We start from the raw sequence: 72089 nt of genomic DNA on the forward strand, positions 1-72089 counted from the left end.
AAACTAGATTAAAATATTAATTGCTAGTTAATCGGTGGTTGTGGGGTGGGGGGCTCAGTTTACCAAAGCTTTGTCTTGAGAGTTTTTTTTTTTTTTTTTCCTTTTCATGGATAGTTAGTTAGTATTCATGTGTTGGTAGCAGATCAGGAAACCGAGGTTCATGCTGTGGGGATGTTTATGATGGAAAGCTAGACGGACCGGAGCAAGGGCATGGAAGAAGTAGCAGTGCCCATGTTCTTCTCATTGGTTTCGGCTTCAATATTAATTGTACACCATTTGTACGGAAACGAAGGTTTTCAGAGCTTAGGGATTCTAACTTCATGTGGATGTGAAGTTGTGTGCAGTGTAAATTTTAGGCTTGGAAGTCTGGATTTCAAACTTGGGATTTCAAAGGAGAAGATTGTGGCTTTCAATGTTAGTTTGTCTTTAGAGGACAAGGTCACATGGCTGCCACAACCACAATAGCCCCTTAGTTTTCCCTTATTTTATTGTGATAAGGAGGAGAAGTTCTCCTATAACTGGCGGTCTCAGGTAATTAGTACATAATTTTGCTGCGGAGACTCGGTTCTCTGCCAAATCCAATTCCAAAAATCAGCAAAAGAGGCAGCAAAATCAGAAACATGGTAGCAGACTTCACAGGATTTTAGGTGCTTCCCTAATTTATTGATAATGAAAGTTAAATGATGTAGCTCATGGGTTAAGCAAAATTGTAAAAACCGATAAATCTATTCAAACTAACCAAAACCGATCATATTAGTTTAGTTTTCAATGATAAAAAATATTGATTTTATTTGAGAATTTTCAAAACCATTCTTGTTGGTTTGGTTTTCAATTTTCTTAATTTTTAATTAATATAAACTAAACCAAACCGACATATTAAAATTTATTGATAATTTTTTTTCTTTTTATATTTGATTTTATTAAAGTAACTCATTGTTTTATATTATAATATGAGACCAAATCACAGTATTTTTATGCAAGATTAGAAATATAAAACAATTAATAATAAAATAGGGAAGAGATTGGACACAATCTGCACATCAACTACATATTCCAAACTCCAATCCAAGCTTTAAAAAAGGATCCTTAATACAAAGAGCCCTTATCATGTACGCTTGGTTTAAGGTATCAGGAATTTTTGCGGCTAGTATTCTTCTAGCACTCAAAATAAAATATATTCTCTACAATTAAAAGATATCTTAAATAAAAAAAATACAAAATCTAGCTTTATTTCTAATCATAAGTGGAAAGATAATTGGTCTCAATGGTGCAATAACTAGGTTTGTAAGTTGAGAGAAGTATTGAAAGCTCAAAATAATTTATCACTGATAATATGTAGGTGGTAGGTAATAATTTACAAGTGAAGTTTGCTATGTAGGCGATTCACACAATTTCTTGTCATGTTCGTCCAATCTATCAGTGGATTAGTTGTTAGTATTTAATGTGCTATGCAAGTAACTATTGTAAACTATTCTACCAATTAGTTACTTGATGAATTGCACAATAGCTAGATCGATAGCTTCTGTCAAACATGGTTAATCATGGGAGGGTATTACCATCATAAGAGTTTGTTTAATAACCGTTTTCGAAAAATTATAAATAATAAGGTAGGATAAGATAGGGTGGGATCAAATCAAACTTGAACACATTTCGAACCTGTTATGAGGATTAAAAAAATGATCAAACTCATCCCAAATTCATTTATATTTTTCTTAAATTTGTCCTATTAAGAGTGGGACAGGGCAATACCCAAAAAAACCCGACCCAGTGCTATTCTAGGTCCAATTGGTGGAATCTTAGCTCAAGTCAATCCAATCTTAGCTAAGGTGTGTTTTCTATTGGGTTGGGCTGGGCTCAAATATATTTGTAGTTAATCAGGTGGTATGAGTTGCATCACGGCCCAACAAATTTGGGTCCATTGGAGAGTGAGCGCGGGGAACAAATTGGCGAGCGACGTGTTTTGTCCCGCGAAAATTAAAACGCGTCTCCCGCCAAAATCACAGTATGAGAAAGGAAACGAACCCTAGCCAACATTTCAGAGTCGAGACTCGATCCCATCAGGAGGCGCCATGAAAAGTCGATCTCTGAAGCTGAGAGAAGCCCACAAGAGCAGTGGAGCGGCGTCATTTTGCTCCATTCTCTGGGACCTCCGCGCGCAACACCTCCTCACTTCCTCTTCTAATGACCTCTCAATTTGTATTCACGATCCGCTTCTTCCTTCCAATTCGCCCCAGATTCTTCGCCATCACAGAGATGGTGTTACTGCCTTGGCTCTCAGCCCCAATTCGACTTGCCTCGCTTCTGGCTCCATTGATCACTCCGTCAAGCTCTACAAATTTCCGGGTATTTTGTTAATTGTCTGGGTTATGTTTAATTTCTGAGAAAACAAAGGAAAATAAAAGATGGGAAAATTCTGAATTTCTGATCTACGTTGTTTTGCTTTCCATAAAACCTGAAAATGAAAATTAAATGGTCTGTGGGTGGAATTGGACTTGTTGGATTTTTGTTTTTGATTAGCTTTATGTTGTGTATAGTCAATCCACAACAGGGTGCTTCTCAGAATTTCTTCTATTGGGGCGTTAGGTTTGTGGAAGTTTGCCAGGCTGTTTAGAGAAAATGAGGTTTGTTATTAACTAATCCACCCTAATGAGTAAATTATTCAAAAGACAAGGAAATAGGAATGTCATCTCTGATTTCTGGAGAAATGATGATCAATTCAACTAATTCAAATGGTTGTATTACGTTGAAATTTTGTGGGGCCTTTTGTTTTCTTGAATAAAAATACAGTATATGATAACCCCAAAATACCTTCTGCATAGGAACCCTAGGCCTCATTTTCCTCCACTCCTTGTTCGTTCCTCATCCTTTCTCTTGTGGTATGAATAAAGAGTCTTAACCATAAAAGAAAAGAATTTTAGAAATAAGGACCTTCAGCTAATTTGTGAAACTTTGGCTCTGGTGTGCTGGATAGTTGAGCCGTGGAAAGCACATTTTGTTCTAGATTCTTTATTTTTCTATTTGAATTTGTTTTGAATTTCTACTTGCAAACTTCAATGCTACATGGCTGGTTGAAACTATCCACTGGAACCTGCAAGTTTTTGTTTTGTTTAGGTTTGTGTGTGTGTTTGTGTTTTTGAACTAGAGTGAAAAGCATAACCCATTGGTCTTAGGTCAGCTGGTTCCTAAATTTCTAGTTTGATTTACCTTTTATGGATATATATTTTTTCAGGGGGAGAATTTCAGACCAATGTTACCAGATTCACATTGCCAATTCGTGTCATTTCTTTCAATAGATCAGGTAGCATATTGGCTGCTGCTGGTGATGATGAGGGCATTAAACTTATCAATACAATTGATGGTTCAATTGCTAGGGTTCTCAAAGGGCATAAAGGATCTGTCACGGGCTTAGCTTTTGATCCCAATGGTGAATACTTAGCATCTGTTGATTCAATTGGGACTGTTATACAATGGGAACTCCATTCTGGAACTGCCTTACATATCCTTAAAGGCATAGCTCCTGACACTGGTTCTGACCTTTCCGTTCTGAATGTACTTAGCTGGAGTCCTGATGGGGAGACCTTAGCAGTTCCTGGTTTGAGAAATGATGTAGTGATGTATGATAGAGACACAGCTGAGAAGCTATTTTCACTGAGAGGTGACCATGTGCAGCCTATTTGCTTCTTATCGTGGTCACCTAATGGGAAATATATGGCCACTGCTGGTTTGGATAGGCAGATTCTGATCTGGGATGTTGATCAAAGGCAGGATATTGACAGGCAGAAATTTGACGATAGAATATGCTGTATGGCATGGAAGCCAAATGGAAATGCTTTAGCTGTTATTGATGTTATGGGAAAGTATGGTGTGTGGGAATCAGCTGTTCCTTCATCAATGAAATCTCCAACAGAAGATGTTCCTAGTTTGCAGTCAAAGAATAGTAATGGGCTCCTCTTGTTTGATGAGGATGAACAGGAGCCAAGTGCATCTGGCAGTTTGAGCGATCTTGGCGAAGATAGCCATGGAGAATCAGAACCGCCTAGCCGGAAAAGATTAAGAAAACAGTCTACATATGATGAAGATATTAATGATGATTTGCTGAGCTCACTTCCAAAGGTTGAGTCCCGTAAAAAGGCTTCTCATAGTCACAAGGAAAGCTTGAATAATGGGAATGAAGGGCTAAAAAGTACATCTGCAAGGCTGAAAATGCAGGAGGCTTTTCAGCCAGGAGCTACTCCTGTGCAACCTGGAAAAAGGCGCTTTCTTTGCTACAATATGCTTGGAAGTATAACCACAATTGAGCATGATGGCTACTCCCATATAGAGGCAAGTTGTATTTTGTTTTGCTATTTGATTTATATATATATATATATTTTTTTTTTAAATTTCTGATGACTTTTTGGTTAACTGATAAGACAAAGAATTGGGTAAGAACCGAGTTTGGCTGCCAGTAGGATAGGTGATTGAGTTTTTTGATGTGTTATGTACTGAGGGACAATGCCTTGGATGCAGATAGACTTTCATGACACTGGCAGTGGTCCACGAGTTCCAGCAATGACTGATTATTTTGGTTTCACAATGGCTTCATTGAATGAGCATGGAAGTGTTTTTGCAAATCCATGCAAGGGTGAGAAGAACATGAGTACTCTTATGTATCGTCCATTCAGTACCTGGGCAAATAACAGTGAGGTTAGGCCATGCCTTTTTAAAATTATTTGAGTTCATGGTTTGCTTATTGCACACATGTTTACAGTCAGAGATCTGTATCTATAAATGAAGAACTTCCAGTTTTATTTTCAAGGCTTGACCATATGCTGACCTTGGTTTGTAACACAAATCTAGTGGTCTATGCGGTTTGAGCAAGAAGAAGTGAAGGTTGTGGCACTTGGCTCTGCATGGGTGGCTGCCATGACTAGTCTTAATTTCCTTCGCATCTTCACTGATGGTGGCTTGCAGGTCAGTCATATGTTGACATCATTTTATTGTTCAAAGGTTTCCCTTATAAATTTATTAATTTTCCATCATGTAATACATGTTTTCTGAATTTATTATGGCTAAGCACATATGGAAATTACCTTGAAATTTTCTTATAGAATTGATAACTGCACAATGAAGACTGCTAAAACCATGATTTTTCATCTGTTAATTTCCAAGGGTCAGAACTTACCCTTAATGGAAATTGTTTGCTCTAAAAGGGGAGAAAAAAAGAAGGTAAAAAATGTTGAAAGAACCAGCACTATAAATTATAGAGGCTCAGCAAAAAATGCCAGAGGTTGAAAGGAATGTGTTTTTCATTTTTTTCTTTTTTGAAAAAGAATAATTGGAAACTTAAAATAGGATAACAACAAAGAAAAGCTTGAATATTCATTAATGCTTGTTATGAAGATCTTCTATTTTTAGATGGAACAAATTTTGAATGCCATTTTTTTTAATGAAATATTGATCTGTACAGAGTGACATTTTTTATTGAAATGTTTAGTTTGGTGAATCTTTTAGAATTTATCTAGATGTTAGGGCAATTAAAACACAAAACTTGAAGCACACACATCAGAACCTGCTTTCCTTTAATGTAGAAAGCAAACATATTTGCAAAGGAAAACATGTAATGAATTCTTATAAATTAGCAAGACTTGGGTCAGTTTTTTTAAAATAGAAGAAATGTTATGGTATTTTTCAATATTAGGAAGACATGATTGTATATATCAAAATTAATGATACAAATATATTATTAGTGGTATGCCCTCACCATATTAAATATTTGTGTTATGTGTGCCATATCAAATCTGTGGACCATGTCCATTATCCATGAAACATGGATGTGGACCAAATGGTTTATTGTAATGGCTTTATATTTGCATACTCCATCTAAAACCTATGTTCCAGTGGCACATATTTTCCATGTTCATCTAGTTTTTAGTACTCTGCAAATTACTTAGGCTCTAATTCTCTAGCAGTTGATTACTAGTAATGAATGGTAAATGTTTTGCACTTGTATTTTTAGTGCAATTTTGACAACTGAAATAACAGCTGGAAGTGTAAAGCAATAGGCACTAGGGTGAAAGGATCTTCTGCAGAAAGGGTACCTGTTTCTCATGATGGTGCCAACTGATTTCCTTCTACCTCAGTGACTTTTCTGAAGAAATCAAAACTTATAAAAGCAATGAACAACAACTTCCCCCCACCTCACCCCACAATGCCTTATTATTCTTGAAAATTCACATTTAGCTTTTAAACTTTTGTTGCCTTTATATGTTTACATACCTCTTCTTACATGCTTGTTATTTTTTAGTAATGTGCTGTTTAGATTTACATCTTGAAGTCAGGTTTGGTGTTTTCACATCTGTTTGGTGGGTTTCTTTCCGTTGCAGAGATATGTCATCTCCCTTGATGGGCCAGTGGTGACTGCATCAGGCTTTAAGGATGAACTTGCAGTTGTCACTCATGCCTCTCACTGTCTTCCATCAAATGACCAGGTCCCTTTGTCACCTTAGTGAATCTCTATAAGAGGCTATCATAAATTGATTCTTTTTTCAGCTTCTGCTAGTTAAACCAATGCTTGACCTGATTTTCCTAGGTCTATCTTTAGCAATGAGTGTATTTATAAGTTCAACCTCTGCTAATATAGGAGAGCATGTTGTTCAGATGTTGAGCTTGTTAGAAAAATTTATTAAAATATTTGTAAAATTATTAGTCATTTTCTTATTAAAAGCACTCTTGCTTTTGACCTGAAAAGTAGGTTCATTGGGTAAATAGGTTGAATTTGTATACTGTTAGGCAAAAGTAGAATTCTGAAATATGTTTCTCCCCTCAAAAAAACAGATGCTAGAGTTCAGAGTGTTCAACATTTCTAATGGGACACAGCCCCTCAAAGGGCATCTGCCATTAACTCCTGGTTCATGTTTGACATGGTTTGGGTTCAGTGAAGAGGGCCAACTAAGTTCTTATGATTCTAAGGTATGCTTGCACTGTTCTCAGCTCATTCCATTACTTAATTGAGATTTGGACTGACCTTTATTACGTAAATTGTGTAGGGAGTGCTGAGAGTGTTCACAAACCAATTTGGTGGCAGTTGGCTCCCACTCTTCAGGTTCAAGCTTCTTCTATTTAAGAACATTGAATGATTCTCATAATTTAAATTTTCTGTTATTGCTATACACTCCTCCATTTGTAAATAACAAAGATCTGATATGCAGTGCTAGTAAAGAGAAGGCAGAGGAGAACTACTGGGTGGCTGGATTGAACATGAACAAGTTGTTTTGTATTGTTTGCAAATCTCCTGATTTGTTCCCACCAGTAAGATAGCTTATATGTTATAACATCTAGTCTATCTTCTATTTCTTGTCATATATTCTGATAGATTTTCCACCTTTCAGGTGATGCCCAAGCCAGTTCTCACTCTTCTGGATCTTTCATTTCCTCTTGCAACCTCTGATCTGGGAGCAGAAACCCTTGAAAATGAGTTTATTTTGAAAAACATGCATCTATTGCAGGTTTGTCTCATTTTCCTTAAACATGTGGCAATTGTGCCTTATCAAGAACGCTATCAGGCTTGTTGGTGGGAGGTTCAGGAGAGTTGCAATGCTATACAACTACTGACACTTTTTGATTTATACTCCTTGCAGATTCAACAAAGAATTGAAGAAATGGCTGCTGCAGGCCTGGACACTACTTCACTTGATGATGAGGCTTTCAATGTAGAAACTGCTCTTGACAGATGCATCTTGAGGCTGATTGCATCCTGCTGCAATGGTGAGCTTTTACAATTCCTGAACTACATAATCAGGATGCAATTAAATATATGCTAGATTTTCCTTGTAAAATGTGATTGAACTCACCATGGTTGCTTGTGGTGCTTATTTTTCAGGAGATAAGATTGTGAGGGCCACTGAACTTGTAAAACTTCTATCACTGGAAAAATCAGTTAAGGGTGCGATAAAGCTTGTTACAGCCCTAAAACTACCAAATTTGGCAGAGCGGTTTAATAGTATATTGGAGGTACGCCTGCAGTTTCTGAACAAGTGTCTGGAGTTCTTTATTACTGATTGTGTGAGGTTGGAAGCTACTCTTTTTATTTGAAATGTGGTTTTTCACACTTAATCATCTTCTCAACAGGAAAGGCTACTCAATGAGACCTCCAGGCCTGCAACCCTCCCACTCACAAGCTCAAACCATGATGCATGCACCACACCTGATGTTGTAACGAGCAAGTTCTTAACTTCTATCCAAAGCAGTAAACCATCCCAACCTGTAATTCCCTTACCCTCACCTCAACTGTCCTCTCCTCTCTTTGCAAAGAAAGGGAAACTACAAGAGGGAGCTAAAGTTGGAAATGAGAAAGTGGAACAACGCCGAACTGCAATTGTGGAGAATATAGGGAAGGTAAAGAGTTTAGCCGAGGTCAAGAGTATCGAAGATGTGATGAATCAAGGAGAGGCTAGTATAGGTGAGATAAAAAATGGTGCAGTAAATCAGCGCCCCTCTAATCCATTTGCAAAGTCATCAAGTAATCAGGAGAAATCCTCATTATTTGATGCTATCAAGAAGATGAAGAAGGTTGATGAGACGGGTAAAAGATAGGAAGGAACAATGCTATACCATCTGGCCCAAACACACAATCAAGCATCTCTCTCGTCCAGATTTTGCTTGCAAAGAAGAAAGCAGCTGTTGCAGTATGGTAAAGGGGAATGGGCTTGACCACTGTAATTATATGTTAGCCAAATTCTTTAAGCACTTGCTGAAGTTGTGGTGAGATATTCTCTCTAAGGGTTGTCATCCAAATCCAATTCAGTCTGTTGTATGAAAAGCAGGAAGTAGATTTAGTGGTAACTAGTGAGGTATTCCTTGGAATCAGAACCAAGGAGAAACCCTCAAGCCGTAATCATCTTATGTCAAACAACATTTTTAGTGGTAACCGATTCGAAGTATTTGTAATGCGGGCCAACAAATTTGAGTTCCATTCGACAGAAGAAGGTTCTATATGCTGATCCTGATAGTCTCTGCTGTTTCTGTTTATTGATGGGTAGGTAATTTAGGCGGTTGTACCCATCATTATCATGTTCATCTTCAATAATCGTATTACCAATAAGTTAAGAAATCCTCATAATTCTAAGAGGGGGTGTGAGCGGGTAGCACATGGGATAATGCAAGGCGGAAATTGCCATAAAATAAAATTGATTTACATCATTGCATTTGCTTTACTCCTAGCTTACTTCAAATTTAAGAATTTGTCTTTGGCATACTAATGGAATCCAAGGTGTCATCAATTTCTTTTGTGAAAAAGAGGTTTCACCACCATAATGAGTGTCATGTCTCATTTTTAATTAAATTAGTCGCTTAAAACATTATAATTTGTCGAGATTAATGCAAATGTCATTTGCACGTGAGGAAATAAAAAAACATGAAATTATACAATTCTTTTTATATACCACATTTCCTATTATTAAATTACTCACTAAAAACACCATCAAACTTTCAAATTTCTTCATTAATCTAGAGGGTGTTTTGTAAATTAATTTTATGACTTAATTTAAATAAAATTTATTTGATAAAATAATTCAGTATCATAACTTCAAATTTTAAAATAATTTTAAATATCAAATCAAAATAATTAATTTAGTTTACATCTAAAATCTTTTTCTTTTAAAGTAAGATTAAATCCTTTTGGATAAGAAAACCTAAAACACATGTCAAGGTGAGTTTATATGTGTATAATATTATTAATATAAATGTAAAATAACATATTAAATAGAGACAATATCTTGTACTTTGTACAATCAAATATTTACTTTTCAATCTCTTAAGAAAAAAAAAAAAAAAAAAAGATTGCATGAAGAGTTCTACCATAAAAACCAACATCAATTTAAGAAATCACACAAATGTTAGGTGATTCTAATGATTCATTTATGTTAATTTAAGATACCACAACTCCCCACGTGATCATTTGGTCGTTGGGTGAGGAATGGAAAAGTTGTCCAAGAAAAAGTCACATGTTTCCTAAAACAAGATTATAAGATTTTATGTATTATATATCACTTTCAAAAAGTATATATTTTAAAATTAATATATTATTAAATAAATACAATAAAATAAAGCCCAAATATTAAAATCTGTTTGGATTTTTTTTTCTGAGAAATAAAAATTATTTAATAACACATTGTACTCGTTAATTTTAAAATGCCAAAACCTTAATTGTATGTCATGATTTATAATTTTTTTAAAATCAAAATTTTAATTATAAAAATAATTTATAAGCATATTTTTTTCATAATAACAACTGAGTGTTTTTTTTTCATTTATTCATAATTTTATTTTCTGTAATACAAAAAAATTAAAATTAAATTATTAAAATTGATTTTCAGTCCGGTCGAACCGGAGAAAAACGTAAACATTTTCCACTCAACCAAAAATAAATAAATAAATAAATAAATAAATAAGGGAAAATGATTTGAGTTGGGGAAAGAGAAACCATAGGTTTTTGGGGGAAGTTTCAGGGAAAGCCAACAACCCATAAAAGGGGCAAAAACCACCGCCTCCCTAACAAAGCTTTTCTTCAATGGCGGAAGTGTCATACCTCCTTCACCTCCACGAGGACGAAGAGGATCACGACCACGCTCCTGAGCATATCGACACCCTCGATTCTCTTCCCTATTGGGGTCTCCATGACTTCGACAGCTTCAACGTTTTTGTTTCCGATCATCCTCCCATCGCTGTCCATACCCGTGACCTGTTCCAGACCCGGCCCGAGCGTTCGCTTCATGTTCGAGCTGTAGACGACATTTCCGAGCCCGATTCCATCACCAACGTGGATCTATTGGACCGCGAAAATCAGGTGAATTTCGTTTTGAATTTGTTTCATCAGCGTGTTGAGCAGTCGCATGTAATGGGTGAGACTGATCTGGTTTCGGAAACTCTAGATGATTCGGGTTTTGGGGTTATTGAGGGAAATGACGAAACGGGTTCGACTTATTTGGACCTGGATTTAGGGCTAGGGTTCGGTGCGGAAACGAATTGTTTGGGGGTTGAGAATTGTGATTTCTTTGTGTCTAGGAGGGTTTCTGGCTCTGAATCTGGTGAGTCATCCACGGTTTCTGCGGCGGAACCGTTTGGGAGTACTGTAGGTTATGTTGGGTTTGAATCAGATTCGGATGAGGATGGGAATGCGTTAGAGGGAATCGATCTACAAGCTGAGGATGATTTCAGGTTGGACCAAACTCATGATGATGATACAAGTATTCGCCTTTGTTGGGATTCACTGCAGTTAGACGATCATAGGGAGACGAATGAAGATTTCGAGTGGGAGGAAGTGGATGATGTGATTGATGAGAGAGAAGTTCTAAACATGGTTCTTGGTCCTGATGAGGAGGGACCCATCCCATTATTGCCTGTAGGTGAGCCCGTAGAAGTGGATGTGGGGAGAGAAGAAAATATGGTGAGTTTGGATTGGGAAGTTCTGTTGGCTGTTGGTAATTTGGACCGGACCCTGGAAATAGAACATGATTCAGAACCTTATTTGGCTGATCATTATGACTATATTTACACATCTGAATATGACATGTTGTTTGGCCAGTTTGCAGAAAATGAGAATGCTTTGACGGGTAGGCCACCTGCTTCAAAATCTGTTGTCAAAAATCTTCCTGTTGTGGTTTTGACACAAGGAGATGTGGAGAATAATAATGCACTTTGTGCTGTTTGTAAGGATGAGATTAATGTTGGAGAACTAGCAAAGCAGTTACCTTGCAGTCACCGCTATCATGGGGATTGCATTGTGCCATGGCTTGGTATACGGAATACATGCCCTGTTTGTCGTTATGAGCTGCCTACAGATGATCCTCAGTATGAGCAAAGGAGAAACCGAAGAGCTGGTGGCCAGTGAATGGCAATTAAGGTCACCTTTATATGGTTTTGAAATCTTTTCTGAGAATTTCATTGTGTAAGATGTAGATAATGATTTTGGAAAGAAATCTGTCTCTATCCTTGACGATAATGAAATCCTTGATAAAATTATGTGTTAGGTCAGGTTCTAAGAGTGTTTTATTGGTAGATTCTACACTAAGCGATATCCATATGAATAATTTTCCATGTTCCATACATTAATTGTGCTTGTTTCGTCTGGACAGTGATACTTTTGCAATCAAGTATAGACTGTATATATGTTTAGGAGATATAAAATATTCTGTTTTAAATTTGTTGTTCCTATTTTTGTTACAGATGGTTTTCGCATTAGATTATCTTGGTATAGCTTTTTTAAAGCCAGGGGCTACAGTTGTTCTGGAAAGTTTTGGTATGAATCAAAGCAGGATGAGTTTTTTCACATTTTTGTTTTTCCTTTCTGTTACATTTTCATTGCCAAGTTGTGTGTAGCCTAAATTCTTTCCATACTTTCAGTGTATTATTTCTGCAATGTAAGATTTGTCATAAAAAAGAGAGGGTAAAAAAAACAGGGGAAATATGAAAAAAAAAAAAAAGTAAATCATTTTTTGAAATTTGATATTTATAGAAACTTAGTTTGATTTCCATTAAATCAAAATTTAAGTTGCATGAATTCAATAAAATGTTACATTTCACTGCATTGATTCTTGTTCAATAAAAGTTCAATTGCCTGAAACTACACCTTGAAAAAGAGAGGGTAAAAAAAAAAAGGAAATATGGAAAAAAAGTATGTAATTTTCTGAAATTTGATATTTATCAAAACTTAGTTTGATTTCCATTAAATTAAAATTTAAGTTGCATGAATTCAATAAAATGTTACATTTCACTGCATTGATTCTTGTTCAATAGAAGTTCAATTGCCCGAAGTTGTGATCTTTTTCGACTTCCTGATTTGATTATGAAGCCATATAGTTCCATATGAGCAATAGACTTGAGATGTGTCTCATTATACCGGCGATATGGAGCATTGTATATAGGAGAGATTTTTGGTTCTTGTAGAAATGATTAGAAGAAAAAAGTTGGCTATCAATAAAACAAGGATTGGAAGGAAAAAAAGAGAAAGACACCAATAGGCATAAATAAAAAATGTAAGATAAAATCTTTGGATGATCATCTGTTAATTCAGAATATTAGTTTGAAATTTCATCAAATGCCTCCCTCCCCTTCTTAGTTGTTATTTTCACTTACCTCTCACTTGATTTAAAATAAGGGGAGTATTTGATGAAATTTCAAACTCATGGTCATAGTAGCTAAGTGTATATAACTCAAACCTCATGGAAGGTGAATGAAATTTACCCATGGTATTTTTCATTATTGTAAACAACTATGGCTATAGTGATAGTTGGAACTTCTGTCTTAAAGATTTATATTTAGTACATGGAAATAAAGAAGGAAAATAAGGAAACTATATTGTGTGTGAAAGCTTAGTTGACCAGATTGCAGTGGTCCTGCAATGCCACTTAATCTCCTGTTGTCAAATTAATATGACAGTTACATCTTCAGAGAATCCTTGCCCACAAGGAGTCAGTGTCCCTCTGGAATTTGAACTGTTCCAGATCATATATGGAGGAAAATGTTATTTTTTCTTACCATTATTTGAATCTTTTGTTTTTCTTCTTTTATTGGATATAATACATTTTTATGGGTGAGTTTTGCTTGAAGTAGCAAAGCACAGATGGAGTTGTAATGCCTGAATTTATTTTTTAACATGTTTTCAAGCTATGCAGTTGCTTCACTGCCTTCAATGTTTTCTTTTTATTTTTGGTTTTTTGTGGTTTATTTATTTATTTATTTATTTTTATTTCCAATTTTTTGTTGAATAAATGTTGGTAGAATGACGTGGTTGAATTAAAGATACTGAAAATGAAATAATAGTCAGCAATGAGTATAGCCGGATCGAATCATAAATGAATTCTGTGTCAGATGTAGCACTGGGTTGTGATAAGTAATGAGAAATCGACTGAGGATATAATTCAATAAGATGCAATGGTGATTAGTGACTTTATCACTAAGTTGTGACTTTGTGTTAAGTGAAAACTTTCCAATAACATGGGATGGCCAAATCATCCTTATCAATGTATTGGGAAAGGCCTCAGGCTTTCTGAAACAATGAAAAGATGTGGTCCTAAGATGTAATAGAATTGAGAAAGGATGGACACTGAGAGTACGTTGTGGACTGAGATATGGCATATAAATGCATAAATGACCTAGCAAAATGAAAACAAAAGTGATGTCTATGCCTTGATGAATTCAAACAAACAATGCTGCCTGATATCACATGCTTCAAGGTCACATTTTATTTTTTAAAGCTTTTCCTTTCTGGTTTCTCTTATTGATGTATTTTATCCCTTCATTAACAAATAATGAATCGATATCATTGAGTGCCACTTCAAATGTGTAGGAATATGCTGTTAAATTTTGTGACAATTTTTTATCTGCTCAATCAGATTAGCTTAAGGTTATTTCTTGATCTTCTGCATTGTATGATTACATCAGCTTTTTTTTTTTTTTTTCCCCTGTTTTTTTACATCAGCTTTTCTTATCATCCTCTATCATAGATATGAGCTTGGATAAAAACATCTTTTCTGGAAGAGGAATCCTGTCAAACACAGATGGTATTCGTAGAGTTCTGTTTAGCAAACACCTTTCTTTGTTCATTTGTGGTGTCTGCTGTCATTTGCATTCTTAAAGAGCACTTCTTCATTTCCTATTGTTAGTTCTTAAATGGGTGATGAGGTATTTTATTTGCAGATGATCTGCAACCCATTCTCCTAGTCGCATCTCAAAGTTTAGAATTTCAATTACCAACAACCCATTTCTTGCTTTGTGTTTCGGGTTGATTCAAAAGCAAGTTTTTTTTGTTGCTTGGGTGTTTGCTAGGATAGTTTGAGGCTGGGCAAAATGTCCATCTCTGTTCCCTATATCCATTCTGAGCTCTATGGTGGTTAGTTAGGCCCCTGTAAGCAGTGTCCGTAGGTGCATCTTGGTTCACAACAATCAGCCTGCAATTAGTTCTTTGGTGACATCTGACATTTAGACTTTCAGGCTACTCATTTTCCCTGTCCTTTAATTGTCTTATTCTCCTTTCGTAGTTAATTAGGAAGCAGGCAATGCATGGTCTTCCCTCACTCAGATATTTGAGAGTGGCATCCCACCCCAGGGCTAGAAAATAAATAACATAGTGGAAACATGGTAAGTAAAATTTTGATCAGTCAATTCCATTGAAGTTTGAATTTTCGTAATTTGATTTCTAATCTCATGAGTCGTCATGGGGTTTTCTTAATCGACTGAAAATGGCAGCTGAATTTGGCAAAATTTCACTTCCAAGTTTAGCTCTTTTCATCCTGGATTTTGTCAAAAAATTACATATTTGTTGATGATTGGAGCCATGGGTAATGACGTGATTAAATTGGGCGATCTATTTTCTATCAGAAGGGTTGATCATATTTTGGTTTCAAAATCATACAAACTTTTGAGAATTCAAAATTTGCATTACTCTGCTAGTTTAAGAGTGTGTTTGGGAGTGATTCTAAAAATTGTTTCTAGTATTTTTAACATTTAAATAATAAAAATTTTCAAGTATTAAAAATATTAAAAACGCTTTCTAAAATCACTATCAAATGGGTCATAACTCACTATCAAATGGGTCGTAACTTTGTTAATAGAGATATGGGGAGTTCCAAACCAGCTATGTTTTGGACTCTGCTTTGGCTACACCCTCCATCTTTATAGTTTTTTTTTCACGAGCTGTAAGTCCTCATTTGGAAACCTCCTTTCATTTTTCTACAAAATGCAGTATAAAACAGGGAAAAGGCTGTCAAGTATCGCATTGGCACCACGGCAATTATGTGAAGAAAATGTTGGAGGAATACTTTTAAAGTGGACAAAAGACGAGTGAAAGAGTGAAGGGAATGCTAAGCCCTTCTCTCTGAAAACCTTAAAAAAAGGGAAAGAAAAAAAAGAAGAGACAGAAACTTATGGTTGTGTAATTAGGTGGGTGTGATTTGACTATATGTTTTTAATGACATTCATTGTCTTCGACCATGAAATTTTATCAGATTTTTCAGTTTATTATCTACTAAAGTATTGTATACTTACCATACAAAAATATCTTTAATATTTCTATATATTTTTAAATTATTTTTTGCAGATTTTTACAAAAAAATAATTAAAATTATTTCATTTAAAAAAAAAAATTGTTTTTTATTCTACCAATAATAAGTTTAGAGTTTCTTAATAAAATAAAAAAAGACAAGCTAGTCAAAGATGTCTTTCCAGGAAATCTGAAAAAGACCTCTAAGGCCTGCTGTTAAATCATGAAGAAAATAGGGAGGCCAGGGAGAAGAAAATGTCATCCATTAGGAAAGGTGAATAGAATTTACCCTTTTGAGGAAGGGAAGAAGGAAAGAAGAAAAGATAAGATAAAAACCCTTTGGAAGGGTTGTTGAGAAAAATAATATGGTGTGACTTAGATGATAGGTGGAAAGCTAAAGCATAAATGTTGGCCTTTCTCTTTAACATATGTTGAATCAGAGGCATATATAATTTCATGTACTCTTTTATACATTTTCCTCTTTTAGGAAATTGCCCTTCTCCAAAACCAATTCATCCCACATATCTTATCTTCTACTCTTGATTAACAAAGAAACTATTTAGCTTATGTTTTTGTTTCTTTCAACATCATTGTTTTTTTTTTTTTTTTTAAGGAACATCCTCACTTCTCTTATCTTGGGAGTCCCACTTATTGAAAAGTACACTGAAAGGAAAAAGATACCACAAGGTCATGAACTTATAAAGAAATATTATAATTATAATTCAATTAAAAATTATATTAATTGGTTGGTTAATTAATAATGTGGATAACCCTGTGATGGTCTATGTTGGACAATTTGTTAGTGATGTCAAGACATGAACAATGTTCCAAGCATGATAAAAATTGAAAGATTGCAAATAGTTTCAAATCCTAAGCATATCAGATCTAGTGTTTTACTTCTTGAGCCATTATTATTATTATTATTATTTTTTGTTTTTTGGAGAGCAAACATTGTTCCCAACCTAATGAATATTTTCCTTAACATTTATATAGATATAATCTAATATATCTTAGCATGGTGGACTTTGTTCTCAAGGAAAACACAATGCTCACAAAATCAGCATTTGCGAGTTTTTGCATTATTCAATAACCCTTGCTTCCCTAAGTTCTATAAAGCCTTCTCACCTACATGTCTTATGAAATAATTTTGTAGTTTTTAATTCATCAGCATCTTCGATGGTTCTAGTTGCTAATCCAACAATTCTACTTTTTTAAAAGTAGTATAAGTTATTATTTCTTATTCCCTTCATCATCGGAAGTACACTTAATATAACTCTCATTTCTTTATACTTGACATATATATATATATATATATATATATATATATCAAATATTTGTCAAAGTTTTAAAGGACCCATCATGAGTTTTCAATCAGATCATACCTATTCTTATTGTCTTACAAGCATTATTATTCCCCTTAAAAACTTCACCATGAAGTTCTTTGAAGCTAAAAAATCACTCCTTACTAGGACACATGTGTTAATTAGTACTTCCAAAATTCAAAATTCATTCGTTTGAGTTACATATTAAAGACAAACTAGCTAAAACAAAGTTTGACTTATCATCTTCATACTTGGCCACATAATCGTTGAAGATCATATTGTCTTTATTCTTCTTTTCCAACTTACAAAATTCCTTCTTCCATTGCCCCTTTTCATGATAAAGAACACATTCATCTTTTGCAAGTTTACCTTAAGATTGAGAGTTGTCTCTTTTATCAGGTGTACAACTTTAAGATCAATCTCTCATTATTAATGCTTTTGCTTAACCTTCTTGGATTTTCTTCTTACATTCAAAGTTTAGCAAAGCAATATGCACAACATCAAAAGTCATCTTATCTTTTCCATAAAGTGATGTGGTTGTGAGGTGTTCATAATCATCAAGAAGAGAATTCAACAATAACAAAACCTTTTTCTCATCTAAATTCAACAAATTTACTACTATTTTATCAACGGCATGTATGTGATCATTTATTGACATGATTGATACTAGAAACAATTTTTTTTTTAAACAAAGTCGATTTCTAAACTCTTGGTTGTGTATTTATTCTCTAATTTCTTTCATAAGATTTTTGCATGTGTCTTCTTCATAATAGAATATTTTGAACTTCGGTGAAATATAAATGAATAAAGCTACATGTTTGACAATTGATTCTTGTCTATTCTTTATCATTCATGTCCTTAAGATTGTTTTTTTTCAAGAGCAATATCCCAATCCTATTAGTAGAAGATATCCAATACTTTGCATTGTCATGTCCCATACAATTTCTCTACCTCAAAATTCACATTGACAATCATAGTTTTAATTGAAGAAGCCTCAACAATCATTTTTTTAGTTAGTAAACCCAAAAACAAACAACCCTAGATAGAATTAAGCTTCGATACAATTGTTGTGCTAAGGCCTAGTCCCACAAGAATAACATCAAATAACATCAAGTATTAATGCCAATTGTTGTTCTAAGGCTGAAAAAACTCAAATAATATCAAATATATGTCATGGACATACAAAGTAAATAGACTCTAAATATAAAGAAAAGTAGTAAGAATAATAGACATAAAAGGACACATTATTTATAAGGTTTGGTAAAACTTAATGCCTTATCTATATCCTTGGATGATGATCATCAATCCATAAATTTCAAATTTCAAATTCGAAATTACAAAAATTGGAAGAATATCAAACTTGGAGACTCTTCGTTGCCAAAGAGCTTTCTCCACATTAATATTGGCTATAGCTATTGAGATGCCTTGACTAAAGGAAGTGAACTTATTTATAAGCCTTAAAACCTTTGACAAAACTAATATAGAATCAATGTGAGACAAAAAGTTAATAGAATTAACATATATTACTTAAGCCAAAAAAACCAACAAATCTCTATCTTAGAGGAATTAATCATGCACTACCAATTTCCATAATTTAAATTTTCTCTAACAAGTGAACTAACAATCACCTTGTCCAAATACGCCTGTAAACACCATACACCAATAGGTGTTCAAGCTCACAAGACATTAATCAAGTCTAAACAATGATTAAATTTGATTGTTGTCGCCACCTTGGTCATCATATTTGTTAGATTACTAGTAGTCTCAATTTTTGAATGCAAATCTTTTCTTTATTAATAATTTCACGTATAGAGTGAAATCGAACATTGATATGCTTCATACATGTGTATAAACATAGTTTTTAGTTAAGCGAATAACATTTCAACTATCACAACACACTAATTTTGAACATCCTTAGTTTTCAAGTAACCATGTAACCCAATCACCTCTTGACAACTTTAGGCAATGCCATGTACTTTACCTTTGTAGTTGACAAAGTGACAGTACATTGTCAAGTAGACTTCTAACTTATAGGTCATCTAACAAGAGTAAATACATAACTTGTAGTTAAACAATATTTATCCAAGTCATCCACGTAATCAAAATCAACATAACCAACCACATTTACCAAGATCATCATCCGGCTAATTGAAGCAATTTCCAAAATATACGTATATTGTATTACAAAATCCATTTCTTAACTTGCCAATGTCATAACATTCATCAATCTACCTATTGTAGTAGAATAAGGAACTTGTGACATGTACTCATATTATGCATTTGTGTTAAGAGATGTAATTGTACTAATCTCGAAATGAGAGGCAAGCATGGTACTTATAAGTTTTGATTACTTAGTCATGCCAAATCATTGTGCTTGTTTCTCCAAATATTGTTTCTACCAAACATCTTTCTAACTTTAAGTAGATCTTTCATTTCAAATTATTGATTTAACTAAGCTTGCGACATTTTGGTTTCTTCAAATATTGCTTCTACCTACAATATTTTTTACTTCACCAAGATGTTTCATTTTAAATTGTTGATTTAACTGAGTTTTAACATCTCAATTTCCATCATGCTTTTTGACCATAATTGGATGTTGTTTAGTCACATAAGGTTTATGTTGAAATGCATGCTTGGAGAACTATAACTTCTTATTTTAAACTTAAAATATATATAACGTTATGTTCTTAATGCCCATCTATGCATGTTTTTTAAGTTGTGGACACCTTTATCATCCATGTTATGGCAAAACATTAAAGTACTCAACACGAAAAATCATAAAATAGTAATGCTTCTAAGTTGATGTCACCAAAGACAATAGATGGTTGATTAGTCATAATTTTAGCTTCATATCCTATTTCATATTCAATATCCCTACTTGTTATGAAAAAGATAGGGATTTGTGTATAATGCTTTTATTTGGAGGCCTAATGTTAGGTTGACTTACATAGATGAGTAGTTGGGTTTGATGCTAACGAGGTAGGTTCATCATAAAGCAACCCTAACTTTGAAATCAAGTTGTTTCTACCCAATAATGAACCTCTTAATTATAGTTGAGCATGACCTTGGACTTGTCTAAGCTAGTTTCACTTCCATCCACATGTATTTTTTATTCAAGTCCCCTTCTATTTTCAAATTAATATATAAGATGAGACGACAAGAAATTAAGCCTTTGTCTAGATTTAGATTAGATATAAGTGTACTATGTCGGTAAAACAAAATGTGGTAGGTATTAGTGTTCAAATTTTGAAATACGTATGAGATGAGAGAATGAGTAACTAAAGTGAATTCTATACCTTCTTGGATTAGGCTATGACTGTCATTTGAAAATAAATTGGTGTTCAATGAAAATAGACCAAACCTTTATGATATTTGATATCACATTTGACGATTTGTTTTGAGAGCCATCATTTAAATGGTTGAACTCAATAGGTGTTCAATGAGACTAGATCAAACCTTTATGATATTCGGCATCATACTTGATGATTTATTCTAAGAACCATCATTTAAATGATCCAACTCAGGCTTTAAAACGTCATTGCTATACACCAATATACCTATATCATGGCGAGCTTGGTACTTGATCCTTTACAGGCATTCATTAATAGTGAGAGAAGACATGAGATGTTGTGAGAGCAAGCTGTGTTATCTATGCAGAATAGTGATTTCCAGAGCATTAATATGAGTGGCCAACGTCCATAAATGCTTTGCTTGTGCTCATTCATATGAATGCACACCAATCTCACACGCATACACCAAAGGTGTACAATATTCTTGCAGATTAAGCAACTCTTTTGAGACTTTCGGCTCATGGAGTCGTAGTAGTTGTTGGTGTTGTCACTTCTCTTCACTTATAAAAGCCCTCTATTCTCCCTTCCTTCATGGTTTCTTACTCCCTAATTTCTCTCTCTGGGACATCTGAAAAATCTAAGGCATGCAGACAAGTGAAAAGAGACTCCATAGCCAATCTCATGGAGACTCGTCTCATCATCTTCATGGTTGTCCTTCTGAATGTCAACTGAACATGCAGACAGACGAAGTCAAAGCACTCCACACACAAACGCATGTCCAACCAGTTCAGGATTCAAGCCATTTCAGCACATTATACTTGAATACATTTTGGGGCAACCCTCAGATTCATCTTCCGATGTTGCATGAGTTCTCCCCAAATGTATCATCTCTCAGTAATGACTCAACTTTTGATGCAAAGAAAGGGTGCCAACTGAACGCTGTGGATGAGAAGAGGCATAAGAGGCTGCAATCCAACAGGGACTCCGCTAGAAGATCGCGCCAGCGCAGGAAAAAGCAGCTTGAAGAGCTGCAGTCTCAGGTCAATCATCTCTTTGCTGTGAATCATCAGCTCACTGAAAAGCTCATCTATTTGTTGGACTGCAACAACAAGATGCTCCAAGAGAATGCCCAACTCAAACAACAAGCATCTTTCCTTCAAAAAGTTATTGCAGACAGAAAACACAGTTCAAATTTTAACTGAAGCTTTTACATCGACCCATCAGTACCAGTTCCATGGGATGGCTTCACTGCCAAGACAGCTATGATCTTTTTCTTTTATCATTTACTAGTCTATTGTCTGTACCTTAAATATTTGTATCAGGGTAACTAGCTTTTGCCTTCACTTGATAGAGAACAGGTAGAACTTCAACTATGCCATTACAGCTTTTTAACAGTTCCTTAAATTGCAGCTTTGTTAGGATACTTACAAACTTGAAAGAAAAAAAAAAAAAAGGTTATAATATATCCTTATGATTAGCAATATGTTTATTGCATTCATATATATTTACAGTAACTATTATCAACTGATCTCAGTTGCATCAGCACTATGCATAGCTCCAAGAGCAAATTATGTGAATGTGATGACAACAGTAGCTCGATAAGTTGAGAGCATGGTGAAATTCAGGTACAGAAAGGAGGCCCTGTTTATTGAAGAAGTTGCTGGAGTTGATTGTGGTGAAGGTAGTGGTTATAGGCAATAGTTTATAACACAAAACCTACCCAAAGAAGCAAAACAACAATTTAAAGGGGCAGCCATTAGAGGGCCAAGTGAAGTCCACATACAGCTTTATGTAAAGTTCATGCCTACCTTGAACTTGGTTCAGCCCAGTTGAGTTTATTACCCCAACTTGTATTAGGAATTTAGGTTAAAGAAAGGGTTTGCTTTTGCAGTTTTCCTATGACTTGTGCATGACCTAGCATAAGATTAGCCATGCTGGTACCCCACCACAGCATAAGATCATTTCCTTGTTTTATGGTTAGAATGCAATTCAGAAGAAAAATGATGGATATCATAGACATGCAATTTCATGTATCATTCAGCAGTAGGTGCAAGGCATCACTACTCTTTACTACCCCCACCAATTCATATCAGAAGTCACTGGTGAATCAAGCATTGAAGTGGCTTTTAATACAAATGATGTAAGTAAACCACTGCTAAAGCTGTTTTTGCCTAAAACTGAAATTAGTAAATGAGGTCTTAGCTAATTTAGGTGGCTTTAATTTACCTTTCCCTAAATCTGCATTTGCGAACTACGATTTCAATTCTTTTCTAAACTCGCATTCCCTAAATACAAATTTTCATGGATGACCAAAAAATGGAAAAAAGGCGGTGGCAAGGTGGCCTCACCATGCTGTAAATCCATTCTTGATGTTCTATTTAGGCTAAAACAAAAATCAAGTCATTTGGTTTGCGTCCACAGGTATTCTTATGAGGGCTGAAAGACTGATGCTTGCTGACACCAATGCACTCATAACTGCAGAGGAATTCCTTACCATAGATGAAAAGTTGTGGTTCATTTTTCATAATAAGTTTTGTATACATTATCCATTTACTCTTACAGGGTACTGACCAAGGGTTCAGAGAAGCGAGCAAATGCATCATCAGCTGCTCTTCTTTGGTGCTTGCTGTTTCCCATTTGAGATACCAGTGGGGGTTTCAGCTGCAGGAGAAGCATTCCCGCTCTGATCTTCAAAACCCTGGACTGGGTCTGCATATGATCGGGTAGCGGGAAACCTAGGGAAAAGGTGCAAACACAGATTAACCCATGATAGTGTAAGAAATGCCATGTTCAGAAAATGCTTCAGTTTTGTCATACCTGCTTGACCTTATAGTTTCATCTTCTACCATCAATTTTTGACTGTATATGTTGGCTGCAATAATGGAAAATAATTCAATAAAAAATCTGATAGAAATTATATCAACTGACAAATCAAATTAAAAAGAACATGGTGAATTAAATCTATTAAGATTTTTTATGATATTATATCATAGAATTAAGTTTATTAAATAGTTTAGGTGGTAAACAAATGACGTGTAGTTATTGGGTTATCCATTGTGTTCTACTGTTAGCCATTGAACACAAGAATGATAAGTAAGATAAGAAGGCATTATAAAACTCAAATTTACAGTCTTCTCCTTACGTAAGATAAGTGCTAAAACAAATACACATTCAACTGCTCTCAAGAACATATTTTACTTATTCTACCTAGCTTTAAAAGTTACAGTTTTTTCTCCCTAGGTCAGCTTCCCTAGCCAAGGAGATTTTCTCAGTGCGCCAAGCATAAAACCTCCGAACATACTCTTAACTAGAATTTTTATGCAAAGTTTTGTTGTAAACATAAGAGAAGAGATGTAAATGTTTGTGGGCATCTACAGAAAGGAGCAAACCATGGCAGAATACGTTAACAGCACATAATTTGCTACAACAATAAACAGCTGAAAATGTTCTCCAGGATACATGGCACTAATAATAAATGACTAGACATCCAAATGAAACATATCAATTTTGAAAATCCTGGCACCTAATGTGAGCATCCTTAACATAGAGCAAAAATAAGAGTTCAATGTCTATATATATATATGTGTGTGTGTGTGTGTCAACATAAGAAACAGCAAAGAAAATAATAGAGAGAATAAACCAAGGTGCATATTTTCCTAAGTACACTGTGGAAGTGCTGAATGTTTTCCCAGATATAGGGCACATTAGCATATAGTTTGCTACAAAAAACATATAAAGTTGAAATTTACTAGATACATGCTGTAAGTGCTAAATGAGAAGACACAAAAGGGGGAAAAAAAATTATTTTGAAAATCCAGGCTGCAAAAAGAAGCATTCTTAACATAGAGAATACACATAAGAGTAAAGACGGCCATTTCCTAACATCTCATTCCACTGAAAAAAGAAGTTATATACCAAGTTTTATGAAAATATTCAGAATGTAATGTAAATACTTACACAATAAATAGAGTTATTTTAAAAGATATTAAAGGAAGCATAGTAGCATAATACAAACCATAATTGCTGGACTTGGGCACCTAATATTTTCTATTGGATAAATAAAGCTCCTAAAAATTGTTTACCTCCATAAGGATCCTTCTTTGAGAAGTATTTGCCCATTAACATTCGAATGTAGTCAGCTTCATACTTTTTGAACTTGTTGATAGTCTCTGGGTTGTCAATATCCCTAACCGAAATGAGAAACATGGTGTCATCTTGCCTCTGATTTAGATCTAGAGGTCAGTACAAACTACTGTGAAGCCAACGGTACAAACTATTTCAAGGTATAACCCAATATTACATGAAGAGTCTTCAGCAATAATATATCCCTGTTTTTTTTCCTAAAGAAAAGGAAAATATATGATTTTCAAGCCACAGGAATTAGGATATATGGAACAGTTACAGAATTTGAACTTCTAAATCATGGATTTAGGCCAATGGTTTTCCATTCTTTTATTTTTTTCCCCACTTTCTCTGCAACCAAACAGAGAATTAAGTTAAAAATGAATAATAATAAAAATGTTCCCAGAAAAAACCATCACATGAGGAACAATGAAAGTGTTAAAATTGCGACCTGTCAATCCAATACACAAACACAAATCACCACTCAATTTGGTTCTCAGATGCTCATTTTTCCTCCCCTTTCCTTTCTCGAGAATCAGAAGGCACCCAATTGCAGAGAAATATAGATGAAACACTTCAGATTGAACTTACCGAGAGCTCTCCTGTAACTTGGGCTTCACCTCGAGAACATCGGACAAGCCCCCATTATCCACCACCGGCTTTTTCTCCAGAAAATCCAACATTCCATTACCCGCAGCACCGTCAACCTTACAAAGTCAAAGGAAAAAAAAAAAAAAAAACCCTAAAACGGATCAACACACAGAACCCAAAAAAGAAAAAAGGGACAAATTTGACAAGAATGAGGACCTGTGGCTCGGGTTTGGGCTCCGCCTTAGGGAGGAGAGACGTCTTGGATGTGGAGTTCTGCGAATTGGCTACCGAGGAAGGAGAGGGCGGTGGTGAAGCCATTGAATTTACAAATGCAAACTGAGAAGGGGGCAGTGACCGTTTTCAGTTCTTTGGGCCCTGGTCAAACTATGGTCAAGGGTTAGGAGGGGCCCACAAAGGTCGGGTCCATCTGGTGAAAATTTTCGACCGTCTGATTTCCATATTTAGTTCTTTGACTTCTCTCTTTATTTTTATAAATTACTGTGTAACTTGATCGGGTTGGAATTGGATTTGCATTTAACCCAAACTCAATCCGAACTGTTAAATATTTAATCCAAATTTCAACATATCTTTTCCAAGATACTCAATTCCCTTTATTTATTTATTTAAATTTTTAAAATTTTTATTTTTTAAATTTAGGTTAAGCTCAAATTAAATGGATTTTTCGAACTATAGTTGAACCTAGACCTTTTTAATTTTATCTTTTATATAAAATATTAAACAACATACCGTTATAAGATACTAACAAATGAAATCTATTTTATTTTTATAAAAAATAAAATAATACATAATATAATTAAATTTTATATATATAATTTTTAATTATTTAAAAGGATAAATCCTAATATTGATATATAAATTATAAATATTATAAAATATTAAATGCGTTAACCTCCTATTGTCTACACCATTAGCCATTAGCCAAAGCCTAATCTAAACATAAGGCAACTCAAATATTAAAAAATACTTATTCAGACTCTCCCAAACATCAAATTAGGTAGACCAACCTGCCCAAATTACCTATGCTACAAATGTATTTCATGTAAGTAGCTAAAATATATCTCATCTGAGATAAAATATTTCTTGAGAAATAATGTATATTGAGGCTACGTTTGATTACCAGGAAGTATAAAAGAAAAAAAATATTAAGAAAAATGATTTTATTATATTTGATTTTATTATGAAAAATATTTTTAAAAATGAAATATAATTATAATTAATAAAAAACTTGTATATTTATAAATTATTAATTTTTATATAAAATAATTAAATAAATAAAATGAGTTTAAAATAAGATATGAAAATAATTTATTGATTTTAAATTTATTTTATATTTCTTTTTATTTTTATTTCCTTTTACTTTGTTTTTAATCTTATTTCCCTTGAACTTTTCAAAATCAAACATAGCCTTAACAAATCAAATTATTTTGCTTTAATTGTTGTAGTTTTCATTTAATTTTAGGAAGTATGAATAAAAGTAACAAGCTTATGTGGCTTTTAGGAAATATTCATTGTTTTAGAGTCATATAGTTTAGAGTATGTTCAAATTCGAAGAAAAGATAGAAAATATAGAATTTGAACCTCTAATTTTCAATTATTTGGGACAAGATCAGAAAACTAATCCGCCATTTGGCCAAGTCTTTCCATTTTTTGGAAAGCCAAAAGATTTGAACACTGACATGAGTTTCAATTTCTCTTATGGACTTCTCCTCAATTTTATTGGTAACCAAACACATTTGTTGCTGTCTCTCTCTCTCTCTCTCTCTCTCTCTTTATGTGCTTGTCATATACTCTCTCTCTCTCTCTCTCTGTTAATGTCTCTATGTTAATGTTCATGTGCTTGTCATACAGCTTTTCCATCAATTTCTCACAAAAAATCCTTGTGGAAGGTCTATTAGACATTTAGACATCTTTAGGATTGACATTGCTTATAAAATTTAAAAAAGAAAAAGAAAAAAAAAGAAAGATTAGAGACTAAATTGAGACACAAGTGAATATATAGTATGATTTGTATAATTTACATCATATGCTTTCCAATCCCATCCTTATTTCATCAAAGCATAAAATATTAACTAAAAATGTCACATTTTTGAAAAATAATATGCTATCATCTTCTAATCTGACCTCTCATCATGTATGTCAAATATAGGCTAAATTAATTTTATAAGTTCAATTAATAAAAATATATATACCTTTAATATACTAATATAAGAGAAGATAATAGCTTTTCCTCTTAATTATTACCATTGAAATTTGAAATTTAAAAACTTATTAATCTTACTAAAAGTGATAGCATATAGTAAAAAAATAATTAAAATATTCTGCATAAAAGCCAAATCAAACAAATCAATAAGAATCCAAGATTATGCTTAAGCCAAAGTGTTAGTATTAACACAAAGATGTGTTGAAGAACTTGGTTAAGAGAAGAAGGAACCTGATTAGGAAGTAGGAGTGCAGGATAATCAGCTGAAACACTTTGATCTTGCAGCTGCAGCTCCTTTCCTGTGCTCCTAGAAACTTTTGCCTCTGAACGCCAAACATGAGAAGAACTCATCTGCCTCATTTTCATCTACCAATAGTCTCCACAGGAACAAATCCCATCTCTGAAATGGTGGAAGCGCTTGTTATCTCTCACAACTATATCCCTGTTGACTACCTTTGATATGAATTTGGCCGCGTTGTGACAATCCCCACAAATGCGAAGATTCTTGTACACCCTAACAGGTAAACCTTTAGCTGTATTCAGCAGCCCAAAAGAAATTGCAAGCTTCTCACTATGTCCCCGTAGTATCCCTATTTTATCCTCTTCTTCCAAGTCATGCAGCACTGAACCTGTATCTGGTGTATATCCAATGCTACTTATCTTCGCCTCTAGTCTTCTCCATGTCTCTCGGACCTCTTCCAACTCTGGGAGCATTTCGTCACCAATGAAGAAGTTATGAACTTTCCCTCCAACTTCAATCCAACTACAGCCAGCATCCTTTTGAAGGCCAATGTCCTTCATCCTTCCCCTCACCCTTCTCACATCATCCCATTTGCCTGATCCAGCAAATAAATTTGAGATTAACACATAATTCTCAGGTTTTTCTGGCTCCAGTTCTAGTAACTTGTTGGCGACTTTCTCCCCCAAACCCAAGTTACCATGAATTCTACAGGAACTGAGCAATGAACTCCAAATTCTAGAATCAGGATCCCCAGGCATCTCTTCTATAAGCCTCAAAGCATCATCTATTCGTCCCGCACGACCTAGCATATCCACCACACAAGTATAATGCTCTAACTTTGGCTCTATGTTGTGCAAATTCAGCATCTGATTGAAATATTCTAGACCATCTTCAACCAGCCCAGCATGGCTACATGCCATAAGGATACCAGTGAATGTGAAATCATCAGGCTTGAGGCCCAATCTTAGCATTTTTTCAAATAGCTCTAAGGCCTCTATTCCGCGGCCATGAATTCCATATCCCGCAATTATAACATTCCATGATGCCACATCTTTCTCCCTCAGTCTGTCAAAAACCCTTTGAGAATGCTCTATGCATCCACCTTTTGCATACATATCTATGATTGAAGAACTGACAAATATGTCTTCAGTCAAGTGGGCTTTTAAAGCAAAGCAGTGGAGTTCTTTCCCCAGTCGCAAAGCTGACAGCTGCGAACAAGCGCCACACACACTCATTATTGCAATCTCATAAGGTTGGATTCCATCAGAAAGCATTTGACGGAAGAGATTTATGGCTTCGTCAGGGAGTCCATTCTGTGAGTAGCCTGCAATCATCGCATTCCAAGGTACTAGACTTTTATGCTCCATCCCATCAAATAATACTTGGGCAGCAAAGGGTTTCCCACAACAAATATAAAGTGATAGTAGTGAGATACCAATAAATGGATCCACTTCTAACCCATTTCTTAGGGCAAATCCATGAATTTCTTCACCGTAGTGTAGGGATTTCATGCGGGAACATGCTAAAAGTAAGCTACCAATGGTAAACCAGTCAGGATCCAGCCCTGAGTCTGTCATTTGAAGGTACAAATCTAAAGCCTTTCTAGGATCTGAATTTTGTGCATAGCCACAAAGTAGAGCATTCCAAGAACTCACTGTCTTGGTATCCATAAGATCAAAGACACGCTCAGAAGAACATAACGCCCCACACCTCGTGTAGGCTGCAATAAAAGCATTTGCCACCAGTTCATTGCATTGTAACCCATGTCTCCATGAATAACCATGAAGTTCCTTCAAGCTCCGTAATTCTGACCTCTCTAAACAAACTGGTAATACATTCAAAATGGTAAACTCATCTGCTTTCATTTTGGCATCTTCAGTTTGCATTTTCTGCAAAAGATAAAAGGTTCGACACACATCCTCTTCTCTAGCATAACCACCAATCATGGAATTCCAGGAAACAATATTTTTCTTATCATTCTTGTCAAATAAGAGTTGAGCTTCAGACAAGAACCTACATTTTGAATACATGTCAATCAATGAATTATTCACCATTAGTTCCTCATTCAACCCCAATTTCACAGCCAAACCATGAACTGCCATCCCCTTTTCAATATCCTCTTCCCCTGCACACACTGGTAGTACAGTCACAAGAGTAGCAACATCCGGTACAAAACTTTCCTCACCCACCAACATTTCTCTAAACGTATTAACACTTTCTTGCAAAAATCCATTCTCTGAAAATCCACAAATAATCGAATTCCAAGAAACTAAGTTTCTTTCAGGCATATGTTCAAACACTTTAACTGCTTCTTCGACAAGTCCACATTTCCCATACATTGCAATCAAAGCATTGCCCACAAACACATCAGAAACCAAATCCATCTTCGTCGCCATTCCATGAATTATTTGTCCCAATCCCAAATCCAAAAGCCCAGCACAAGCCTTAATCACGCATGGCAATGTAAAATTATCGGGTTTATGCTCAGTCACCGAAATCAACTCAGAGAAGATAGACATTGCATCTTCAAAAAGTTCATTTCTGGTGTACGCACTAACAATTGCATTCCACTGAAACAAGTTCTTCCTCCGCAATTTATCAAAAACCATACGAGAATCCGAAGGAGACCCACACATTGAGTACATTGTAATGATTCGGGTGTTGAGAACAAAATCATTACAGAACTGGGTCGACGCAGAAACCATCTCATGGAGTCTCCGGCCAACCTCAATGTCTTTCCGTTGTCCACAGGCCTGTAAAAGAACACCCATAGCCTCTGATCTCTGGCCGGAATCCAAAACGACATCGTCTGACTCTCTTTGAAGAAAATCCAAAGCTTCCTTGAGGTTTCCAGATTCGCAGAGCTTCTTAATCTCATGTAATGAAGAGAATTGACGGTTTGTTGAAGAGTTGGCGAAAGAGAGAGACTTCGTTTGGTGGGTTTGAGCAGAGAGAGAAAGAGATGCTATTGGGGTGAAGATTGAATGGAGAGAATACTTGTTCTTTGATTTGAGGGTGATTCTGTAGAAGACGGTAGTGCGGCTGTGGTGACTGCGCCATGAGAGTGGCGGTGCTGGCACCACCGCAGCCATGTTCAACTGTTGCCGAGGATCCCCACCGGATGTTTTCAGCACCAGATGGATCATTCAACACCGGTTAACTTAACCAGTAGTCGAGGTACAGCGTCAATAAATATATAATTTATAAATTATTAAAATTAAAAATATATTATAAACAATTTTAAATATATGTAAAAAAAATTAAAAATTTCTCAAACTTATTTTTTCATCCTTAATATTATTAAATTAAATATATAAATGCATTTTTTAAAATAAAATATATATAATATTTAAATATAAAGAGTTTTATTGAAAGTTGTTTAATTTTACCTATATATATATACATATATTAAAAGTTATATATCACTATATTTTATAATTTTAAAAAAATTATATTATTTCTATTTTATTATTATAAAAATTTTAAAAGAAATCTTATTATTTAAATGTTTTATAAAAATTGGTTTTTAAAACATTGGTTTTGTAGTTGTTTTTCGATTATTATGGTTGTTTTTAGGATGAAAAATGTGAAATAAATTTATAAATATAACACAAATATATAATGACACAAATAACCTATTTTTTTCCATTGAAAATACTAATATAGCATATAAAAGGAGTAATATTATATATATATATATATATATATATATATATATATATATATATAAATTATTAAATTAAAAAAATATTTAGTTGGGTTTAACTAAAATTTTGATCCTGACCGTCACTTCAACAGGCTTCGATGGTTATATAGGTATCCAAAGTACGAACGAGATGGATGTTTGTTGTCCCAACCATTCTTCTTAGTCCCGATCCCAATAAGGAAAAGGGGTAATTTATAACAAAGTTTTCGTGTTGTTGATTCCTAGGTGTAGTGCTTCTTCCCCTATGCCGCCTATTGGTACTAGTGGAGTAGGATTGACCTCGAATACAGAACCTATAGGTATAACCTTTCGCTCAATACTAGAATCGACAATTGAAGCATCTGAGGCTGCATCAATCGGGGATACACGACAGAAGGAATTGTCCTATTTACAAACTTCACCTTCAACAAGCGTAGATTTATTTCAATAGTGTCTTTTCTTTCTATCCTGAATCATGTGTTTTTTTTCTAAGTCTGAGAGCGGTAAATAAAAAAAAAAAAAAAAGGTAAATGCCTCCTGGACTAATTCAAATTATTTTTAGGTGGAAAAACTTAAATCCAAGTTGATCCCAATTTAAAAAATGAGTAGCCCCTTTCTCTTATTCCCTTCCTTGGGTCCTATCTTTCTTTATTGAGCAATTGAAATTAAGATGTCCTCCTTTGACCCAAAGATATTTTCTAAATTTGCAAGTACCTAGAAGGAATTGAGTGTGGATGCGGCTCACCTACCTTAACCTACATAAATCTGACAACCTAGAATAACGACATTCAAGAACAACCCCAACATGCAATGCAAATGCGACGACACTGTTAATTACTCTTTTGGACGTAACCTACACTACAAATCACATTGGGCCCATATGATGCCCTTGATAGGCCATGCCCATGCGTTCCTCGCCTAGCCAACAATGTGCGTGCATGGTGAAACCTGCTAGTTACGTATTTAGATTCCCATCTTTTTCCTTTCCAGATGAGTACAAAGACGTGCATGTGAAGGAAGTACTCTTGAAAAATGGGGGCTGTAGATGGTTTCAAACTGATCCTTCCAGGACGGGAAAATTCTTCAAAATGGCAGCTGTAGATGCTTCCAAATTAGTCATTTTCACCCCAGGAATTAATGACCTAATATTTGTCAGGATATAACCGTAGAGGAGTTTTGACCTAGTACATTTTAAGAAAAAATTCTAAACATTAAACTTGTTTTCAAAATAATATCAAATCTTGTGTGTGCCATATAAATTACTATATCAAAAAATCGTAATTGATAATTATGGTTTTATTTTTCTAAAACGGTTAAAAACTGTAGTCATCAACTAATTTTAAGTTTAAAACCGTAATTGGTAACTATGATTTTAACTTCTTTAAAAAATGATCAAAGTCGTAGTCATCAATTGTGACTTTAACTTTATATATAGCTTTAATTTTTTAAATAAAAAATATTATATTATTTTGATTTTAAATAAACTTATTTCATTATTTAAAAAATAATAATATATGAAATTAAATAATTAATATTTTTAATTTGATATAAAAATATTTTTTTTAAATTTTATTAAAACAATTGACACTATATTTAATATAAATATATTTAATTAATTAAAATAAAATATGATAAATTATATTTATTTAAAATAAATAAATTATAAATGCCTATTTAAAAAAAATATATAAATTATTATATTAATTAATAATTTTTTATATATTATATGTAAATGGTATTATTATAAAGTTAAAATCGTGGTTGGTGACTACGATTTCTAACGGTTTGAAAAATAAAACCATAGTCACCAATTACGATTTTATGACATGACGGTTTATGTGACACAAATGCATTAAATTGGACATTATTTTAGAGATAAGTTTAGTTTTTGAATTTTTTTTTTATATATATACTATTTTGGATTAAAACTCACCTTGGACGGCCACCAACTTATATTACTATTGTGCACAGGAGATCACTGTAACTGATAAAAAATAATTCTTAACTTTTACTTTGCATGCTCTCCATACGAATCACATTCCCTCTTAAGTCCCTTCAAGCTTCTATATTCGAAGGTGTATCAAATTCGTAATTGGAATATACTCTTTTTTTTTAAAAAAAATATTATATAAAATATTTTTTAAGCTTATAAGTGATTATAATTAGATTTCTTATAAAATAAGGAAAATTCATAAGAATATCTCTATAAAAATTCTAAATCATAAAGAGAAAAGTTCTTAGATTTTTTTATAAACTATTTAAGCGCATAATGTGCCTTTTAATTTATAATATTATATTTATTTATAAAATAAGAAAAGTTATTAAGAATATTTTTATAAGTATATTTATGTAATGAGTTTGAGATGAACTTATAAAAACGATACAAAGTGGATAAAGATGAAAATAGGTTTTGGAAAAATGACAGATACCCATGAAGCATAGAGGCTCATGGTTCAAGGTATAGATACAAAAACAAAAAAATATAAAATGTTTGGAGATTCAATAATTGTATTTATTTATATCATTTATAATATAATAAAACAATTATCTTTTATTTATGGATGTGGATATGATTGATCAAAATATTGTATACTGTTGGAAATCAAGCCCACGTCGCCTTCTTGCCTGTGCATGTTCCTCCCCATATTTAGCATCCTCTGTTTACTTCCTTGAATTAGTGTAATGTACAGCCTTTATTATAATTGATTTAGGAGTAATTCTAGCAAGGTAGTTTATTCACTTTCCATGTAAGAGTTTATTCACTTTCCATGTAAGGGAAATTCCGTCCGGTGATAGTGTACCATTCCGGAATTGTCTCATATCTGTAGGCTATTTATTTATGTTTTCTTTCATTGTAAAGAGAGGTATCACAGAATGAATTGAGTCTATGTTCCTCCATAGTTAGTCTTCAAATTCTTCATGGTATCAGAGCAGGTTTAATCCTGTCTCATTGTCTTCATCTTTAGTCAGTTTTTTTTCTACTCAATTCTATTCTTCTAGGTTATGCCTAAATACGGTCCAGCCTTTGGAATGGCTACCAACTCATCATCCTCTACTTCTAATATCATCATCTCATCGTCTTCATCCTCTCATCAGATGGAAACCTCTCATCTTCCAATCACAGCCCATAAACTGAATGGGCAAAATTATTTGCAATGGTCTCAGTCCATATTAATGTTTATACGGGGAAAGGAGAAAGATGACTACATCACCGGAGCTTCGGTGGCATCAGAAACCACAGCATCAACCTACAAGAAGTGGATAACAGAAAATAATATGGTCATATCCTGGCTAGTCAACTCTATGACCACTGACATTGGTGAAAATTTTCTGTCATTTGATACTGCCAAAGAAATCTGGGACATTGCAAAAGAAACTTTCTCAGACAAGGAAAACACATCTGAAATCATCCAGATTGAAGGCATCCTCCACGATTTGCGTCAAGGAAACCTTACGGTAACTGAATATTTCAATACTCTTACTCGTCTATGGCGTCAACTTGATACGCTTGAGGTTCATAATTGGAATTGTGTTACAGATGGTTTGTTGTATAAAAAGATTGTCGAAGGGAAACGTGTGTTTAAATTTTTGTTAGGCTTGAACAAAAATCTTGATGAAATTAGAGGAAGAATCATGGGAGTAAAACCTCTACCTAGCCTCAGAGAGGCATTCTCTGAAGTCCGTCGCGAAGAAAGTCGGAAAAATCTCATGAGGGGATCCCATCAACAACTGAATATGGCAGAAAGCTCGGCTCTTAAGACTCAATTCGCTCCTTTTGACAACAGTCAAAAAATTAAAAGAGGTAGCCTTGGTGTGATCATTGCAGAAAGCCGGGACACTCAAGAGAAACTTGCTGGAAGATTCATGGAAAACCAGTAGATTGGAAGCCACGTCAACCACTTGAGAAAGAAGGACGAGGCAATCATGTGGCTACCGATGGACAATCGCCACAACCTGAAGCTAGCCCTTTTAATAAGGAGCAAATGGAGATGCTTCATAAACTACTGTCTCCTCTTTTGTCAGTACAGTCACAAACTGGCTCATCTTCCAACCAGGTCATTGGTTCCGGAACCTTGGCTCACAAAGGTAATTTTTTGAGTGCCTTCACTACTGGTAAGAAACGTAAAAAACCTTGGATCGTGGACTCAGGAGCATCTGATCATATGACGGGAGATGCGACAATTTTTGATACATATAGCTCATGTCCAAATAATTTAACAGTCCGAATAGCAGATGGTTCACTATCAAAGGTTGCCGGAACAGGTTCAGTTGTGCTATCAAGGGATCTTACTCTCAACTTTGTTCTCCTTGTTCCTAACTTGGACTGTAATCTATTGTCAATTAGTAAACTCACTAAGGAAAAGAGGTGTATTACTAATTTTTCCTCTACTCACCGTGAATTTCAGGATTTGGATTCGGGGAAGACGATTGGCAATGCTGAGGAATGCTCTGGACTCTACATCCTTAAGGAGCGCCACGATCCACAAGAACAACCTCAAATGGCAGTTGGTAGTAATTCTTTTCGGTTTCATGTCAAAATAACGATAGTGCAATTATGTTGTGGCACTATCGCTTAGGTCATCCAAATGTTATGTATCTCAAGCATTTATTTCCTTCATTATTTCATAAAAATCCAAAATCCTTTGAGTGTGAAATCTGTCAATTATCAAAGCAAGTCCGGTCTCATTTTCCCATTCAACCCTATAAAGAGTCTAGTCCATTCTCAATGATTCATAGCGATATCTGGGGTCCGTCAAGAATAAAAAATGTAACTGGTACTAGGTGGTTTGTCTCATTCATAGATGATCACACTAGATTAACTTGGGTATTCCTCATGAAAGAAAAATCTGAAACGAGTCAAATTTTCAAAAATTTTAAAAATATGATTCAGACCCAATTCCAGTCAAAAATACAATTTCTAAAGTTTGATAATGCTAGGGATTATTTCAACTCCATTCTAGGAGAATTTCTAGCACAAGAAGGGATAGTTCACTTAAGTTCATGTGTTGATACCCCACAACAAAACGGAATCGCTGAAAGGAAAAATAGGCATTTGTTAGAGGTGGCTAGATCACTAATGTTCTCCATGAATGTTCCAAAATTATTCTGGGGGCAAGCTGTCCTTACGGTAGCCTACCTCATCAATAGGATGCCGTCTAGGGTACTAAAATTCCAAACACCTTGTCAAACACTCCTAAAATCCTTTCCGACTACTCGTCTCATCTCCACCGTCCCACCCAAAATTTTCGAGTGCTCTGTCTTTGTTCATATCAATCAACAACATAGAAGTAAACTTGATCCTAGGTCACTCAAGTGCATCTTTCTTGGGTATTCTTCAAATCAAAAAGGGTATAAGTGTTACTCTCCGGTCACAAGAAAATTCTACAATTCAATGGATGTCACCTTTTTTGAAACCCAGCCTTACTATCCCAAAAACGATATTCAGGGGGAGAATTCAACTCAGGAATATCAATTTTGGGATCTTGAGTCATTCAGTGAGTCACCCATCACCACTGAAAATCACATTCCTCCAGAGTCATTTAATCAGCCCGAGTCCATTGTTGACTTGTGGGATAAGGAGCACATCCAAGAGGAAACGGAGGAAGGAGCACTTTCTCAACAAACCCATGAGGCTGAACCGGGTCCTAATCGAAGTAAACTTCCAGGTAACAACGCTCCTGATGGTACTATTGATTCTGAGTTAGAAAATGATATTCTTAATATGCCCATAGCTTGGAGGAAAGGAATTAGATCATGCACTCAGCATCCCATTGGAAATTTTATTTCTTATGATAAGCTATCACCTACGTTTCGTGCATTCACTTCTAGCATCACAGAGATACAAGTTCGTCGGAATATTCAGGAAGCTTTCAAGTATCCTAAGTGGAAGGTGGCAGTAGATGAGGAAGTTTGGGCGCTGGAAAAGAATGGTACGTGGGAAATTACTGACCTCCCAAGAGGTAAGAAACCAGTTGGGTGTAAGTGGATTTTCACAGTAAAGTACAAGGCAGATGGTAATGTGGACAGGTATAAGGCTCGGTTGGTTGCCAAAGGATTCACCCAATCCTATAGCATTGACTATCAAGAAACTTTTGCTCCAGTTGCCAAGCTCAATACTGTTCGTGTACTTTTATCCTTGGCAGCTAATCTCGATTGGTCGCTTCACCAACTTGATGTGAAGAATGCCTTCCTCAATGGTGACTTAGAGGAAGAAGTTTAAATGGACATTCCTGCTGGACTTGAGACGACATCAAATTTCAACAAGGTTTGCAGATTCCGAAAATCCTTGTATGGTCTCAAACAATCTCCCAGAGCCTGGTTTGAACGGTTCACTAAGGTAGTGAAAGGGTACGGATTCGTTCAATGTCAATCCGATCACACATTATTTGTGAAACACTTCCCAGAAAGGAAGCTGGCAATTATCATTGTATATGTGGACGACATAATTTTGACAGGTGATTATGAAGAGAAAATTGACTTACTTAAAAAATTACTGACAAAGGAATTTGAGATCAAGGATCTTGGAAACCTCAAGTACTTTCTCGGAATTGAGATTGCTAGGTCAAAGAAAGGTATAGCAGTCTCACAACGCAAATACGTTCTGGACTTATTGAATGAAACAGGAATGCTAGGATGCAAGCCGGCAGAAACACCTATGGATACAATTGTCAAACTGGAAGAAAGTGATGGAAGTACGCCAGTTGATAAAGGAAGATATCAACGTCTTGTGGGGAAACTCATCTATCTTTCTCATACAAGGCCAGACATCGGCTTCTTCGTTAGTGTGGTAAGTCAATTCATGAATAATCCAACCGAAAAACACATGACTATTGTGATCAGAATATTGAGGTACCTCAAGATGACACCGGGAAAGGGTCTCTTCTTTCAAAGAACAACAAAGAAAGAGATTGAGATTTTTTCAGATGCAGATTGGGCAGGTTCAGTGACTGATCGGAGATCAACTTCAGGCTATTGTTCATTGTCTGGGGGAACTTGGTTACATGGCGAAGCAAGAAACAGTCAGTTGTAGCCCGTAGCAGTGCTGAGGCAGAATTTCGTGCTATGGCATAAGGTATCTGCGAGGGAATCTGGTTGAACAGGCTGTTAGAAGAATTACGGGTTCCATTGAAGCATCCCATGGTGTTATACTGCGACAATGAAGCTCCCATCAGTATCGCTAAGAATCCTGTTCATCATGATCGAACTAAACACGTGGAGATAGATCGACACTTTATCAAGGAAAAGATTGAAGAAGGAGTTTTCAAAGTCAGCTACACTCCGACAAACTGTCAAACGACTGACATTCTCACAAAAGCTCTTGCTCAAGTTAACTTCGAAGATCTGACAGGAAAACTTGGAATGATCAACATCTACAACGCGGCTTGAGGGGGAGTGTTGGAAATCAAGCCCACGTCGCCTTCTTGCCTGTGCATGTTCCTCCCCATATTTAGCATCCTCTGTTTACTTCCCTGAATTAGTGTAATGTACAACCTTTATTATAATTGATTTAGGAGTAATTCTAGCAAGATAGTTTATTCACTTTCCATGTAAGAGTTTATTCACTTTCCATGTAAGGGAAATTCCGTCCGGTGATAGTGTACCATTCCAGAATTGTCTCATATCTGTAGGCTATTTATTTATGCTTTCTTTCATTGTAAAGAGAGGTATCACAGAATGAATTGAGTCTATGTTCCTCCATAGTTAGTCTTCAAATTCTTCATATACCATTTGTGTGAATTGTTTATATTTATATTTTAGAATTAGTATTGCATTAAAGTTTGCACTAGCACATTATCAGGGCATTTCGCTATCATTTTCTTTCTTACAAGTGTGGACAAAATCTAGCCACTTTATTGTCAAGAGAGATCAGGGAATGATGACTACTTAAAGATCTCTCTTACAAATGTGGACAAAATCTAGCCACTTAATGGAGTTTAAGATATGATATGGACTATTTAAGAAAAAGCAATAGAAAATTTGAGAAAGGTTTCTGATGAAAATATCGGTAATTATAAATATATCGATTATTAAATTTTACAGATATATTAGGATATATTAGAAACTATTAGTGAATATTTTAATAAAAAAATCGATAAAAATAAAATTAATTAAAATTCATGAAAATACTTTAAAAAAATGATAAAACAAGAAAAAATTACATATATTGAAAATATATGTGTTTGTAACAATAGGCAATAATATACTAATTTAAAAACACATTAATATTAGAATGGTAACATGTTTAATTTGAATATATTGAAGGATAAAAAAAACAATGATATTTAGATAAATATTTTTTAGTTAAAAATATTAATATTTTATTTATAAATTTATATTTGTTTTGTATTTAATTAGTATACAAAATATATAATAAAATAATTAAAATTAACTTATTTATAATAATATTTTAAGTAATTTATAATATAATATTTATAATTACAATTTATAATTTATTAAAAGATATTATAATACATATTAAAAATATTATAATGTATATATATATATATATATATATATATAATTCTATATACGATTAAAATCACAAATTCTCATATCAGTCCTCTTCCATGGCAATCCTGTGTACTCGGGTTGCCAATAAAAGCTGTCCTTGACAACCTGAGAACAAAACTGTTTAAAATTGCCAATAAAGGCTCTCCCACATCGAAACGGGAGAGAACGAAACTGCCTGTTAAATACGTGGTGCCTCTCTCATGTGCAGCGGCTATGCCTGTGAGAAATGACAATATGTGATGTCTATTGGCCCAACAAAACAAAACAAAGTAGAAATATCCCAAATATTTTACGACATTGCAAACCTTCTACTACAGTACTGCCCTCTATTTCCTACACTGGCTAGACATTTAGTATGCGGAGATGGCTAAAAAAGCAAATTTGTTTATTATGCAAAATCAGTACAATCATTTTACCACCTAAAATGTCCATCTCTAAGTTCCAATACATGGACAAATCCAAAACCTTCCAGATTTTGGGGTTTCTCTTTTCTGTCTTCTCCTATCTGCCTCTCCACATGAGCTTCAAGTTGCAGAGACCACGATCAATACCATGTAAAGTGTGTATTTCAAGAAAGATAATGCCATAAATATACTTTTATTATTTTTTCTTACATCTAGCTCGGTCATTCCATGCACAATTGAACTTTTGAGACGAATGATACTTCTTCTTGGTGTTCTGAAAAATTCTTGCTGCTTCTTCCTGCCATTTGTTTTATGTCTTTTTTGTTTTTTTCCTGAACTTTTGGCGAATGTTTCTCCTTTCTCTCTAAGACTCCAGCAGATCCTCAAATGAGCTTTAGTATCTTGCAGAGAGATAAGTGGAGTTGGACATGGAGAAAGGGCTAGCTGCGGAAGAGGATGGCCTGGTTTGGTGGGAGAGAGAGAGAGAGATTTGTAAGTAGAATTTTTGTGGGTATATTCATTGGAATCAGCTGGAAAAGAAGTAAAGAAGGTAGATAAAAAAGTAGGTGGTGGTAGTGGAAGTTAGCACACATTCCTTAACTAGTACTATCAAACATGCCAGTGAAAAAAGCAAGCAAGCAAAGAGCATAGAGGGGCCAGGACAAGCACTTAAGGCAGATGGGAAAGCACATTGTAATGGCTAAGAAGAAAGCAGTGACAGCAAATAATATAGCCAAGTGTTCCAGCACTCTTGCTGCCCTCAGAGACTTGGATATCACGAATCTGCTAATAAAAGCCGAGGAGAATGCAAACATGGTCGCAACAGAAAGCCAATACCAGGCTAGAGAGGGTTGGAGCCGAGGTTGGAACGCCGTCTGAGAAGCTATTTGAGTGGCCCAATTACAGCAAGAATTAATAACCAACATTGGCCAGTGCTGCTCATTCCGCTCACCATGACTATAAGCCTCCACAACCTGATGAGTCACTGGTTGAGCCACCTCCTCAGGGTAAGGCAGTGACGGCGGTGGGGATGGTGGCGGTGGCGGTGGAGGTGACAGGGTGGGCAACGACTCCACCGCTTGCGGTCGAAGTGGTAGCAAGAATTGCCTCATTCTTCTGTTAATACAGCAGAAAATTTCTCTAACCTTCCGTGCAAACTCCGCTAGGAACTCCATGATTTCCTTTCATTTAAAAAATTCAATGGTAATACGTGTATATATATGATTACCCACCAACAAATTTTCATTCTCTTTACATTTTCTTGACTCCCAACTATCCGACAAAACGTGTAAATAGTTTCCACTTTTAAAATGATGATCCATGAAAGTCAATGAAAATGATGATCAACGTAGTCTACAAGATCTTCGACTACAACCCAAGTATATCTCATTAATTCTTGAAAACATTTCTATTATTTTTCTTGACCACTTCCTTAATCATCTTTCTGGTTTTTGTAGGGACCCATCCCTGATGACACATGGAACACGTCCCCTGACGACACGTGGCACGTGTTCCTACCCGGAATATCCACATCCGGATTTCCCCAAGAGTGCACGTGGCGCGCTTTCCTATCCGGACCACCGCCATCACTCATCCGGCGACCTTTCATATCCCACCCGGATATGTCCATCCCGGATCACCGCCATTACTCATCCGGCGACCTTTCATATTCCACCCGGATATGTTCATCCGGATCACTGGCCAAACTAAGCGTGCCTCACTACGTCATTCTGACATCCTGTCACAAATCATATTCCGATACCTGCAGAGCGAAAAGACAGAAGTGACAGCTAGTCACTTCCCACGATCTCTGACAGCCGTTCGTAGGATGAGGATGTCCCTGCCACCACCTAGTGGCAATCATGGTAAACCAGAAAGCCTTCCATCATTTATGGAGGAGAGAGAGTTTCTAAATGGTATATATATGAACCTTCGCACAAAGAAGAAGGTAAGCTTCTCAATACCTAGAAAAAGGCCAACTGGGCCATCTGCTTTTATCTCTCTTTCCATGGCTGACAAAACCATCGGAGGGTGTGTCCGGACACCCTGTCCGGACGCCTTTTGCAGGAACAGCTGAATCAGGAATTTGTGTTCGTTGAGATCGTATGTTTATCCATTTGGCGACTACATGGATTGCTGAGAATACGAGGCCTCAACATTGGCGCCGTCTGTGGGAACGTTTTTCGCTGATTCAGTAACTAGCAAAAATGGCTACGCCTTCCCAAAGCCATTCATCTGATAGAAGAGAGGAAGATAATTCTGAATGGTGCCAAGCCATCGAAAGAAGGCAGTTAGTGAGCGAGCGACAACTACAAACTCTCCTCCAGGAGACGACGAGGTTAAGAGAAGAAAACGCAATATTACGTATCCAGGCATCGTCGACAGGAGTTCCCCGTCATCAGCACTCCAGGGGCCAAGTGGCCAACTCAAGGCCTCATCTGGAGTCAATTTACCCTGGAACGACGGGAGCAATCCCTGAAACACGCAGCGCTAGGCCGCATGAGCCACACACGCCTATGCCTCGAGCTCCCCGTGAAGAGAGCTCAGATTCCACCCACTTCTCGTCAAAAAGACGACGTGACAGAAGGTCCCAGTTGTCGGGCGCCATGCGTGCGAGACTGGGTCCCCAGCAAACTGGCAGGCCCAAGCCACCAATGACCACCACAGGGGGAGTGCACCATGACCCTGCGGTCACCCCCATACCACAGAACGTTCTCTCGCACCGTGACCCCTTGGTCACCCCCATGATGCAGAACGTTCCATCGCACCAAGCGATACGAACCATTGGGAAAAATCTCCTGAGCGAGCCACCCATGGGCTCCATTAGCAAAAGGCTGGATGACATGCTCTCCACGCCTTTCTGCTCTCAAATCACTCATTACGAACCCCCAAGGGGGTTTCTCGTACCAAAGTTCTCCACATACGATGGGTGCAGTGACCCCTTCGACCATATCATGCACTATCGACAGCTCATGACCCTTGACATAGGCAACGACCCGCTGCTGTGCAAAGTATTCCCTGCCAGTCTACAAGGACAGGCTCTTTCATGGTTCCATCGCCTACCTCCTAATTCGGTGGATAATTTCAGAGACCTTTCAGAAACTTTCGTGGGACAATACCTATGCTCCGCCCGACATAAGCAAAACGTCAGCACCTTGCAAAATATAAAAATGAAGGATAATGAATCCTTGAGGGAGTTCGTGAAACGATTTGGCCAGGCTGTCCTACAAGTGGAAGCTTGCAGCATGGACGCTGTCCTACAGATTTTCAAACGATGCATTTGCCCAGGCACTCCCTTTTTTGAGTCACTAGCAAAAAAGCCTCCTATGACAATGGACGACTTGTTCCGACGTGCAAACAAATACTCAATGCTTGAAGATGATGTACGGGCAGCCACCCAACAAGTATTGGTTGCCGGACAGTCATCCAAGGGTAGTACAGAGGGAAGCACTAAACCTCCGGACAGGCCAAGACCATCCGATCGAAGGCAAGAAGGGCCAAGTCGCCCGGAAATGCCACCCCTCACACCACTCTCTACAACTTATGAGAAACTTCTCCCTATGATCCAGAGCATGTCCGATTTCAGGTGGCCTAGACCCCTTGGATCGGATCCATCCAGGAGAGATCATAGCAAAAAATGCGCTTACCATAAAGAGCATGGCCATACAACGGAGACGTGCAGAAGCCTCCAATATTTGGTGGAAAGGCTTATAAAGCGGACACTTAAGGCAATACCTCCGCTCAGATGCTAGAGATGGAGACGTCTCCCGGGGCCGCGGCTCTGGAGCCCCCGTGGCTCCAGCCGCCCCCAAAGCCGTCATAAACTACATCAATGGAGGACCGTCGGATGAAGAGCTCAATTCCAAGCGAAAAAGGCAGAAGTTGTTGCGGGAAGCGATGGTGCGTGAGCGTATCAATTCCATCCGGCCTGGGATAACCGAAGGGGCCCGCACCCCATAGACGGGACAATCATTTTTCCTCCAGTAGACCCCACGCGGATATTACGTCCGCACCGTGATGCCCTCATTCTATCCTTGGGGATAAACAAATTCGACGTAAGACGCATCCTGATTGACCCAGGCAGCTCAGCTGATCTGGTGCAGGCATCAGTCATAAGCCACATGGGACACAACTTAGTCGGTCTCGAAAACCCTGGAAGAGTTTTATCCGGATTCAACGGGGCATCAACTATTTCGTTGGGAGACATTGTGCTGCCAGTCCAAGCTGGCCCAGTCACTCTCAACGTTCAATTTTCGGTAGTACAAGATCTATCACCCTTCAATGTTATCTTGGGACGCATATGGCTACACTGTATGAAGGCCATCCCCTCCACATATCATCAGATGGTAAGCTTTCTCACTGAAGATGGGCAAATCAACCTATACGGCAGCCAACTAGCCGCTCGCCAATGCTACCAGATACCAAGAGAAGCAGGGACCAGTCGGGAGAATGAACCCTCCCCGAGTCCACCCATGCACTCGACCAATAGCAGTCATTGTGTCCGGCGGACAGAGATCCCCGGTAGCAGATCCCTTACAAACAATCCAAATTTCAGAAGAAGATTCTCATCTTACTCATATAAGTTCCCTTTTAACGCCCGAAGAAACCCAGAACATCCAAGACGTCCTCCGACAAAACCATGACGTTTTCGCATGGGCACACTCTGATATGAAGGGAATTCACCCCTCGATAGTCTCGCATAAGCTTAACATTTTACCAATGGCAAAACCCATCCGGCAAAGGGTTAGACGTTTTCACCCGGATAGGCAAAAAGTCATCCGGACGGAGATTGACAAACTGCTGGAAGCCGGATTCATCAAAGAAGTGGAATATCCAAACTGGTTGGCAATGTAGTAGTCGTACCCAAGAAAGAAGGCAAATGGCGGGTCTGCGTCGACTATACCAACCTCAATAAAGCATGCCCAAAGACAGTTTCCTTTGCCACGAATAGATCAGATTGTGGATTCCAGCGCTGGGCAAGGGATGCTCTCCTTTCTGGACGCTTTCTCCGGATATCACCAAATCCCCATGGCCCCAGATGATCAAGAAAAAACAGCCTTCATAACACCACACGGACTTTACTGTTACAAAGTCATGCCATTTGGTCTCAAAAACGCTGGCGCCACTTATCAAAGACTGATGACAAAGATATTCAAACCTCTAATTGGCCGCACAGTAGAGGTATATATTGATGACATTGTGGTTAAAAGCAAAACTCGTGAAGAGCATGTTCTCCACTTACAAGAAGTTTTTCACCTCTTAAGGAAGTTCGACATGAAGTTGAATCCTTCCAAATGCGCCTTTGGCGTAAGTGCTGGAAAATTCCTAGGCTTTATGGTCAGTCAAAGGGGGATAGAGGTGAACCCAGACCAAGTCAAAGCAGTCGTAGAAACGTCACCCCCCAGGACCAAGAAGGAATTACAGCGCCTCACAGGCAAGCTCGTCGCTCTAGGGCGTTTTATAGCCCGTTTCACCGATGAGCTACAGCCCTTCTTCCTGGCAATCCGCAAAGCAGGACCAAGCGGATGGACAGATAGCTGTCAAAACGCTTTTGAAAAAATCAAGCAGCGCCTCATGCAACCACTCATCCTAAGCAGCCCCATCCCCAGAGAAAAACTGTATATGTACCTGGCTGTCTCAGAGTGGGCAATTAGCGCTGTCTTATTCTGCTGCCCATCGCCCAAGGAGCAGAAACCCATCTACTACATCAGCAGAGCGTTGGCAGATGTAGAAACCAGATATTCAAAGATGGAATTAACGGCCTTAGCTCTTCGAAGTGCCGCCCAGAAACTCCGCCCCTATTTCCAAGCACACCCAGTGGTCGTATTAACTGATCAACCCCTTTGCAATATCTTACACAAACCAGACCTCACCGGGAGAATGCTTCAATGGGCCATAGAATTGAGTGAATTTGGAATAGAGTTCCAGCCCAGATTGTCCATAAAAGGCCAAGTAATGGTTGACTTCGTGTTGGAATACTCTCGGAGGCCCGTCCAACATGACGAATCGAGTGAAAAACAATGGTGGACATTACGGGTTGATGGAGCCTCACGGTCATCCGGCTCCGGAGTAGGGCTCCTCCTGCGATCCCCAACCGGAGAGCAGCTGGAGCAATCCATCCGGCTGGGGTTCCACGCCTCTAACAATGAAGCGGAGTATGAGGCCATCCTATCCGGATTGGACCTTGCCCTGGCTCTATCCGTCTCCAGGCTTCGAATCTATAGTGATTCCCAACTTGTGGTAAGACACGTTCAAAACGAATACGAAGCCAAAGATGAGCGCATGACACAATACTTAAACAAAGTAAAAGATACTTTGCAGCGGTTCACCAAGTGGACAATCGAAAAAATCAGGCGGACCGAAAATTCGCATGCCGACGCCCTGGCAGGTATAGTTGCCTCCCTTCCCACCAAGGAAGCAATACTATTGCCTATATACGTACAAGCCAAACCTTCCATCACGGAAGCCTCCACTTGCAACGCCATTAAGGCAGACGAAACGGATGACGAGGGTTGAATGAAAGATATCATTGAATACCTCCGGACGGGCACCCTGCCTGAAGAATCTAAGCAAGCGCACAAGATCCGGGTGCAAGCCGCCCGCTTCACTCTGGTCGAAGGGCACCTGTACAAGCGATCCTTTACAGGCCCCTACCTCAGATGCCTGAAACATTCAGAAGTACTTTATGTATTAGCTGAATTGCATGAGGGAGTATGTGGAAATCATGCTGGAGGGCGATCACTGGCACACAGAGCCCATTCGCAAGGTTATTACTGGCCTACGATGAAAAAGACGCGGCAGCATATGTCAAAAAATGCGACAAATGTCAAAGGCACGCCCCCATACCACATATGCCATCGGGAGAGTTGAAACAATCTCAGGTCCCTGGCCCTTTGCACAATGGGGCATGGACATAGTAGGACCTCTACCAGCCGCACCTGCCCAGAAGAAATTCCTGCTCGTCGCCACGGACTACTTCAGTAAATGGGTAGAAGCTGAAGCATATGCTAGCATCAAAGATAAAGATGTCACCAAATTTGTATGGAAGAACATCATTTGTCGCTTCGGAGTTCCCCAAACAATTATAGCAGACAACGGTCCACAATTTGATAGCAAGGTTTTCCGAAATTTCTGTTCGGAACTCAACATCCGGAACTCATATTCTACCCCACGCTATCCTCAAAGCAATGGGCAAGCAGAGGCCACAAACAAGACTCTAGTCACTGCCTTGAAGAAAAGACTCGAGCAAGCCAAAGAGAAATGGGTGGAGGAGCTACCTGGCGTCCTATGGGCTTATCGAACCACACCCGGACGTCCAACAGGAAATACTCCCTTCGCCCTCGCATACGGAATGGACGCAATCATTCCCACCGAAATTGGCCTACCCACTATCCGAACCAAAGCAGGAAGGCAGGATGATGCAAATGCAGAATTAGGAAGAAATTTAGACTGGGCGGACGAAATAAGAGAAACTGCAGCCATCCGGATGGTAGACTATCAGCAAAGGGCATCAGCTCACTACAATCGCAAAGTAAAGCCCAGAAGCTTCAAAAATGGTACGCTAGTCCTTAGAAAAGTTTTTGAAAATACTGCTGACATAGGGGCAGGAAAGTTCCAAGCCAATTGGGAAGGCCCCTACATAGTATCTAAAACAAGTGAAAGTGGAGCCTATCATCTACAGAAGTTAGATGGAACCCCATTGCAGCGACCATGGAATGTATCTAATCTAAAGCAGTATTACCAATGAAAGATGAGGCAAAAGATAGAAATACAAAATGAACAAGTGTATTTTATTGATATTTGTGGAACAAATCATATACAAAAAGGCCTCCGGACTACAAAAGTATAGAAAGAAGATAGCAGATTTTCTTTTACAAAAGGAAAAGGCTGTCATTGAGCAGGTTTGCTGTGCAGCTTCTCCAATTCACCCGGAGGAATTGAAGGAACGTCCCGTTTGATGCCATGTTTCTTCATACAGCAGCGGTAGCCGAATAAGTACATTTCATCAACTTGCTTCTGGTACTCCGCTTCAAGTTCCCCCCTCTCCGCAGCAAACTCACCCTCCAGCTCTTCCTTTTGCGTTGACAAACGCAACTGCAACTCTTCTCTCTGCCGTCTCTCAATAGACACCTCTGTCCGGAGGTGCCTCACCTCCCTCCTCAAAAGAGCCATCTCATCCTTCGCCTCAAACAGGCGAACTTCCATAAAATCCTCCCGGCTCTTTGCCTCAGCAACCTCCTCTCGAAGAACCTCGTTCTCCTCTCGAAGAACCTCGTTCTCCTCTCGAGCAGTAGATGAACTGGCTTCAGCCTGCTCCAGCCTCAAACGCAACTTCTCTTCATCATTTTTTCGCTGAGACACAAAGGATTTTGTATACTCAGCAGTCTCCAACAGGTGAGAAAGAAGATTGCGTTGAAGAGCCATACCGCGAAGGCCACTCACCAGCTGCAGGAAAATACTCAAACAAAGAAAAACCAAGTTACAAATCATATGACAGGCGCATCAGTATGACAAAGGAATCAAAACGCAAATTATACCGTCTCTACTGTCTCGAACAGCAGGTCTGAAGGTATTCCAGCGTCTTCGCTAGAAGGAATCTGATTTAGCTTCTCTTCCATCTCTGCATAGCTGAAAGGGCTAGCAGGGATGAAAGTGGCATCATCAACAGGACCCTCTCCCAAGGAAGCATTGGAGAGTGATTCCTCCTCTGGAGCCACACCTTCAGCATTCTCAACCGGCTGGGCCTCTCTGGGTGGAACCTCAGCCGGCGCCAGCATTGGAACCTCAGCCGGCACCAGCGCTGGGACGGTTGGGCTCTCTTCCGCCATCTCCACTGCATCGCCTTCCGGATGACCCTCCGGGACGGATGAACAGCTGACTTCGATGCCTTCTACGAACCGGTCCTGAAGCCGCCCAGCGAGGCCAGACTTCAAGTCGCGTACCAGACGCAACCTTCTTCTGGTTGGCCCCCTCACAGGTACAAAGGGACGGGGGCTTGGCCCATGCGCAGGCAACTCCTGGCTGTCTGCCCCCATTTCTCCTGTTGGGGGTGTAACAGGAGGCAGGTCGACAACCTCATCCGGGTGAGCTGAACCGGGTTGATTTATTGAAGCTGCTTCCTCGGCCAGGAGAGCCATCCGGACGTCTGGTGCCACCGAGGGCCCTGAAAGATTAAGGCCCCTAATAAATTCAAAAGTGGTTGAGACAGAGGCCGGGAGAGGATTTTCCGGCTCTTGAATATTGCATTCCTTTTCATAACCAATGGGAGGCGGTACAAACTCCTTCGGGGAGTTGGGATTTTAACTGCCTTACCCTTACTTTTCTTACTCAGCTTCTTCTTCTTCTTCGCTGGAGCACCAGCAGGTGGAGAGGATGCGGTCCGTTTCCCACCCGGAGCCTTCCGCAGAAGCCCTTCTTGTCTCTTCTTCTCCCGCTTGTTGAGACGGGCCTTGCGTGTCCAGGCATCCGCCTTTCGCACCCCCTCGTAGAAGGGAAGATCTTCCAGAATGAAATGCTCCCCAACTACCACTTCTTCAGGCAGCCGCCTGGGAAGTATGTTCAGCACGTATGACTGAGGCTGCTGGACGACCAAGCGGAGGTTTTGCGCAGAAAGAAGCAGTTCGTATCTCCGCTCGGCCGAAGTTATCTCAAAGAGCTTGTTCAATCGGTCGAACGAAGCCTTCTCCACCCACTCCACCAGTTTTCCTCTCTTATCCTGGTCTGCACCCAAGCAAGCAAAATATGTCAGCCGCCTAAAAACAATGCTGACTTACAAACTATGCAAAGACAGAAAGTAGCTTAGCTATACCTGGAATCTCCAGTGACTGATTGGGAACAAAGGGCCTATCCGGATGCTCAGACAAACCTGCCCATACGCCCTTGACCAGCACCTGTCCTTGGCGGCCTTTTTATTCGAATCCGGTAGGTTTGTCACCAGTTGCAGAGATGGAAGGCTGGCGACGAAGCTAAAGATATTACTCTTCACCTTCTTGATCGAGTAAACGAAAAGAACCTCCAGTAATGAGAGGTCCAAATTAAACAACATGCTCAGGATGCTGCACCCCATCAGCACCCGGATCATGTTGGGATGTACGTACACTGGAGGAATCTGGGTGAAGTGCAGAAATTCCTTGAGCAGAGACGGGACAGGGAACCGGAGCCCAGCATTAAACTGCTCCTTGGTAAAGAGTATCGCGTTATTTTCCGGCTTCTTAGGCAACACGCCCTCTCCATCAAACAGTTCCACAGACACGCCATTAGGAACGCAAAACCGATCGCGAAATTCTTTCACATCCAACTTTTCTACAGACTTTTCAGCACGAGCGTCACCAGACGGGCGAGCTGAAGTAACTTCCTTGGTAGCAGACATTTTCTAGCACAAAGATGAAGCAGAATCTGCATGAAAGAAACCCAGCAAGTCAAACAAGCGAAATCGACCCCACAAAACCTCAAGCCCTACCCCACAGGAGATTCAATACCCCACCAAAAAGCAAAAAGCGCAGGGGGGCAGCAGAAACCCCAAACATACCCAAAACACAGAAAAAGCTAGCATCAAACAGTCACTCGCCCAAAAAAGCTTCCCCAAGCAAATCAAAGGCAAACCAAGAAAAGAGCATATGAGAAAGAAAGAAATCAGAATAGAGTTGCGTACCAAGTGTAAACTCGAAAACAGGGTCGAAAATCGCAAATGCAGTCACCGTCACCACCTGAATGCTGCCGGTACACTCACAAGCAAAGACAAACAGCAGACAAATGAAGCGATAATAAAGAAGATGCAGTAAGAAAAAGCAACGGGAGTCCACAGGCTGATATTTATAAGAGACAGCCCCTCGGTATTCCAAGCGTTCAGCAAAACGCTATCATTAAACCGACACATTGCCTAGGGAATACCTAGAGACGGCGGCTTGCCATAAATGCTCTCCTGTCTCTTCGCCCCCGCTCGCCACGTGGCCCAATGAGAACAAAAAGCAAACTTCGGTTTCAAAAGGCAATCATTCTTTTTTAACCCGCCCATTTTGCTAGGGCAAAATCGACAAGTTAAAAAGGGGGGCATTGTAGGGACCCATCCCTGATGACACGTGGAACACGTCCCCTGACGACACGTGGCACGTGTTCCTACCCGGAATATCCACATCCGGATTTCCCCAAGAGTGCACGTGGCGCGCTTTCCTATCCGGACCACCGCCATCACTCATCCGGCGACCTTTCATATCCCACCCGGATATGTCCATCCCGGATCACCGCCATTACTCATCCGGCGACCTTTCATATTCCACCCGGATATGTTCATCCGGATCACTGGCCAAACTAAGCGTGCCTCACTACGTCATTCTGACATCCTGTCACAAATCATATTCCGATACCTGCAGAGCGAAAAGACAGAAGTGACAGCTAGTCACTTCCCACGATCTCTGACAGCCGTTCGTAGGATGAGGATGTCCCTGCCACCACCTAGTGGCAATCATGGTAAACCAGAAAGCCTTCCATCATTTATGGAGGAGAGAGAGTTTCTAAATGGTATATATATGAACCTTCGCACAAAGAAGAAGGTAAACTTCTCAATACCTAGAAAAATGCCAACTGGGCCATCTGCTTTTATCTCTCTTTCCATGGCTGACAAAACCATCGGAGGGTGTGTCCGGACACCCTGTCCGGACGCCTTTTGCAGGAACAGCTGAATCAGGAATTTGTGTTCGTTGAGATCGTATGTTTATCCATTTGGCGACTACATGGATTGCTGAGAATACGAGGCCTCAACAGTTTTCATATAGAACTGACTAACCAACCTTCAACTACACAACTACATGTAGCTAATCTACAGCTGTTATAACTTCTGATTTTAGTTGAGAGATTTGAAGTTGAATCTTGAGGATACTCTTGTCGTCTAATCGAGTCAACCAAACTAAGTCTAACAGTTTGAAGCCCTCTACGCTTGGGCTAGTTTGACCGAGATAATTGAAATCCATGATTTCCCCGTGCAACAATTGGTCTCTGATTTCGAGTCTTTGTTTTGTCTTATTTTCCAGAGGTTGAAAAGTAAACGCCGCAAAGTAATATATCCCTTGATGGTTTCAAATCTCACCAAAATTCTAAACTATATGTCCCGAATTTTAAACTATTAAAAGTGTACGACAAACAAATATTAACTTTCATTCCCCATATTAAAAAAAAGGAAAATAATAAGAAAAATGGTTTTATTATTTTTTATTTACTATAGAAAAGATGAAAAAATTAAATATAATTATTATTATTTATATATATTTAAATTATTTAATCTTTATATAAAATAAATAAATTAAATTAAATGAGTTTAAAATATTATAAAATAATATTTTATTTATTTTAATCTATTTTTATTTTATTTATCTTTTCTTTTCCTTTACTTTTCTCCTTGCATTTTTCTTTAATTTTTCTTAAAAACCAAATGCGATCATGAACACAAGAAGGAAAGCATGAAGTTGCAATCTTCATATATATTATCATGCTTTTCTTTTTTGAAAAAAAGATGTAGACAAGCTTGATTGGATATTTAATTACTATTAGGCATCCCTTAATTTGTTTCATTGTGAATCTTTTAAAAACAAAAATGAATTAATGGGCGTGTGAAATTAATTGTGAATTAATGTTTTAAAAGAAAATTGAATTGGCTCACACATTCAGATTTCTTCATTGCTTGCTTTGAGTCATCATCTTATTTAATTAGCATTTGCGCATAGGTGCACATGTATATATGTTATCATTGATTTATCATCACCACTGTTGGTGCCCGAATTCTTCTCTCCCTTTTCTCTCAATTCCCCGTGTCGGCTTCCTTCGTGATTCCCCTTTTTATAGACTGAAACCCCACGATTGCACGTTCTTTAGTTCCATCATACTGCGCCATATTGGGGTGACTACGTTTGCCGGTATTTTCTGCGCTGGTCCTGAAGTGGACAATACTCGTGTTCTTATGAACACGGATATTGAATCGTGTTCTTATGAGCGCCAGCCGAACGTTCGTGAATTTAAGTCGTGCTCTTTGGATCACGGCCTAATCGTGTTCACTACGACTAGGGCTAGCTGAAAAATTGCAGATAAATTGTTGCACTTTTCGGTCAATTTTTCTCCTTTCTGTGCAGTTTCCACCAGATCCCTAAATGAGCTTTAGTGTATTGCGGAGAAATAAGTGGAGATGGGGATGCAGGAAAGGCTAGCTGCGGAACAGGATGGCCTGGTTTGGTGGGAGAGAGAGATTTGTAAGCAGAATTTTCATTGGCATCGGCTGGAAAAGAAATAAAGAAGGAAGATAAAACCAAGAGGCAATAGTGGGAGCAGCACATTCCTTAACTAGTATTAAAACAGGCTAATGAAAAAAGCAAGTAAGCAAAGAGCATAGATGGGCCAGGACAAGCACTTAAGGCAGATGGGAAAGGCCATTGTGATGGCCAAAAAGAAGGCAGTGACAGCAAATAATATAGCCGAGTGTTCCAGCACTCTTGCTGCCCGCGGAGACTTGGATATCACAAATCTGCCAATAAAAGCCGAGGATAATGCAAAAGCAGTATAGAGAGGATTGGAGCCGTGGTTGGAAGACTGAGCAGCTATATATTTGAGTGGCCCAAGTACAACAAGAATTAATAACTAACATTGGCTCGTGCTGCACATGTTGAGATATTAGGAATATTGAAATATTAGGATATTAGTTGTTCTTTTCTTATATCATTCATTCCTTATATCATTCTTTCCCATTCTTAGAATGGTGATTACCCTCTATATATACTCTGTACATGAACGAATGAAATAATTAATGAAAAACTATAATTCATCAATTTGAATATGGTATCAGAGTCATGGAACTAAAATCCTGGATATTTTGTCGGTAAGGCCAGCCATTGCTCCTCCTTCGCGGAAAAAAAAAGAGTGAAAAAAATACTATTGTTTTTCAATCTGAAGGCACTTTTAATCCATGAATTATTTTGACTGAATCAAACTATGACGTTTGGTCACAACTCGTGGAGATGCATATTGCCAAACGGGAAAAACTTTCCTACATTCGAGGTAAGACAAATCCACCAAAAGAGTTAGAAGATGGATATGAAAAATGGTATGCTGAGAATCAAAAGGTGAAGAGATAGTTGTTAATGTCTATGAGTCCAGAAATTATGAAGTGTTACTTATGCTTACCCACCGCTCAAGAAATTTGAAGTGCATTATCAAAGGCCTTCTATGATGAAAGTGATGAAGTATAAGTTTTCACTTTGAATAAAAAAGCCTTCACTACTAAACAAAGTGGTAGGTATCTTTCTGAATATTATGGAGAGTTAACTGAAATTTTTTGCGAATTGGATCATAGGGATAAGGTAGTCATGAAAGACCCTAAGGACATTGCAGCATACCGAAAATCCATTGAACGACAACGGGTGCACATCTTTCTTGCTAAATTGGATGGTGATTTTGAGCAAGTTCCAGGAGAGATTCTACGCAAAGATCATCTTCCCGATTTGGAAGAATGCTATGCACTGATTCGACGAGAGGTAGTGCGTCATGCTAGTATGAAAGAAAAATCTGACAACCCTGTCACCTCAGCTATGGTAGTCCGACAGCGATCAACCTAGAATTGGCAGGACCAATCCAAGACCAACCATCCTAAAACAGACCCTAATATTGATAAGTCAACCTTCAAATGCACTCACTGCAATAAGACTGGTCATACCAAGAGTCGTTGCTTTGAAATTGTGGGATATCCAGACTGGTGGGATCATAATCGTGATCAACGGAAGAATGATTCCAAGAAAACCTCAACTGCAGCTGTTGTCGAAATAAAAACAGAGGCTAATATCGCTAAGAAAGCCTTTGCATTGGTAGTTACTACAAATTATGGTGGTAAGTTTTTAAATACTTCTACACATGTTATTAATAGTGCATGAATAATTGATTCTGGTGCTACATATCATATGACTTTTGATTCTAGACAGGTTTCCCCTCTTAGACCTTCCTCACAAAAAATTGTTTCCACAGCCAATGGTAACACAACCCCAGTCATTGGGGAAGGATTCTGAACTCTTACTGATACTTTGAATTTGGATTCTGTTTTAATTGTTCCATCTTTAGATTACAATCTTTTGTCAGTTTCTCAAATCACTGCAGTCTTATCTTGTATTGTTATTTTTTGACATGAATTTTGTGTTTTTAAAGACATTCAAACAAGACAGACGATTGGTTGTGGTATTAAGCGGGGAAAACTCTATTACTTGGACTTGTGGTCAAATGATTCAAATAAGTTGCGACAAGTCTTGATGGTAGATGGATCTGAGGAGGAGAAGAAAAAGTCTGAAATTTGGTTGTGGGATCGACGTCTGGGACATGCTTCCTTTGGTTATTTAAAAAAATTGTTTCCTAGTTTGTTTGCAAAGAGTGATATTTCTGGTTTCCGTTGTGATATTTGTGAATTGGCTAAAAGCCATTGTGTTTCGTTTCCGTTAATTTTGAATAAAAGTCCGTTTCCTTTTATGGTTATACATTCTGATGTTTGGGGTCCATCCAAAGTCCCAACTTTGAGTGGTTCGCGTTGGTTTGTTACTTTTATTGATGATTGTACCAGAATGACATGGTTATACTTGATGAAGACCAAAGATGAAGTGAACTTGTTGTTTCAAAAATTTCATAAAATGATTGAAACTCGGTACAATGCAAAGGTTCGGGTTCTGCATAGTGATAATGGTGGAGAATATCAGAGTTCTGATCTTCAAAAGTATTTGGAAGGACATGTCATCATTCATCAAACTACTTGTTCCAATACACCTCAGCAAAATGGAGTCACTGAACGAAAAAATCGGCACTTGTTAGAGGTTGTTCGTGCTTCCTTGATAGCAGCAAAAATACCGATATTTTATTGGGGAGAAACAATCACATCTACCGCATATTTGATCAATCGGGTATCTTCCAGCTCAATTAACTTCCAAACACCTTTCCAAGCTCTTACTAACGTAATTGCTCCAACCGTCCTAAATTTACCTCGTGTTTTTGGTTGCATGACATTTGTGCATCTACACAAACACCAATGCACCAAGTTAACTTCCCGTGCATTGCAATGTGTGTTTGTTGGATATGCATTGCACAAAAAGGGATATCGATGTTACCATCCTCCAACTCGATGAATGTTTATTACAATGGATGTGGTGTTTCATGAAGATTCGATGTATTTTTCATTTGAGTTTGAACTTCAGGGGGAGTACCAAAAGGAAATTCAGACTCTCGATTGTGATTATCATATCTGTGAGGAGGATGAATCTGGACAATCTGAACTAGTGAACCAGGAAGCTTGTGAGTTGGATATGAGTGGTACAACTTTGGAACCAAGTAATAATGACCACCCATAAACTACTTGGTTCCAAAGTTGTACCACTCATATCAAACTCACCCGTTTCCTGGTTCACTAGTTCAGATTGTCCAGATTCATCATCCTCAGAGATATGATAATCATAATCGAGAGTCTGAATTTTCTTTTGGTACTCCCCCTGAAGAAGTGATAGAAGAAGGAAAGACGCTAGTTGGGTGTCGTTGGATCTATACTGTGAAGTACAAGACAGATGGTAGTATTGAATGATTTAAAGTAAGACTGGTAGCAAAAGGGTACACTTAAACTTATGGAATTGACTACATAGAGACATTTGCACTTATAGCTAAGATCAACACAGTTCGAGTATTACTGTCTTTAGCTGCAAACCTAGATTGGCCATTACAATAGTTCGATGTGAAAAATGTCTTTTTGCATGGCTAGTTATCTGAAGAAGTATATATGGATCTTCCACCAGGATGCATGGTGTCAGAAAAGCAATGTCAGAAGGTGTGCAAATTGAAGAAGTCATTGTATGGGTTGAAGCAATCCTCGAGAGCATGGTTTGGAAGGTTCACAAAGTCAATGAGAGCTTTTGGCTATCGTCAAAGTAATTCAGATCACACTTTGTTCATGAAAAAGCAACATGGTAAGATTACGACACTCATCGTATATGTGGATGACATGGTAGTTATAGGAAATGATCTTGAAGAAAGAAAAGTTCTGCAAAATTATTTATCTAGAGAATTCGAAATGAAAAATCTAGGTCATCTGAAATACTTTCTCGGGATTGAAGTTTCTCGATCAAGTGAAGGAATTTTTCTATCTCAAAGAAAGTATGCCTTAGATCTTTTACAGGAGACTGGAATGTCGGGATGTCAACCTGTTGATACACCAATAGAAGAAGGTCTGAAATTGTTGAACCTAATCAAGTATCAACTGATAAGGGAAGATACCAGAGACTTGTGGGGAGATTAATGTATTTAGCTCATACAAGACCAGATCTTACTTATGCATTTAGTGTAGTAAGTCAATACATGCATAATCTTGGAGAGCAACATATGAATGCAGTCATAGGTATTTTGAGGTATTTAAAGAATGCTCATGGGAATGGAATTTTGTTCATTAAAAATGTTGATCATCAGAGTATAGAAATATATACTAATGCTGATTGGGTCGGTGCAATGGATGATGGGCGATCTACATCTGGTTACTTTACCTTTGTAGGTGGTAATCTTGTGACATGGAAAAGTAAGAAGCAGAATGTCGTCACTCGTTCAAGTGTAGAAGCGGAATTTAGGGGTATGACTCTAGGAATTTGTGAGACATTATGGCTAAGACCCCTCTTACAAGATTTAGGTTACCTATCTAGGCAACCAATCCGATTGTTTTGTGACAATAAAGTCACATGTCATATTGCTCATAATCCAGTACAACATGATCGTACAAAGCATGTCGAGGTGGACAGATTCTTCATTAAGGAGAAGTTGGATGATAAGATTGTGGAATTACCTAAGATTCGATCAGAAGATCAATTGGCTAATATCCTCACCAAAGCTGCAGTCTCAAGTCGAGCATTCTCAAAATTTTTAGACAAGTTGGGCATGTGTGACATCTATGCACCAACTTGAGGGGGAGTGTTGAGATATTATGAATGTTGAGATATTAGGATATTAGTTTCCTTATATCATTCCTTCCTTGTATCATTCTTTCCCATTCTTAGAATGACGATTACCCTCTATATATACTTTGTACATGAACGAATGAAATAATTAATGAAAAACTACCATTCATCAATTTGAAGAGCACATTCTGTTCACCATGACTATGAGCCTCCACAACCTTATTAGTCACTGGTTGAGCCACCTCATCCTCCTCCTCCGCCATGTTATCAAGGTAAAGCAATGATGGCGGTGGGAACAACGGTGGTGGTAGTGATGGAGTCGGCAACAACTCCATTGCTTGTGGTCGAAGTCTTAAGAATTGCCTCATTCTTCTGTTAATCCAGCGGAAAATTTCTCTAACTTTACCTGCAACCTTCATTACGAACTCCATGATTGTTTCTTTCATTTCAAAGATTCAATATCTATATATATGATGATGCACCAAAATTTTTTCATTTGCTTTACATTTTCCCGACTTTGAACTCCTATAAGAAATGTAATTTCTGCACTTTTGTAGGGAAAGTACCAGCTGAACGGAAGTTTACATGGTTGAATAATTTTTGTCACAGTTTATCCTAATTCAATCAAAAGCAAGGATTGAAATATCGGTAAATACGAATATATCGGTACTTGGATTTTACGGATATATTGGAAATATTGGAGAAGTATCGGTGGATATTTTTCATCAAATATCGGTGAGACAAAAATTATCCAAAATTGATGGGAATGCTTAGAAAAATCCAAAGAATGATAAAATAAGCAAGAATATACATGTTAAAGTTATTTTTTAACTGTAATTGACATAAATATGGTCAAAGAAAAAAATATTGGTAAACAGTTTACGATACTTGGATTTTAAGAATAGAAAATATGAAATTTGGAACTGTATACTTAGAAAGTTAGAATTGAGTTAAGAAATATTTGATTTTATTAAATGAAAACAATTTACACATAAACATAATACATATGACATTGCAATGGTCCTTAATACCAAAATGAAGATCGATGTGGTTCCATCATATTGTTATTGTTAGATGAAGGAAACCCATCTTGTTGAAGACAATATTCATACCAGGACATGGAGGTTCGATAGTATTGATTGTATGTACGAACATGCCATGCATAAATTTCTTGAGTCCTATCGACAACTTGTCCATGGATGAGAAATCCAAGGTTTTCCTATGTGCTCGTTTGAAATCCTTGTTGTTGCAGTTGATGTGGAAGGTAGTATTGCATTTGTGTGGAAGAAGGATAGTTATACCTTTCATACTCTTCATCAGTGGAACTTGAAAGATTTTGAGGAGGCTGACCATAACTCATTGCATAAGGGGCATAAATGTTGGCTTCGTTTGATGAATCATTGAATTGAGTCTTTACACTCATCGACTCAAAACTGGCCGACAATGAGTCCTCGTTGTATGACATCATCTTTCGTTGTCTTTCTCTATATGGCTTTCCAATGGCTCCAACGCCTGGACCGGTTCTTCTAGAGCTGTGGTCTTCATCTTGAGTACAATGTGTGAAATCATCTTCACAAGTAAATGCCAATGGTTGTCCACTTTGTTGTTGTTGTCTAACATCTCCTTCATCATTTCCAGGGTCGCTACCATCATTGGTCCCCTCTTATCTTGAACCATCATAACCGGAAGTGGAAGTACCAGTAGCATTAGGTCTACTACTATGTTCAACACTCGTGGAGTCAAAAGAAGGTCGAGAAGTGATTGCCGGTTGAGAAATTTTTTGTTGAAATGAATCTCTCTTGTGTCTTGGCTGAAACTATCAGTATGAACTTCTTCGGATAACACGCGATCAACATCAACACCTGCTTCTCGGACATGTGTGGCAATTTGTGGGTCGGGATTTCCATCTTCATCATCTAAATGAAGAGGTCTAACCCATTGAAATAATTGGTTATCTTCTTCTTCACCAACCTCAGTTGCAATGTCAAGTAAATCGAGGTAATCTTTCTCTGCAACTTTGTCATGTTCTGCTTCCATGTCACGTATCTTTAGTTTCATGTTATAATAACAGAAAACTAATTGTTGGAGCATCGCGTAAGCAAGCCGATTTCTTTGTTTGGTATGAATTAAGACAAACGTGCTCCAATTTCTCTCACAAGCTGAAGATGATGTCGTTTGCGATAAAACCTTGATGGCCAACCTTATTAATGTAGGAGTGTGATTTCCATACATGAACCACCATTCAGCTACAACCAAATAAATGATATCAATACTTATATTGGAAAGCTACAATAATATGCTAATGAAATGAATTATTAATTCACAAATAATACTCATCGGGAACTATTTCAGACCTTGAAGCAATCGTTGCTCAATCATCGAATCCTCTTTTTGCATCTCAGAATAGTATAATCTACATATTAAATAATTGAAAATGAAAAAGTTGAGTAAATGAAATTCAATTATTTAATTTATATTATAACTCTAATAATTTACCTCATTTCCAAATTGACTAAGACCTTTCTAATGTAGGATCTAATTTCGTAAAGACTTCATGAACAACTTGAAGTAGATCAGGATTAGTACCAACTCCACGTTTATATTGAAATCTTGGATTAAGAAAGAATGTTACAATAGTAAAGTAGAAATGTAAAATTAGAATGTTATGAAAGACACATATCGAATACCAATAACTTTCGAAGATGAATAATACTTACCTGCTGCATGAAGATGATGTTTAAGAGTTCTATCCCAACGATCTGCAATTATTTCTAACACCCATTCTTTAGCATTAAGTCGAATGAGGTGCTCTTTCATAACTCGAATCAATTTGTACACAAATGGCATTGTAGGAACAACTTCTGAATCGACAATGCGAAGAATCATGTATAGCGCCTCATATATTGACACTAGCTTTCCCACCATCTCCTAGTACGCATGATCAAACATAAGTGATTCAACTTCTTTGCTGATTAATGTGCGACTTAAGTTGTGTTGTGCCCATTCATCACTGATAAACACTTTCTTCAAGTTTACTTTCTTTTTCAAAAGACTGTCGAGGGCCATATAATTGGTTGCAAATCTTGTTGCTCTAGGACAAACTATGTCTCCACCACACACCTTCCGTATTTGCGTAAGCAACCAACTATGGTTATAAATGAAGTTGGTTATCTTTCGAGCCTTTGTAATCACATCTGCAACACTCGTCCTTTTACCAATGTCTTTGAACATTAAGTCGATGCAATGTGTTGCACACGGAGTCCAATAAAGATTGTATTTCTTCATTAACAACTTCCCCGCCTTCATGAATGCCGACCCATTATCTGTAACTATTTGTACTACATTTTGTTTGCCAACTTCCTTGATCACGTCCTTCAACAAACCATATATGTATTTATTGTCCTTTATATTATTTGATGCATCAACAGATTTGAGGAAGATTGTACCATCTTTTGAATATACCATGAAATTAATTATGCTTAATTTCGTGGGCCTAGTCCATCCGTCAGACATAATCGTGCATCCATAAGTCTTCCACTTTTCTCTTTGAATATTGACATAAGCTTCCATGTCTTTGTACTCCATATCCAAATACTTGTGTTTGATTTCATAAGGAGACAGTGGTTCTATACCCATACCTACCATCCATATATAATTAAAGCATATAAGAACATTTGTGGCAATCATATTGTATAAATAGTAATGATATTGTTAAAATGAAGAACTTACTGATCAAACGTCCCATGGTTTCCTTGATGACATCATCTTTGAAAAGATTTTTCATATTTTTCTGTCTTGCTGCCGAAGATTTGTACAATGAGGGTGTATCAGGCAGTGATGGATCTGAATATCGAACACTTTGCGATTTTTGCATTTGCCTTGTTGTTGGATTGGTTAGATGTGAAGACTCGCTTATTATAATTATTAAAATTAAACATATATGTTAATTTAGTATTATTGATAAAGTTGATAAGAAACAGTAATAATTCAAATTAATATTATACATGTTTTTCTTTTGCTTTTTACAAAATGTTCTTCTTGTTGTCGATTTCATTTAGCAGCTTTTGATGCTCGAACCGCCTCTCTATAAGCATGTCGCTCATCAGGGTGCATGTCAGCCGGATACATATACACATCATCATCTCCATCATCATCATCACCACCAAGGTTCTCCTCATCGTCCTCATCAGTTACATGCCTATGTCTTCTTCCCATTGTGTCTCGCAGTTTAGACCGAATATCTTCTATATTTGCAGCTTTCTTCACTTTTGCCTTATTTTTTTGCTCTAGAAGTCGTCTTATTTTTTGTTTCACTTCTGGAGGCACGTTAGGACACTTTTTTGTATTTGAATTAGGGTCTGTATGTGATAGGTGAAATTTAAAACCAGTAATCCCACAATTCTTTATTGCCAACCCACAATAATTGCATATTGTCCCATTTTTGTTCCCTTCCATAGGTGTACAATATTTTCAACAAGGATCTCGACCCATGCATGATACCACTTTCACTAGCCATTTTCTAAAATTGAATTATGAAACTAATATCAAATTTAAAATTATTAAAGATAAAACATGTAAGAAATTTAATATTCATGAAATTGATAAGAACTAATTAAAATTGAATTATGCATATATGAAATAGATAAACATTACAATAAAATTTCAATTTGAATTAAATTTAAATTAAATTAAATTTGCATATTCATGAAATTGATAAGAATCATTACTAATAAAAATTAAAATTAAAATTGAATTATGCATATATGAAATAGATAAACATTACAATAAAATTTCAATATGAATTAAATTTAAATTAAATTAAATTAAATTTGCATATTCATGAAGTTGATAAGAATTAAATTAAATTAAATTTTATTAAATTAAATTTGCATATTCATGAAATTGATAAGAATCATTACTAATAAAAATAAAAATAAAAATTGAATTATGCATATATGAAATAGATAAACATTACAATTACATTTCCATATGAATTAAATTTAAATTGAATTAAATTAAAATTTCATATTCATGAATTTGATAAGAATCATTATTAAAATTGAATTATGCATGAATTAAATTTCCATATGAAACTAAATATGCATATATGTCAAATCAATTTCCATTCCATATGAAATTTAATGTTAAAATGACAAAATTTCAAATTAGATAATATCAATTAAACTATATATAACAAATAAAATTGAACTATGCATGATAAAAATAAATTTTATGAAAGGTAAGACATACCTTAAAAGGCCCTTGATTTGGAGTTAATCCCCTTCACCACCAAATTTTCAAAATTATAAAATTTTGCTAGATCATATAAGAATTTTGATGCATGAAATGGAGTGGAATATGGGTATTTATAGGAATTTTTTTGGTCAAACTAGCCATTGGATGGTCAAATAGCCGTTATAAATTAATTTTGACTGTTAGATCAAAATTTGGTTCAAATTTCACCATTAGATCTTCATATAACCGTTGGAAACACTTCATAACCCTTGGATAAAGTGAAGATTGATTTTCCACCATTGGATCACAAATCTGACCGTTGGAGGCTTTTACAAATACACGGGTGAAATATGGGCCATTAGATCCTCAAAAATTCAAATATGGTCGTCGGATCAAATTCCTTAAAGTTGGAAAAAATCGTTGATTTTTCCAAAAAAGCGCCGATTAATCGCGGTTTTCTCGACAAAATATCGTTGATTTTTTGGGCTCCTCCTCCGACTTCTTCGTGCGTGCCTCCACTCGTGATTTTTCTCCAATTTATCGGTGCTTCAACGATATTTCGCCAATATATTGGCGATTTTGCCGATTTTTTGGCGATATTCTCGGAGATCGATAATCGGTGGCGATTATCATTTCGATGCCAACCGATATCCGATATTTCCTGATTTTTCAATCCATGATCAAAAGTTAAAAGAATTAATACCCTAAGCTTATAAAATTAAAGCTCTCCACACTTGGGCTAATTTGACCGAGGTCATAATGCCATTAAAATGAATTTGGAACCCATTATTAAAAAGTGCATTTGTCAAAGTTATTGCATATATTGACTTAAGATTAGGGGGAGACCTTGATCCTAGAAGGTTTATAACTAGTTATTAATTTGCTTTTTTTTTTGTGATTATTATAGGATTTGTGAATGTGTTTATCACTTTGACATTAATACATATTTTTAATAACGTTAATTGGTATAAGGAAATCGTCTCTTCAAGCTTATGTTTAGATATTCATAAGGCATGTAATAGATTATGTTAATCTCACTACATGCATTTATTTGAAATATTTTTTATTCTTGAAACTATTTATACAAATTTTCAACCCCTTGACCAATTTTACCCATCATTATTTACAATACTATATGATGTAAGTTGTTGAAATAATTAATTCTATTTATTTGAAATATTCAAATCCACTTTATCAAGAACTACCAATATTATTATTATTATTATTATTATTATTATTTATTTATTTTTTTTCATGTGATCATAGGGTCCTCTTTCTTGGTTGATAACTAGCAAAACGCGTCCTCTAAATGTAACAACATGCTCTTTACTTTTATAAATGCTCATACATTTTTACCAATAATATTCTATGTGACAAATTTTCTCTTTTGTTGTCATGGATGGTGAAATTAATGCATCAATTGAAGGGTTGATATAGTGAAATAAAAGGTATTATATAGAGATGGGTAGGCCCTTATTGTTGTGAAAGTAGGTATTCAATACTTTGTCCAATGACAAATATTTTGAAGAATACGTACGTACGGATTGACTTGACTATAATATTTGGCTATTGGCATCCCACGATGAAGACAAAGCGAATTGAATCTTCACATACCCTTTGGATAAAATCAATTAATTTAATTTCCAACAGTAACCACAACAATAATATATGTGGAAGAGCTTCCAATGGGCGAAAAGTTTCACCCTTGTTAATAAGTTAATTTTTTTTTTAAACCGAAAGGAAAAATGCAAAAGAAAACCAATCCAAAGTGGGTAAAGTGAAAGTAATTAGATTATTCTTTTCAACTAAAGGAGATTGATTAAATATTCACCTTTAATTTCATGGATGGTCTTTTGGAGGAGTACTTTGAATAGATATTCATTTTCTCGATTTCATAATTACACGTCACTTAGAATCCATTTGAAAGTGATCTTGATTACGTTGCTTTAAATTTGTAAATTTGTATGTCAAAGGTTCTTGTAATCAAGTTGATTGCAAAGTAAGGTTAAAACTATAAATGTTTCAAATCAAGTTAATGGGTTTAGAGTTTGTCCGAAAGTGTTTTTAAAAAACACTTTGTCTAAAAAAATGTTTTTGGAGAAAAAAAAGGAGATATTTGCTAAAATTTAGAAAATATTTAAAAAAAATTGAAAAACTACTTATACTACTCCTTGGAAAAATATTTGATGAGAGATTCTTCTAAATACACTTTTAAATGAAATGCTTCGAAAAAAATACATTATCAAACACACTTTTAAGTTTTCTTAAAATATTTTTTCAATAAAAGTTCCAGCAATGAAAGTAAAGAATCATTACCTCCAATACTTGAACTTTTTGAAGACTTAAGAAATCTTAATCAGTTTTGTTATACTTCATTTAAGATGTTGGGGGTCGAGTTTGTCTGACATATATTTAATCCTATTATGTGATAAATAACGAATTTGCTCTTATTATATATTTAATCTTGTTATATTTTTAAGTGTATTTTTTTAGTACTTGCAATTTAGACATGGTTTTTTTTTTTGAGTTTTACCATTATAATTTTTTTTTAATTAATGGATTCGTGAGTGTTAGTGCATTTTGTGGATGTATGAATCATATTGTCGGGCTATATTAAAAATTTGTATCAAAATCACTTTCATGACTTATATATTCTCCACGTAAGTTTCGTTAATTGGACATGCTCTATCGAGTCTCCACTAAACTTAATTAAAAATTTCAAAAGCAACTTTGAAATCATTATCTCTTGGTGGTGTCATACAGCAAACGTACTTTACTTGCCTATATGTGGCAAATGACTCCGTACTCTTCCGGCCAATCCTCAGCCAGGTCCCAACTATTGGAAACGCACGTAAAACTCCACAAATCTAGTAAATTCGTTACTTTATCTTAATGAAAATTAATTGCGGACGGTGGCACGCTCATAGCTAGGGCCCCCCAGTTGGTGCACCTGAAGCCATTTGTTGTAAAAGCGAGGGGAAGTGAAGTGCCGGTAACCCCAAGATTCTGGAATTTATGTATGCCAACCATGCAATATATTTGATGTATCGGGACAAGTTGACTCAAGCAAGCTTAAGACGCAAGCTTTGTTATTTTTAAGAATAAAGATTGATCATCTTTAAGACCTACGTGGGAATAGCGTTTTAGAACAAGGAGAAACAATTATTGTTGTTATGCTTCGACAAATGTAGTTTAAAAAATATTTTTATTAAAAGTGAAGATTTAGTTCTCGAATTAGTATACCATTTTTCTTTGAAATATAGACCCATCATTGAAAATTCTATCCAAATGTTTTTCAAGTTTATCCTTATTAATTTTAAATAATAAATTTATTTATTAAATATTCAAATTAAAAAATATTACAAACATATAAAATTACATACAAAAATTACAAACTATTTACTATAGTAGTTGTGAGCAAATTAAACAATAGAAATTTGAGATATAAAATGAGTTAATTATTTTAATTTAATATTTTAAAGTTATTTTTTTCTTTAAGCATTAAGTCATTTTTAAAATATATTTAATCTATTTAACGATTTAAATTAAGTTATTAAGTTATATTAAACTATTAAATTAATTTATCAAATTAGCTTGTCTAAAATTTGATTAGGGAAACTTACTTTATTACTTGGATATATTTTTTATTTTCTATTTCCAAAATAGAAAATGCTAATAATTTCTACATAAAATATAAATATTTTAAGGACTTATATCGAAAATGCAAGGTTTTATAAAAATAATTAAAAAAATTATTGTCTCAAATTTTAAAATTCTCAAAAGTAATTTTAAAAATGTAGGGTAAATCTATACAAAATATTATAATTTTAATATAAGTTTGTACTTTTAAAAATAAAAATATATGAGACGAAATCTTAATTAATTAATATTGTACCAATTTTGGAACCGATGCAGGACTGGTTGAATAATGAATGAAGCACCAATCCACATGACTATGCAAAGTTAGTCCACCTCACCATCCATGTTGCGCCAATGAACATTTAAAGATTCAACATCATTAGTTATTCCCCGATGCGCTACACCATGTAAAGATTCGAAGACTAGTGATTTCGTCAATCCAGATCCAAATCCTCCACTAGTCTTTTTAATCCCCACACCGAGAAAAAGGAAAAGAAAGAAAAGGAATTAACATTGGGTGAGACAAAAATCAAAATATATACTTAAATATCTTGTAGGTAAAGGTGATATCATGTCTCTCTATATAAGGTACAATTGGATGCTTCTATATGATCATCATTTCAGCCAGCTGTAATGGATGTTGTAAACAGCCTCCAACAATTCTTTCGCTCATTTAGTGGAGTAATTATCAACCAGTTCTGGGCTAGACTCTTCACGCCTGGAGTGGAGCCACCACAACCTCAACCAGTTCCCCCAGATAACCAGGACTGGGCAATGCTAATTATCGCTTGTTGCTTTACATCCTCCATTGAAATAGCAGTGCAACGTCTTCAACTCCAGTCCCAACCCCCTTTATCATTCTGTTTTCTTTCCATGGCTATGGTCTTTGCATTTTCCTCACTCTTTGTTGGAAGATATATCGTCTCCAGGTTTAGGAGGGCTGCCCAAGTGTTGGAGCACTTGGGTGTGTTCTCTGCAGTCACGGCATACTTCTTAGCCATCACGGTGTCGGTTCCACTGTGCCTCAAGTGCATCTCCTGGGTCATCTATGCCTTTTGTTGGATCTCTATTATCATTTGCAACAGTCCTAAACTATTCAACACCTCCACGGACTGAGTCCACTCAGGATGACTCCGGTGGAGATTGAAAGGGAGAGCTCTGTTGTTGATCCCGTTTCCAAATATGAATAGCGATGGAGGAGTGTTTTCTAATGTTCTAGTTTGGATGCCGATAGAAATAATTAATTCCAATAAAGGTTTGATTAATTAACTACTTATTTATAAGAGCTTGGGGTCAACAGATGTAATAGATGAGTCATGAGATCGTAATATGCTAGTGCTGGAGGAAAAGATATCACTGGTATTTACCCCTCTCAAACTCAAAAATAATAAAGTAACCTAAAAAGTTATCAAATTCACGAAGTTACATCACTGAATGGAAAATTTTTCCCCACTTCTTTAACTTTTTCCTTTTTGGAATTGTGGTTCTATTGTTATACTTGTTCATACTTTAATCATTTCTTTTATACCTTGATTATTAAATCATTACATATTTTCCATCCCACCTAAGCATCTCCATCTTATCCTCATTTTACAATTTACACTACCAAAATTAGATATAGACATTTGATTACATTATTAAAATTAGACAAGGATGTTTCATACATATTAATCAAATCATGCACACTTAAGCAGAAAAAAAAAGAAAAGAAGAAGAAGAAGATTTTCAATGTGGTTCGATGATTAATGTGATCTTTACGCCCAGGAAATGCACTAGCACTTAAGAATCTACTGATCAAAAGAAATGAGAAGAGTTGTAATGATAAACTCTCAAAAAATGCTTCTCCATTGCGGTTGTTTAAATAAACAATGCTTTAAAATATAAAAGGATGAAATATATAGTAAGAACAGATTCGTTATTCGTCACATAAAAAAAACTTCTTTAAGAGGTATTGTCTCCTTTAACCCCCTAAGTTGATTAGACAGATCATCCCTACGAGTTCAACGGAAAGTTCGACTCTCAACATCCCAAATGATTTTTCTTTGTAAAGTATAAAGAACAAAATATGGAAACCTTTAACGCGCAAAAATAATTCTAGTGCGTCATGATATTGTAAAGGATAATATCTCCACTCTCCTCTTTCCCTCTGGTTACACTAATCCCTATGATGATAAGCTGCTAGGAAATGTAAATGCCCTCAAAGGAATATTATTAATATTAAATTAAGTGTTATCCATTACTTCATTTTTTCTTTTCCTAATCGCCACGTAAAAGTACCTTAGAAATGTCCACCATATTTTATGAAAAGTTGTTAATACAGATAAGAAAGGAAAGACCTTGCCCTTTGTGAGTGTGAACTCAAAGGCAATACGTGGATAGCACAACAAGAAAACATAAATAAATATAAATTGACTAGTGCAAGACAAAAAAAGTTTGACATAATGGATTAAAACCGACAAAATAAAAGGTGGAATCTAGCGAAAAACTCTTCTTAACCCTCAATAGGCTCTAGTTTATAATAATTGATTTGTTAATTTTTAATAATTGGATTTATGATATTCTAATACGATATCATCAATTCAATATGAACATTACGACAAAAATATCAAATAACACTGATCTCATCATATTACACGTGTTTCTCCACAAATGGTGTCCACCTTGGTACTTGAATCTTGTTCTTGTCATACTACAATCTCCTCACTATTAAACTTCACAACAGCTTGAAGCCAATCACTATGATATTGATCAATGCATATTTTATAGTTAAAAGAGTAAATACCACGTTACATGTCTACTACCCATTCCTTGTTGATGTAAATATTGAATTTAGTAACAGTGATGATCCATAATATTGGTATGCAAAAATCTTGGTATATCTAGTAGTAGAGGTGGTGATTAATTTCTATTACTTCTTTTTTTAACCTTATTCAAGAATATACTACGATCATACAAATAAAGAAATAAAAATATTTTTACCAAAAATATATAGATGAAAATATGATAAAATTAAGAGAATCAAATACTACCATGGTATGATACAATTGATGTTAAACTTATGCTCTCTCGTCAATGGTTAATTATGACTAGATACTATTAATTTAAACCTAGCTAGGAAATAAAAATGAGAGTTAGGATACTCCTCCATTGATGCAACCATGGTAATATTACTATACTTGAAAGACAAAGAAAGGTTTACAGTTGGCAGCGAAAAAGCCTTTAGAGGAGTCAAGACATATGATATAATGGAGTTATATTTGCTTTCATAAAATATAGAGGTATCATGTGAAGGTGGTTACGTTGATCCAAAGATTTTTTGTCATGTGCCATGATTCACCCATTATTTTGGGTCCATTAATCAATGCATTTTAAGAGAATTCTTGACCCACAAATATTTTTTAAAATTATCTCAAGTAAAGCAATTCTCTCTCTCTCTCTCTCTCTCTGTTTGATAGCAAGTATGCAATCCAAAACTAACTCTTATATGATTTATTTCCTAGAAATAAGTTATGAAAATTTTTTTCCAATAAAAATACAAAAGAAAAATTATGATGGAAGCATGATTAAGGAAGAAATAATAAATGATGCTAATTAAAAACAGTGAGAGTTTTACTCAAACCCTACAGATCATCAAGGACTGCAAACTAATATAACAATCTTTAAATGACCAACAAATTAGAACCTTACATAATCTATAAAGCCTAGATTTTAAAATGATTTAGGGATTTTCATCCCAGTGTACATGAGTTCTTGCTTGCCTCTGCGAACAAATGTCATAATTTAAACATGACTAATGTTCATGTACAATTGTAAAAGAACAGTATTCATATTATTTTATTGGTCTTCATCTATTTTCTCCCTTTTTTTTTAATTGTAAATTTGATAATTTTGTCTTCATCTTATTACTTTATTTTTGAAGTACAGGATGTTAATTTTTTTTAATAGCAACTTCCTATTGCCCTGAAAGCTAAAATTCCTATAATTTAAGAAGAAGAAATTGCCTTCCACCAGGCCTTTGCTTTCTTGATGATTGCATTCCCCCTTGACTCCAAGAAAGATATACTAAGAAAAGGAAAAGAAATTAAGGTTAAGAAATCTCATATTTTGTTTTATTATAAAAAGAATATGAGAAAAAAGAAAGAAATATAATTAAAATTAATTAAAAAATTATGCATTGAGATAAAATCAATTAAATAAGTTATATGTTTTTTTTTTTTTTTTACTTTTACTGTTTTATTATTTGTTTTTTTTTCTTATATTTTCTTTCAAATTTTATAATAATCAGTGAAATAAATTAGAAAAAAACATATAAACGATAGATTTTTTTATTTTTACTTTTATTTTTTTATTATTTGTTTTCCATTTCTTGTATTTTCTTTCAAATTTTACCATAATCAAACATAACATTGGATGTATTCAAGAAAGAAACAATTTGAATTATCATGATAGCTTATAATATTTTATAAATCTAGGTACACTTTCCTGACTTATAATGCCAGAATTTGGTTCCAAGTAGTTTGAGGTCGTAAGCGCGTGAAGTGTCTACTGAGAGTCAAATTATGTTCCATGATGTTTAAAAGCCCAAATGATACGGTCATGACGTACACATAGAATAATGATTGGATGATTAGCAAAGGCATGGCGCACCTTTGTCAAGTTTTGACATCATGCATGATTTTGGATACCTTTCCATTTTGAGCAGAGACACATGTATGCATGTGAGAGATCTTCTGTGATTCTAGCGATCCAATTCGAAATCTATCCGTGGAGCCCATTGGCTTCTTTATGGAAATAAGAGACCTAGGAGAATACATGCCCTTGAAGGTAAGACAAGTGGAGATGAGGCTTACTGGGACAGAGAGTTGCAGCAA

General features: G+C 36.4%; 6 protein-coding genes across 6 annotated transcripts; 4 read left to right on the forward strand and 2 right to left on the reverse strand.

The window, feature by feature from the left end:
* Positions 1-2001: 2001 nt before the first annotated feature.
* On the forward strand, positions 2002-8981 carry LOC117934391 (WD repeat and HMG-box DNA-binding protein 1). The gene is made up of 12 exons (XM_034856045.1): positions 2002-2343; positions 3230-4323; positions 4510-4686; positions 4840-4953; positions 6366-6470; positions 6817-6951; positions 7029-7084; positions 7191-7290; positions 7371-7487; positions 7620-7746; positions 7862-7992; positions 8110-8981. The coding sequence occupies exons 1-12, from the start codon at positions 2070-2072 to the stop codon at positions 8572-8574; spliced, it is 2895 nt and encodes a 964-aa protein (XP_034711936.1). The 5' UTR covers positions 2002-2069; the 3' UTR covers positions 8575-8981.
* Positions 8982-10474: 1493 nt separating this feature from the next.
* On the forward strand, positions 10475-12131 carry LOC117905121. The gene has a single exon (XM_034818028.1). The coding sequence runs from the start codon at positions 10550-10552 to the stop codon at positions 11867-11869; it is 1320 nt and encodes a 439-aa protein (XP_034673919.1). The 5' UTR covers positions 10475-10549; the 3' UTR covers positions 11870-12131.
* A 9233-nt stretch (positions 12132-21364) lies between these two features.
* Positions 21365-21832, forward strand: LOC117904140 (basic leucine zipper 43-like). The gene has a single exon (XM_034816654.1). The coding sequence runs from the start codon at positions 21365-21367 to the stop codon at positions 21830-21832; it is 468 nt and encodes a 155-aa protein (XP_034672545.1).
* Positions 21833-23096: 1264 nt separating this feature from the next.
* LOC117904906 lies at positions 23097-27931 on the reverse strand. Its single transcript, XM_034817717.1, has 6 exons — positions 27796-27931; positions 25560-25679; positions 25344-25459; positions 24713-24816; positions 23448-23502; positions 23097-23365 (listed from the first exon to the last, which is right to left on the reverse strand). The coding sequence occupies exons 1-6, from the start codon at positions 27928-27930 to the stop codon at positions 23233-23235; spliced, it is 663 nt and encodes a 220-aa protein (XP_034673608.1). The 5' UTR covers position 27931; the 3' UTR covers positions 23097-23232.
* On the reverse strand, positions 27639-30947 carry LOC117904905 (pentatricopeptide repeat-containing protein At1g18485). Its single transcript, XM_034817716.1, has one exon. It carries the CDS (start codon positions 30895-30897, stop codon positions 27931-27933), a length of 2967 nt encoding a protein of 988 aa, XP_034673607.1. The 5' UTR covers positions 30898-30947; the 3' UTR covers positions 27639-27930.
* A 13579-nt stretch (positions 30948-44526) lies between these two features.
* Positions 44527-45259, forward strand: LOC117904141. Its single transcript, XM_034816655.1, has 2 exons — positions 44527-44926; positions 45009-45259. The coding sequence occupies exons 1-2, from the start codon at positions 44527-44529 to the stop codon at positions 45257-45259; spliced, it is 651 nt and encodes a 216-aa protein (XP_034672546.1).
* The last annotated feature ends 26830 nt before the right edge of the window (positions 45260-72089 follow it).

This window comes from Vitis riparia, chromosome 17, assembly GCF_004353265.1.
Source record: "Vitis riparia cultivar Riparia Gloire de Montpellier isolate 1030 chromosome 17, EGFV_Vit.rip_1.0, whole genome shotgun sequence".
Taxonomy (NCBI): Eukaryota; Viridiplantae; Streptophyta; class Magnoliopsida; order Vitales; family Vitaceae; genus Vitis; species Vitis riparia.

Bases quoted from the DNA above. Each gene is read 5' to 3' on its own strand.
- LOC117934391 (XM_034856045.1), top strand. From the start codon at position 2,070: ATGAAAAGTCGATCTCTGAAGCTGAGAGAAGCCCACAAGAGCAGTGGA. The intron at 6,471-6,816 runs GTCCCTTTGTCA...TCAAAAAAACAG, and splicing joins GTCTTCCATCAAATGACCAG to ATGCTAGAGTTCAGAGTGTT. The intron at 7,085-7,190 runs GTTCAAGCTTCT...TCTGATATGCAG, and splicing joins AGTTGGCTCCCACTCTTCAG to TGCTAGTAAAGAGAAGGCAG.
- LOC117904141 (XM_034816655.1), top strand. From the start codon at position 44,527: ATGGGACACAACTTAGTCGGTCTCGAAAACCCTGGAAGAGTTTTATCC. The intron at 44,927-45,008 runs GTAGCAGATCCC...TAACGCCCGAAG, and splicing joins CCGGCGGACAGAGATCCCCG to AAACCCAGAACATCCAAGAC.
- LOC117905121 (XM_034818028.1), top strand. From the start codon at position 10,550: ATGGCGGAAGTGTCATACCTCCTTCACCTCCACGAGGACGAAGAGGAT.
- LOC117904906 (XM_034817717.1), bottom strand. From the start codon at position 27,930: ATGAAAATGAGGCAGATGAGTTCTTCTCATGTTTGGCGTTCAGAGGCA. The intron at 25,460-25,559 runs GTCCTCATTCTT...TGACTTTGTAAG, and splicing joins AGCCCAAACCCGAGCCACAG to GTTGACGGTGCTGCGGGTAA. The intron at 24,817-25,343 runs GTAAGTTCAATC...CATTTCGGTTAG, and splicing joins AAGTTACAGGAGAGCTCTCG to GGATATTGACAACCCAGAGA.
- LOC117904905 (XM_034817716.1), bottom strand. From the start codon at position 30,897: ATGGCTGCGGTGGTGCCAGCACCGCCACTCTCATGGCGCAGTCACCAC.
- LOC117904140 (XM_034816654.1), top strand. From the start codon at position 21,365: ATGCAGACAGACGAAGTCAAAGCACTCCACACACAAACGCATGTCCAA.